General features: G+C 35.7%; 4 protein-coding genes and 1 long non-coding RNA gene across 10 annotated transcripts; 2 read left to right on the forward strand and 3 right to left on the reverse strand.

Annotated features, from left to right (window-relative positions):
* The first annotated feature begins 5,580 nt into the window (after window positions 1-5,580).
* Window positions 5,581-11,458, forward strand: LOC114320192 (protein LONGIFOLIA 2). The gene is made up of 5 exons (XM_028267308.2): window positions 5,581-6,495; window positions 7,312-7,364; window positions 7,446-9,359; window positions 9,445-9,592; window positions 10,454-11,458. Exons 1-5 carry the CDS (start codon window positions 6,342-6,344, stop codon window positions 11,263-11,265), a joined length of 3,081 nt encoding a protein of 1,026 aa, XP_028123109.2. The 5' UTR covers window positions 5,581-6,341; the 3' UTR covers window positions 11,266-11,458.
* A 5,553-nt stretch (window positions 11,459-17,011) lies between these two features.
* On the reverse strand, window positions 17,012-18,919 carry LOC114320193 (transcription initiation factor TFIID subunit 8). The gene is made up of 2 exons (XM_028267310.2): window positions 18,567-18,919; window positions 17,012-18,354 (listed from the first exon to the last, which is right to left on the reverse strand). Exon 2 carries the CDS (start codon window positions 18,344-18,346, stop codon window positions 17,237-17,239), a length of 1,110 nt encoding a protein of 369 aa, XP_028123111.2. The 5' UTR covers window positions 18,347-18,354; window positions 18,567-18,919; the 3' UTR covers window positions 17,012-17,236.
* Window positions 18,920-23,186: 4,267 nt separating this feature from the next.
* Window positions 23,187-27,213, reverse strand: LOC114256141 (uncharacterized). Of its 6 annotated transcripts, none has more exons than XR_014346132.1 (6): window positions 26,962-27,213; window positions 24,759-26,748; window positions 24,368-24,405; window positions 24,210-24,278; window positions 24,031-24,125; window positions 23,187-23,350 (listed from the first exon to the last, which is right to left on the reverse strand). It is a non-coding gene; the product is annotated as an uncharacterized LOC114256141 (long non-coding RNA). The 6 variants fall into 6 exon arrangements; XR_014346126.1 differs by having other exon boundaries at window positions 24,759-26,734; window positions 26,962-27,212; XR_014346143.1 differs by having other exon boundaries at window positions 24,759-24,834; window positions 26,033-27,212.
* Window positions 27,214-30,332: 3,119 nt separating this feature from the next.
* LOC114320194 (transcription factor TCP5) lies at window positions 30,333-33,530 on the reverse strand. The gene is made up of 2 exons (XM_028267311.2): window positions 32,335-33,530; window positions 30,333-31,866 (listed from the first exon to the last, which is right to left on the reverse strand). Exon 2 carries the CDS (start codon window positions 31,741-31,743, stop codon window positions 30,694-30,696), a length of 1,050 nt encoding a protein of 349 aa, XP_028123112.2. The 5' UTR covers window positions 31,744-31,866; window positions 32,335-33,530; the 3' UTR covers window positions 30,333-30,693.
* Window positions 33,531-65,675: 32,145 nt separating this feature from the next.
* Window positions 65,676-67,825, forward strand: LOC114273703 (DNA-directed RNA polymerase II subunit RPB1-like). The gene is made up of 3 exons (XM_082869089.1): window positions 65,676-65,829; window positions 65,989-66,252; window positions 67,104-67,825. Exons 1-3 carry the CDS (start codon window positions 65,794-65,796, stop codon window positions 67,428-67,430), a joined length of 627 nt encoding a protein of 208 aa, XP_082725215.1. The 5' UTR covers window positions 65,676-65,793; the 3' UTR covers window positions 67,431-67,825.
* Window positions 67,826-72,089: the final 4,264 nt, after the last annotated feature.

A 72,089-nucleotide genomic window follows, 5' to 3' on the forward strand; every position in this document is an offset into this window, starting at 1 on the left:
TGATAGTCATGGATTTATTAGATTACAATTAATATTATCATTTGTCATATTATAACGAGGAAGGAAGATTATGACCCCCAAACTATACATGACATTAACTGTTGGCTGGTGAGAGATGCAAACAATTTTTGGGACAGGCTCTACTATGGTGGGAGGCCATATGTCTTTGAAACATTGCAGACAGGCACACCCCCATAACAGCTGTTTCTTGTTTGTCAATAATTTTTTTCTTAATTTCAAAATTTCATCGGATGATGATAGATAATAGCTATGTATGTGAAGCAGTTAGGAAAATCTTAAGTTTGAAGTAAATAGATGTGAAAGGGATATTTTTGACTAATAGATAAAGACAGTTACATAAGGGTAATTTTGAAACGAAAAAATTTAAACAAAACCTATATATATATATATATATATATAGACGTAGATATGTTGATGTCCCTTGTATCTCATGACAAAACTGCAAACCTCTTCTGATGTTTAAATTACTTCACTCTAATGTTGTTATAGTGATAGCTGTGAAATTTCACAAACAAATGATGGTAAAAATGACCCAAAATTGTTGATTCCAGGACACATTAAAAGAAAATTGCACATATTTAAGTGTATTGGGTGAGTTGTGGAAGCATCAATATTGGCTTTGTCATTATCAAGTACCCTTTCCCATATCTCTCTCTTTTTCTCAATATCTTCTCCATAATAAAGCAATGAACAGCTGTGACCAATAGTCTTGTTTCAGGTACTGTTTTGAGGGTTTTTTTCTTTTCTTTTCCTCTTTTCATAGAGTAGGTCCTTTAGTTGCCCCACATGCCATTGCCATGAACTGTAATGAATTGGTTGCATTGCACTGAAAAACAAATGCAACCATAACCAATGTCATGTGGGCTGTGACAATCTTGTCAAGCATCGATCTGATAACAGTCTTGTCAAACACTTAGTTTGAACATCTGATTCAATTTCCAAAACTTGTCACCTAATCAAGCATCAATGTCCCCATTTGTGAGCCATTGCCAGCATCTAAAGGTGCCCACTCAATAGGATATTAGAGTTCACATCTCTATATTTAATTGTATTTCTTCTTTCCTAGTTTAAGACTATTTGCGTCTTCTATTTTTCTCACTTTACTCTTCTAATTTGCTTTCCTTCACTAAATCCCTACTTAAATTCATGATCTAAACACAAACTAGCAGTTTCTTTTCAATAATAATATGTTGTGTTTGATTTTCATTTGTGATTATGATTCATTAGATTTCATTTTAAAATGATACATTGAAAAAAAGAAAGGAAAAAGGAAAAAGAAAAAGATGAGAATGCAAATTCAAATCATAGTTATTTTCTACAATTATTGCTAAAAATTAGATTTTTTTTTTTTTGGTTAGGGTGAGAGAGGGGAATAGGGAAAAGAGGTTCTAGACTTAAACCCGAGTGCTAAGCTTGGTTTGGAGCACCTAATAAATGTGAATAAATATCCTAACCACCTAACAAAAGTGAATCAATATATCTCATTCATAAAAAAATTTGCTATGTGAATGGTTTGGAGCACCACATAGATAATGCCACTAGGGGTGTGCGCGGTGCGGGTTGGTGCGGTTTGAGAGAAAAATAGAAACCGTATGGCGGGTGGCGGATTGATAAAAGTGTCACTAGAATTTGCCATTTTCCTTATCAAAAACCGGCGGTTCGATTGGCCAATAATGGCGGATTTGCCTTGGCGGTTCAGGCGGATTGACAGTTTATAAAAAATATAATTCAAATTACAAAATTTAAATCAAAGAGTAAAAAAAAGACAAGAGATACCGTGATGTTAAGTATCTTGCGAAGCTTTCTTCTGATGCAGCAAGTGTAGCAACAACATGATAATATCAACGACTATGCCATCAGTTCATTACAAGCATCTGTGGAAGCTACAATGATCAAATACAATACATAAAATTAATATCATTCAAGGTTTACAATATATTGAAAATGTTTACTGTTGAAAAGTATTTAGATTGAAAAGTGAGCTGATGCAAGTTTGCAACATGGCCAGAAAAAAAAGAAGATTGAAAAGTGAATTGGAATCCAACTTTATTTTGGATTACTGACATCTTGAATTCCCCTCGAGCAGTAATGTAATACTATATTCTAAGGTATAGAACAACAAGCAAACTTAAGTAAAAAAGAATTTTTAGAATCTTATAAAACATGATTTAATAGCGGTGCGGGTCGGTGCGGTTTGGAAGAAAAATAGTAACCGGCGGATTGATAAAAGTGTCACTAGAATTTGCCATTTTTCTTACCAAAAACCGGCGGTTCGATTGACAAATAATAACAAATTTGCCTTGGCGGTGCGGTTCGGTGCGGTTTTGGCAGTTTCAGCGGTTTCGGCGGTATTATGCACACCCCTAAATGCCACATGACGTTTCGGAACTACTGAATAAATACCCTATCACTTAGCAGGACCAACACTGGATGATGGACCAAGACAAGTGCAAGAGTTTCTTCAAACAGGCCCTGTTTTCTTTTATCTTCCCATCGCTTTTGGCTTTCTATAGAATTTCATGGAGAGAAATTTCATACAACTCCAAACTATACAACACTAGGTATAAAAACACTGTACCCATGAAGCAAAAATAGAATGGAGACCGAACTTCTTTGTACCACAAACAAAGCCTATCTTTTGCATAAGGGTTTCATCTAGTCCTCTTGCACATATTGGGAAACCCTAGCGGTCCAAAACATTTCAAATGCAAGTTTTCATATGATTTTCTTGCATTAAATATTGGTAACTCTAATATTTGGACCACCCTATGATCAAATACACAGAGGTAGGTGGGTACGATGGCCAGTGTGTTAGCACTGGGTGATCGTGATCCTGCTGGCACATATTGATGCATGAGTACCAAACAAGTAAAGAACACATCTAAAGATCGTTGAAGATAAAGGAAGAAAATTACAAGAAACATTGAAGATGGAGGGAGAAAATGTGTGGAGTAGGATCCAAAGACTCATAACTATGCTAGTTTAGTGGTGACTCCAAGAATTTTTGTCGGTGGTGTCAATCAAAAATTGAAATGTCATATATCTTACAGAAAATTCACATTAATCATTATATCACCTATGGAGAAAAAAAATTAACAAATTCATTTAAATTATGAAATTATAAACAAAAATATTTCAATATATTGATACTATTGTTTAAACAAAAAGACGTGCTAACACACGAGCTTCTACAATTGACCACGACGAGATTTCATATTTTGAAATCATTGCATAATAAGCTCATTATCAATATTATCAAATACATCTTTCTCAATATATGTAATCAAACAATCATTCAGTCATTGATCTCCTATTCTTTTACACAATCGATTCTTTATAAATTTCATTGCTGAAAATGCTCTTTCCATTGTTGCAGTCGCAATTGTTAAAATCAACGCCAATTTTTCACAAGCAAATAGACTAATTGATATACAATGTCTTTCTTTGTCTCTACCAACTTTCTAGTAAGTTCACCAATTCCTAGTTCAGAAAATTCATTGCTAGAGCACATGTCAACAATGTAGTTCTGAAGTTGATTATCAAGTGCCATGAGATTTACTGCAGAAAAATTAGATGGATAAAATTTAGCAAGATGGATTAACCTTTGCTTATCAAAAGCCCAAAATGAATTATTGGGGTTCAAGCATGCCACGCATAGAAGCAACTCTGTACTTGCCTTTGTAAACCGGTTGTTAAGCTCTTGAAGTTGCATATCTATAACAATGTAGAAGATATCAACACGGTAGTGGTATAAATTTGTGATTTCAGGAGCTTTGCTGTGTGACCTCCCATGAGCTACAAATCTATCATCAAGACTACAAACCATCAAGTGTCCAAAGCAAGAATACAAACCATCACTTTACAAATAAAATATTTTAAACAAAAAGTAGATAAAAGAAAGAGATAGCTTTACAAATAAAATATTTTAAACAAAAAGTAGGCAAAAGTCAAAAAGTAAGCTTTTTTCATTGGTGCGTTCAAAATTTGAGACTGAAAACTATAGGTTCAAAGTTGTATTTTAGTAGGTTTAATTGCTGATTTTTTTTCCCTAAAATTTAATACTTATATAATAAAAAATAAAATAAAAAATCATCCAGGGGGTTCGGGTGACACCCCTAGCCATGTGTTGGAGCCGCTCCTGTAGTTTGGTCTCTATGTTTATAGTATTGTAGGTAGAAAAATTCATTTCTAACATCAACCTCTCTTTTAAGGGTCATCATTTGGCTTGAATCTAGTCTAACTCGGAGGGCTTTTATTTGACCCAAACTTGTATCATGGACGGTCTCACCCGGCCCAAATGAGACTTGAATTAGGTCTAAGGTTTGAAGCCTGGCAACAAATATGAAAAAAAAAAAAAAAAAAAAAAACTTGAATCTCGACCCATCAGACCATGAGTGGTGGTCAGACCCAAACTTGTACCTTAGGTGGGGTCTAGTCCGACCCGAGTGAGACTTAAATTGGGCCTTTAAGGTTTGAAGCTTAGCTTGGTCTACAAACTCAATAACAAATATGAATAAATAGATCATTCAAAAAAAAAAAATGAAAAATGAAAAAATCGACCCGAGTGAGACTTAAATTGGGCCTTTAAGGTTTGAAGCTTAGCTTGGTCTACAAACTCAATAACAAATATGAATAAATAGATCATTCAAAAAAAAAAATGAAAAATGAAAAAATCAAAGAAAAAAATCTTGAATCTTGGCCTGTTGAACCATGAGTGGCGTTCCTTTGGCCGGGTCCATTAGCCCTTTTGGCAGGATTTGGCTTAGCCTACAAACTCGATAACAAATATGAAAAAATCGAAGAAAAAAAAATCTTGAATCTTAGCTTGTTGGACCATGAGTGGCGGTCCTTTAGCCGGGTCCATTAGCCCTTTTGACAAGACTTGAGCCTAACATTTTAGCCTGCCACCTGTTGGCCGGCCAATGAAATATTTTACAAATAGTTGTGTAAAAGCATCACAATAACCAAAAGAAAAGTACACTATCGTCTCTCTCTCTCCTCCTCTCTTTCTATAAATAAAAAAAATTAAAAAAAAAATCATTAAATTATACCAGTTCAACATACACACACAAGATCCTTTAGTAGCAAATATAACTCTCACCTTTGCTATTTCTTCCACTATCTGACAGACTCCACATGCCCACGTAGTAGAGGTCCAGACTCCAGACCCACCCACATTATTTTGCCCACATGAAAAGTGGAAGAAACTAACCAATGCAAATGACCCACACAATTCAGATCACACCAGATCTGACCCACATATTCCACATCTCTCTCTCTCTCTCTCTCACACACACACTTCTTTTTTTAAAAAAATGCCACCACTCACTTTCTCTTTTCCAACTTAGGCCTCGTTTGGCGAGAGGTTATTTTAGTCAATTAGCCAAAAAGCTAACAATCTATACCAAAAAGTCAAAGATTCTCTTTTCTCTCTACTTTTTGCACATTTTTTCGTAATTAGCCAAAAAGTCATCCCAAACATACAAGTTTTTTTTACCTACCTTTTTAGCCAAATAACCAAAAAATTACTAAATTAGTCTGTTCCCAAACGAGGCCTTAAAAACACATTGCCTTCATGTATTGAAGTACATCCCCTCCTAAACTCTAGTCTAACCTCTACATCTGCCTTTCCTGGAGAGAGCCAAAAGACAAAGCATAAACTTCTTTTCTTTTGTTCTGTAAGCAAACCCAAAAATAAAATTTTACAAATATATATATATATATATCTTCTTCTCTTCTTGGGTCTGCAGATTCTCCCTTCAGTTTGCATTGACAGTCATTTTGAAGCACAGAAGGTGGGGGATAGTGCTAACTGTAAAGCATTGGGTCCTTTCCCTTAAATTTCTATTCCTATTGGGTTTCGACAGTAGATACTGTCTTCCTTGTTCTGTAAAACAAAACACATTGATTTTATTTTACTTCTTCCCTCCCTCTTCGAGACTCTGTTCTTTCATTCTCTTTCGTATCACAGACTGTTCTCCAAAATCCTAAAAGCAAAAAGCAATAAGATACATAAGTATCTTTCAGTTCAATTAAGGAGAGGAGATTTGTTTAAAGAAGACTACATGCACTGTTTCGACATGTAGTATTGTAAAGGTAGTGGGTTAAATGTATGAAAGTTGGAGCAGTTAATGCCAATTTTGTCTGTACATGAATGGATGGATGTTCTAAATCTCATAGAAAACTGATAGCCAACTACTCTTTTGGGTTGTCTGGAATTCATTCATTCATTCATTGAGAGAGAGTTTAAGAAGAAAGAAATGAAAGCTTGGATGGCATAAGTTTTTTTGAGTTTCTGGAATTGAGGAAGAGAGGTGGAGATGTCTGCAAAACGTTTATATTCTTTGACGGATGAAAACCCAGATCTGCATAAGCAGGTTGGGTGTATGCATGGTTTACTTCAGCTATTCGACCGTCACCATTCCCTTGCCAGCCGACACATCAGCAGCAACCACCACAAGAGACCACCTCCAGGTATTTCTATCTTATCCTATGTAATGTTCAATTTAAGCTACAAGTTAGTTGCTTCAAGCTTTGTTTATTCTTGTGTAACATTACGATTTTTGTTTCCCTTCGGTAAAGTTTCAAGTTAACATAATGACTCATCGGAATTCTACTTCTCGCGTTTTCCCAACTTCGATGCTTATAATATTTTTTTTTTATCTGTTTCACGGGATGTAATTCCCCCATCAATGATCGAGTACTTTTGCTTCCAAGTTTATTGACAATAAATTGGGGAGCTTCCAAATGAAGCTTAATAGAAAAGAATAAACTAGAAATTGATCCCTAGATAACAAGACTCTGCTAGGCGTATCGATATACTTCTGAATGCTTATGCAATTTACAACTATTAAGGATATAGAAATTCATAATGTTGTAACGTTTCTTAAGAGAGATTTTTTTTTATCCATATTTAGGTGAATTTCTGGGTAGCATAATCATGATTCTTCCAATTGCACCGGATGTCCCTAAAGGGATAGCATCATCATAGTTTTTAAATGATCAGCTTTTAGTGGTTCAATATGTAGCCTGCCAGTACTTGAGGCAAAAAGGAAATATACATGTATTTTCTAGATATATATATATATATATATATATATGACTACTGCTTGTTCATGAGTTACAGATGCTCTGTTCTCTTTTTAAAACGTAACACTGTCTTAATATTATTCATGTCGTTTTTGTTTGCAAGCTCAAGGGTGTATTTCTTTTTGCTAATTGCAAGGGTAAAATATGTGAAAATATTATCGTCTCTAGTTTCGATGTCTAATATCTAAAGAATTTCTTCAGGTCAAAATGGCAACCATGGATTGGAACCCAGCAATATGACACAGAAAGCCATAGTAAGATCATAAAAACTTAGCTGCTTACCGTAGGAGATCTACAGTTGAAGTACTCAAACTAACTCCGCGACTTAATTTCAGGAAAAAAATCTGAAGGCGGTTGGGAAAGAGAAGCAAAGAGTCTCAGTCGAATCATCCAGGCCCTCTTTTTCATCATCCTCCTGTTCCTCATCTACCTTCTCGTCAGTTGATTGTAATAAAACAGTTCAACCAGAACCATCTTTGAGCCACAGCATTTTCCCTGAAACCCCATCTCAGATTTTACCCAAGAAACAGCCAAATTCTTCTTTGCACTCAAGCCAGCAATACCTTGATCTCCGAGACGTTGTCAAGGACTCAATCAACAGAGAAACACGTGGGTTAACAGTTCGGACTACGACTACACCGGAACGAACAAGCCATGCGATGAAGCACGTAGATTCCCCAAGGCCACTGCTGCTGTCTAACTCTGTAAAGACGAAAGTTTCTGAACTTGACAGATCATTTCAAGTTCTTGCTAAGCTTCGGGAATCACCTCAAAGTTCCATTGAAGAGAAGTCCAAGGCATTGCCACCAAAGGACGCTCCTCGGTTCTCTTACGATGGAAGGGAATCACGAGACAAATGGAAATCTGCCACAAAGCTCAAAGAGCTTCCTCGATTATCATTGGACAGTAGAGAACGTTCCGTCAGGGTATCTGCCTCTGAATCCAGATCAAGCAATCTTTTAGAAGATCTACAGCGGGGAAATGACAAGTCCAGCCAAACCCCGAATCCCCAACAAGAGCCAGGAAGTAATAAACGACCATCTAGTGTTGTAGCAAAGTTGATGGGATTAGAAGCTTTTCCAGATTCCACGCCTGATAACAATGATCAGACAAGGAATATTAAAAGCTGCCCACATGAGGATCTTGATGCAATGTCCACCTCATCAAGAAAAGCCGATGAAAGCAAGTACAACCAAGTTTCAAGGTCTCCAAGAACTCCCCACAGAGAATGTGCCTCGCCTCAGTTAAGAAGTCCCATTTCCGTCGTGAAACCAAACTCAAGGTTTCCACTGGAACCAGCTCCATGGAGGCAGCCAGATGGGAATCGAGGTTCTCAAAAACCAGCTTCTATGCATCAGGAAGCTCACATAAAGGCTCCAAATTCGTGTCCTTCTGTTTATGGTGAAATTGAGAGAAGATTGACTGAACTTGAGTTTAAAAGATCTGGCAAGGATCTCAGAGCTCTTAAACAGATACTTGAAGCAATGCAAAAAACTAAAGAGAGATTAAAGCACAAGGAAGAGCAGACCTCAGATTTGGAGCCTCAAACAAGCAATCATGGCCCAAATTCTGTATCAACAACTCCCATCATTAAGGCGACTGGTCCCCCAATGAAATCCGAATCCTCTGTTGTGATAATTAAACCAGCTAATGTTGTTGAGAAACCCAGAAATTCAGGTTCCTCCGCAATCCCAATTGAGGGTATACCAGGCCTCCGCAAACTCCGGACCAGTGACAATCCAGACAGCAAACATGATTCGGTTGACAAGCGAACAGCCAAAGATTTGACTCCGAGAAACAACCATTTTAGAGAACCTTCTTGCCAGCCCCTTTGTTCCATGGATAAGATTACCAATGCCAAAACATATAGGTCAACACAAACTACAAAGGCACCTCAACAGAACACCACCGGCTCTGGAAAGGGCTTAACAACTGTGAGCCCAAGACTGCAACAGAGAAAGGATGGGATGGACAAACAGTCTCATCCTACCACCCAGACATCTGATCCTAGCAGAACCCGAAGACATTTGAGTAAGCAGCAAATAGAATCAGGCTCTCCAAGTAGAAAATTCAAACCCAAATCTCCCAATTTGCAGCAAGGCAATGATAGATTGAGCGAGATCAGTAGTGACACAAGACAGTCAGAAAGCAATATAAGCTCAGCCTCACGGACTGAAATAGAAGTCACAAGTATTGATCGTTCAAAAGAAATGAATGGTGCATACCATCATAAGGACCAGAAAAATGAAGTATGTGTTCTTATCTTGTGTGTTCAATTTTTCATAATATCATTCTGATGAAGTGGTTAACAGGTTTCCTTCTTTTTCCACTCAGATGGCAGCAAGGTTGAGTGAAGATGGATTAAAAGCTGAAGCAACAACAGCAACCTTGGAACAGCCAAGCCCTGTATCTGTTCTTGATACTACATTCTACATAGAAGAATCACCATCTCCTGTAAAGAAGATATCAAATGCTTTCAAAGGTGAGGTTCTTGCTATGTTAAAACATTTTAGTTACAAATAGTGCATTCATATTTGAAACGATCATATTTCTAGCACTGGAGAGTGAAACAAGGGCCACACCTAACATACACTCAAAGATTGAATGCACCCCATCAGTAAAAGGTTATAATGATTAAGCAAACATAAAGGCATAGCTTAAACATGTGCAATTGTGTCCTCTGTGTTTAATGTATGTTTCCTTCCAAGAAAAAAAACATTTTTTCCAACTCACAATGTAGCTTATTTGCAAGTATTCTGTTTTTCTTTTTGTACATTATGGGCATGTTTGATTGGGTGGATTAGAGTGTGGGATTAGGATTATTAATCCGTGGGCCCAATTATCCTATATTTGTTTTAAAATTTTTGTTTAGGATTATTAATCCAATGGATAATTAATCCAACAAATTTGTAGGATTATTAGTAATAGGGTAGGGGTGGGATTATTAATCCAATGGATATTAATCCAATTGGATAGTGAATACCACACTAATTTACTAGGACTATTAATACTTCACTATTAATATTGTGAATCAAACATGACCTATGTTTCTAATTTAAGGCTACTTGGTCATGGCTATTGGCCCTGAGGCATTGGTAGCTTATAACTGAAACCTCACTACTCAAACAGGGGCCTGCTGGTCACATCAATTAAAATTTTAAACATGAAGAATATTAGACAAAGAAAAACAGAAATATTGCTAATGTAGTACACAAATCACAAATTATAAAAGGAAACGAAAAGTAGAGAGAGGGGATGGATGACTTAAGCCTTTTACTAATAAAATTTCTCCTTTTTTTTTTTTTTTTGTGTGTGTGTGTGTGTGTGTGTGGTTAATATACAGATGACGAGACCCTAAATTCTGATGAAGAAGAATGGAATTCAGTGGATCTAGACCTCTTGCTGAACAGAACAAGACCCATTCAAGGCCTTGAGTTTGATCGAGAGGACTTAGAGCATTTGGTTCGTAAGCTCAGACAAGTGAACTCCACACATGACGAAGCTGCCACAGATTACATTGCATCTCTTTGTGAGAACACAAATCCAGAGCACAGATACATTACCGAGATATTTTTAGCATCAGGTCTTCTCCTCAAAGATCTAGGCTCTAGCTCAACATTCATTCAGCTCCATCCATCAGGCCATTTGATCAACCCCAATTTGTTCCTTGTCCTGGAACAAACCAAGGGCAGGATTGAACTTCCAAATGATGAACGAAGCAATGAAAAGATCAATAAATTAAAATTCAATGAGAAAATCCACAGAAAACTCATATTTGATACTGTCAATGAAACCCTTGTCCACAAATTAACTGCAGCTGGTTTTTCTGAACCGGGGATCTCTTCAAACAAACTGAGACTGAGCAGCCTCACTGGACAGAAGCTTTTGGAAGAGCTGTGTTCAGAGATGGATCATCTCCAAGCTAACTCTCACTTCAGCTTACATGATGAGGATGATTGTTTAATAAGCATCTTAAGAGAGGATATGATGCTTCAAACACAAAATTGGGCAGACAACCATTCTGAAATTCCAGGGGTAGTATTAGACATTGAGCGCCTGATCTTTAAAGATCTGATTGGCGAGGTCGTGAGTGGTGAGGTGGCTGGTCTGCCAGGCAGGCGAACCAAGCATTGCAGGCGATTGTTTCCCAAGTAGTATTTCTTCTTCTATCTCCTCACATCTTCTCATTCCCCTTTTCTCTTTTTGGAGTAAAAGCATAATAATTCATGGATGAGAACTGCTTTTCTTTGCTAGTCTGTAAAGCAAATCTCTTCTAGGGTTTTATAACACAGTTTATTACAATCGATGTAAATACAAGAATACTTTAGCTTTTCAGTTTTTCATTTTACACAGATGGGTTCTCATAAGTGCACCAAAAATGTAATAAATACAGAGTGGTACTTTTTTGTCTGGAAAAAGGAAAATAATTGTATTTCTGCAAAGCTGAAGCAACAGGCAGATTATATTTTCTGAATGCAATCATAGGAAATGAGCTTGCATTGGAATTCTATGACTAATTTAGTGCCAAAATTGGCTGCACAAGCCACAAATTTCACTAGGTATTTCATTTTGCTGCTACATTTGTAACCTTCACATCCCCACATGGTGCAAAAGTCCAACCCAAAACACTATATCCTCAATTCCACAGGGCCTAAGTTCAAGATAAAGAAAAAAGAATTGTATTTCATTTACATCAATAGTTTTCCATTTATTCAACTCATTAAAAAAATAATAACGAGTCCTTTTCTTATTCAAGAATATTCTATTTTTACAAGTGAATACTGAAATATAAGCAAAATTCTGGAGTTGTTTCAAACAATTTAACAATGATGACACATCTTGTTAGTTGCTTACAAGAATTCTAGAATTGTTTCAAAAAGTCCAATATTCCCCTACACGACTAAACCCACTATCCCTTTTTTGGATCAACAACAAAAATGATTTTATTGATAAGACAAAAGGAAGAAATGATAATAAGGCATCCTCTACGAGTAAAAGCAAATAAAATAGAAGCTAAAGTACAAAACCAAAAACAAAAGTTAACCCAAAAAAACACATTATATGTCACACATCGACAACCAATTTCTAACTAACAAAACAACACCACCTCCCTAAAGATAGGAGTCATCGAAGCCCAAAATGAAGATAAATGCCAATTTTTTTCCCATAAAAAATTCACATCCCGAGCCTTATCTTCAAAAACCCGTGCAACAAGCATATTATTCTAGCAATGAGGATAGTGGGGACTAACCCACGATCCTTACCGCCAGTAGAAAGCTTACCAAACTTTGACATATCCACAAACAAGGAGAAGCAAACAACTATAAAAAAAAGTACAACCAACCTTCACAATAATAGTACTAGACATTGTAGTCAAATCGAAAATCGAATCATAAATTTTAAGATACGCAGTATGTAATTTTATGTTTGTATATACATAAAATACACACCTAGTGCTTTTAAAATGAAATAAATCTCAATATTGCTAAGTTGTATGCATGTATGTAATAGTAAAAAGCTACTTTTTGGCTTTTAACCTATTTTGGGTCACATTTTTTATACATTTTTTCAAAAAAAAAGCCAAAAAAAGTCAAAAAGTCATGTTTTAATCAACTTCCCAAATCAATCCATAATCACCTATACCAGTATAATTAATTCCATGTATTATGTAAATAGAACTAAATCATAGCGAATCGTAATTTAAGATTCGACAACATGAATTGAATCGTGAAGATTCTAACAGCCATGGAACTACTACTAGATATTAAAGGCACCAAATCAGCCAACAACTCCATCCAGCACAACTAAATCCAGCAAATACCCATCAATACCAGACATTGAAGGCACCAAAATACCTTTAAAAATAGCATTAAAAATAAATAAATAAATAATAATAATAAAAGTAGTTACAATGAGGTAGCCAAAGGCTTCACCACATTACTCAAGTAACAAAACTCCAAAGAAGACCTTTACTTGTCTAGCTGGCACCCTAGAAGTCCAAACCAAACAGGGAAAAGCCTGGCACTGTGCTGGAGATGCAATTTCCAAAGAATAGCCCTACTTTACCAAAAATCATAGAAAATTAGAAAATAGTAGAAAATTAAATAAGATGAATTGGGTGGGGAAATATTTTTGGGATCAACACTCACAGTCAATCATGTTGGCAGGGCCTATTTTTGGGGGAATTTACATCACCAGAGCCTTTAAAAATAATGTTTGCAACGATGAATTGAAGCTAAACAATTAAACTCCAGCAATAGCCTGCTAAAGACCCAAACCATAGAGTACTTAGTACTGATGCCACAGAGAGAAATGTTTTAAATCTCACATTGATACCAAGTTAGATTTAACAATAAAAAGAAGAATATGAGAAAGGAGGAGAAGAAACAGTGTCTGATGAAATGGTCATCTGTAAACTGTAACCATAAGTATTTCCATCCAAACAATCCGTGTCTTGAAGTGTCTAAAATATTCTTTTATTTAATTTCACTAATCTTCCCTCCTATTACCCACCGCCAACAGCACGATTCTCTCTCTCTCACTCTGCCAAGAACCACCATCCACCACCACCTAGCACCCTCGCATTTCTCTCTACCCAAAACCACCACCACTTTTCTTTCTCCCTCTATTAAGACACCTCCCTCCCCCCAACTACCCTCACTGTACCAAATGCCGCCACCGCCACCCTCCACCCTCTCACTTCTACTCTCAACCCAACTTGCCACTAACACCCAAAAATCTATCTCCAAAATCCATAAATATTGCATATATGCATGATGTGTTGACTTTAAACAGATATGAACCTAAATATTTGGAATATAAGTAAAAGCAATGAACACAAAATGATATTCCCTTGGCTAGCTCTTTAGGTTGAGTTCCTGTGGTTGTTACTCCATTTTGGACATACATCATTAGTGAAACAATTAATGGATTTCAATATTAAAGACATCAAGAAAATATAGATCATGTTAATTGTCTAGTTCAGCACCAAGTCATTGCACTAAAAAAAAGGTTTGTCAATTTTGCTACAGGAAACCCTCCAACCAGAAAGCACAAGGCAAAAAATATTGAGCTAAAGTATTACTGGATTACTATTAACAAATGACATTGTATCTTTATAAACAAATACATATATCTACCAGCATGTATAAATATTTTTAGTTTATTAAACAACATATAAAAGATTATATGTTAATTAATTAATTTCATTTGATTTACTACTAATTACTTTGGATAATATGTTTGCTTAACAGTATATGTTGCCAATACCATTTATTTTAATTATTATTCTATTTCTCAAAGTTTTCATATAATTCACCGGCATCAAATGACAGAGCAAATACCATAGTCATACTCGTGTGACTCAGATGCGAGCACTACCAAGCAGAGAAAAAAAATGGCACAATTATTAGCCCCCAACTCTCATCATCATTTTCAATTCATTTTTTTCTTTTTCTTTTTCTTTTCAAGAATCACCAAGAAAGGTAGAAAATACACAAGATGAGAGTTTAATGAAATGACGATACTATAGTATAATGGTTATTAAAGGAGATTTCCTGTTCTCTCTAAACAGTTGATAATGTTAAAGCTATTACAAAAATTAACTTCCAATTAAAAAGTTTTCTATAAATAGAATTGAAAAAGAAAAGAAAAAAACCCTTGAAACAATGAAAACATACCTGGAAAAATGGCAAGCCATTTAATCATTCGAGCTTCAAGTCCAGATTTTAGCCTTTGTAACTTCCTGAATTTATTCCAAATTCTACACAAGAGTTTACTTCATTTTTGTTCTTGACTTGGAACTTTTCATCTTCTTCTTTTTTTTTCTATTTGTCAAATTAAATCAGAATGCCTTTTTCCTACTCTTTTCTGCAATGTTTGCCCTCTACTTTCTGCACCCTGAACATAACTAAGGGGGGTGTTTGGGAAATGCTATTTTTTGGCTTCTCTCACAAACATCACATTCAACTACAAAAAAATCCAACTATCTTCCCAAACACAAATTTTAGCCTACTAAAATAACCAAAAACTAAGATAACCTACTAAAATAGCAACTTCCCAAACACTCACTAAATCAATCCAAAGTTAATGGTGGAATTCAAAAGCAGCATAAAAGCCAAGGAGTGCCAAGGAGTGCCAAGGAATATGTGGTAGGAAGGAAACTTAATAGAGAAAATACTAATACTAGCATTCCCCAAAACAACTATAATTAGAGAATCATGAGGAAAGAAGTTGAATAAGCAAAAGTCCTCACTTAGGATATCTCTAATCTTTTGCCAATTGATTATAACCAATTTTATTTTTGCATCCCCTGCTGGCAGGCATGAGCACCACACACCCTAGTGTTTATCGTTGGCCTATGATCTCATCACCAACAATTGATGTCTGTGGAGACATATATAAAATTCTCCTCACCTAACTTGAAGAGTGGGTCATGTTTATTTACAGTTTCAATCTCTATCTCTAAACATAAGTATCTAAATACAATAAATAAATATTTAATGCTTATGAATATAACCCTCTCATTTCATCAAACTACATCAATTCCTTGCTATAGAAAATCTAGAAAGACTGGTCCCAATTAGAAAATTTTAAAGAAAGTTTTGGTTTGCGAATATGCTCCCAATGGAGGAAAGCAACACAGCAGAATCCCTTCTTTAGATCTTCACTTCTTATTTCTCATTATTTTCTGTGCCACTTCTATTGCAAAGTGAAACAAGAATTAATAAGTCTTTGGAGTGAAAGAACTAGTACAAGAATTATTTGGAGTGATGCAAGCAAAAACTCTATTTGCTCAGAGATATGGTTTCTAGCTTTGATATTGATTGCCCCTTCAGGTACACTAATGACTGCACCCAAAAGGAGTGTTTAATACACAAGGCGGTTGCAAACAAAATAGAGGAAAGCCTAGGAGAACTTTGATTAAGGTGATAAGAACAAACATTACTATCTTGAAGTAAACTGAGGATATGATTGTGAAACAACCAACTGGAGGAAATAGATCTACGTACCCAACCCTACGTAATTGGATGAGACAAACGCTGATTGAGTTCAATTCTGTTTATTAGAGATATGTATATGCCAGTGGTTGTATAGCTTATAGGATTCAGGATTTTGGGTGTGCACATGTTTCGCCCCATTTTTGGTGTTCTGTTTATAATACACTACTTATTAAAAACACATTAATCCTTTAAGCCATCTATTGCTCAAGGATGAGCAAGAAAATTCCTCAGTGCTCTTTCTTTTGCATTATTGTAACCAGATTTCATGGGCAGAACATACAGGAATCATAACGGTTTGTAAAACTGTAAGTTTCGACTTAAACAAACCAATGTAAATTTAAGTTGAAAGTCCTCACACCATTCAAAATTCTATTCTAAATTGCTCAAATAGAAAAATATTAAAAATGAATAAAATGGTTTAAATGAATCCAATAAATGGTTTTTCAAAAAAAAAAAAAAAACACCAGAAAGGAGGAAACCAAAAATTAAGTCACCACTCACTCGCTCCCAAAATTATCAAACTAGTCAAACAACTGAGCCACCGCTTCCCAACAAAAGTAAGTAGTCAAGCCAACTGAACCACATCCAGTCTTCCACATTTCAGCTTCTCATGTTCAGAGAAGGGAGAACAATATACTCCTGCCACCTATATTTTGAAGAATAACCTAATATGAAGTTGATTAAGCAATCTGCAAGCTAAAAAAGTATTCAACTTTCATGCATAATTTGTTTGAAGAATAAGCAAATAAGTGTAACAAATGGAATTTGCTTTTATGTTAATGACATGTTTATGCAATACTGGAAATAAACATTATGATTATACAGACCGCATGTAAGAAATACTGGTTCTAGACATCCAGAAGCTGAAGATACTAACATATCCATCCAGTAACAGATCATAAAGAAATAACAAGAGTTTCAATTAGAAAGAATCAGGAATGACAAGGTTCTATTACAGCCACTATCAAAGACGTACCTCCGAACTTGTTAAATTCTAGCAGTCTGTAATGTGCATATACAGACAACTATATGATCCTCAACTTTGACTACCCTGGAACCAGTATCTGCTAGACTGCTACCAGTTTTCTAAACAAGTATACAAATTCTAATCAAACCAACCTAATTTACAATTGGGCCAACTCTTGTGGGTTTTCTATAGATTCCTTCAGAATGTGCTCGGCCCTCCTTTTCTTGTTGTCCTTCTCATTAGTATCCCCAAACCAGGAGTTGATTTTGTCAATACCCTCATTACGTATGCTTGATGTACCTGAGGACTTCTTTCCAATCCCGAACTTAAATTGCACAGTAGACCTTGTGTTCAGAAGGACCTTTTTCCCATCCTCTTCAGAATCGCATAATGTGTTCTTCATTGCTTCAATAGCTGGAGCAAATGTCTCCAACACCGAAACATGATTCTGCACAACCGCACTGTTATTCGCTGCAGCTTCATCCAAGAGTTTAGGTGGAAGCACCACTGAAGACACTTCCTTCTCTCCTATTCTCAAAGGGGCTGCAAGAAATGGGTTACTTTCAGCTGCTTGTTTAGCCTTGTCAGCATCTCCTGGGTCAACAGCCGTTGGTACTTCAGACCCATTACAAGCCAATTGCTGCTGCAAATTCAACAAGGTCGTTTCCACCTTCCTCTGCTCTTTACTAGGCTCAGTTTTATCAAACGGAGTATCTGCTTCTCTGCCCTTCCGCGAGGGCGAGCGTGTACAAATCTGCGGATCAGGAAATGCAGGCAACCATGAAGGAATATGCTCACTGGGTGATACTTCAGTAACTTGTGCAAAACTAAGTATTGGGTTTCGGTCCTTAATGATGGGAAAACTGGGAATTGAATATGGAAATGGAATTTCCTCAGCATCACCAACATACTGAGTAATCTCCCGAACTATACCTGAACCAGCAGGACAACAATTAATATCGGAAGCACCTGAAAACCCCTGCGATGATCCCAAATCTTCCAACCCATGAATTATATCAAACACGTTACTCTCTGACCTACCAGCCAAATTCGCATAGAAATTTGCACTCTTCCCTATTTCACGAATATATCGAACGGTCACGTCGGACAGCGTATTAAGGGCCGACTGCTGGAAGCTCTGAAATCCTTCACTCTCGCATACTTGCGCTACAGCAATCTTGGCGATAGCTTGGGCAAAATCGTCTGATTTCTTCTTTGACTTGCCATGCTCACACTCTCTTCCACTCTCTCTACCACCATTGCTCATATTCAACACTTCATATCAATTCAATTCAAATGAAGCAAAATTCAACGGAAAAAAGAAAAAGAAAAAGACCATGACTTTTCAAAGAATTCCACAAACATCGCATTATCGATGACCAATCATAGCTTCAACAGAGCGAACGATTGAAGAACAAAAAACCCTAGAATGTTGCATTTCACAATTGAACAAAGTAATAGCGAAATCAGATGTAGCACATGCTTACCAGTAATTTCTAGGGTTACTGCGATTGATTCTTGAGCTCACTAGTAATTTAGCGAATCGTTCAATCTCTATTGAACAACGATAAATGTTATCCCCATCCAGAGAAAGACTAGTGAGATTAGCTGAGTTAGGGATTTGATTGGAGTTGTGGAAGGTTTATAAACCCTAGTAAAACCCTGGATCGAAAGAGAGATAGAGCCAATTGGGGTAACCAGAGAGAGAGAGATTTAAGTTAGGGCGTGTTTGTTACTTCTTGACGGCGAGCTGTGGGGGGTACAAGAGAGTTAACGAGATCCCTTAAAGAAAGGGCGACAGACGGACATGAGCAGCCGCATCCGATGCCACCTGTCTAAGGTCTGGTTTAGGATGTCAGAAAAAATTTAAAAAGTTAAGAAATTCTTTTAAAAAAAAAAAGGAAAAAAATTATTATTGTTCATAAATTAAAAATATAAAAAAATTTAATATATATATATATAATATTTTAATACAAATCAATTTTATAATGTTCCCGGTACTGAATTAATGGGAAAGTACAATGAAAGAAATAAAAAAATATATATATATATTCACTAAGTTTGACAGTAATGTTGGGCCTGTAGAGACCCACCACGAGTCCCGTTTTGATAATTCAAACCTTTCAATGTGTAGAATTTGTCCAGTACTATATGTCTGTAAAACATCTGTTGATCGGATATCGCTAACTACATGATCAAATCAGTTTTGTATAAAAAATGGAAAGTGTTATAGTTAACGGTTGACAAAAAAACTAATCCGATCAGATAGCTATAGACATCTTATTAATGTGATTTTTTACAAATATATAATACTTAACGAGTTGTACACATTGAACGATTCCGATTAGCAAAACGGGACTTGTGGTGGGCCCCACTGGCCAAAGAGCACTGTCCAAATGGTTGCTCAAAAAGGAGACAACAATTTCTTATTATACCCCTCTGCAAACCTTGCTTCCACCGTACAGCTTACACTGTCAAAACTTTTTCTATACATTAATTTATATAATTTTTTAATACACATTTTTTCGTAAAAAGTCAAAAAGTTAACCCAAATATTCATCTTTTTTTTCTCAACTTTTTAGTTCAAAAATACAAAAAGTGCACTTATTTAGGACATTCCAAATAACCCTAAGTTAAATTTTAAATTTTTTTATTTTAGAAAATTATAAATGAATTTTTATTTTTCACAATACATTTAAAAAATTAAAATATTTATATATTAAGTATAAGAAGAGTACAAATATTATCACTTTATTTGGTTTTGTAATTTCTAAAACAACAATGTTATATTCACCGAATTTAGTTTCGTTTGAATTGCTCGAATTTGTTGATGCTGATCGTCTGAATGATAGGGTGACGACCGCGGTAGACGAGAGTAAAGCCGGTGGCATCAATAAATTCGGGCGATTTTGGACCATAATAATTTGGTGGATAAATCATTTCACTTTTTAAAAATAATTTTTAAGTTTTTAATTCATATTTTAAATTTTTAGTATTTTATTTATTTTTAAATTCACATAATTTAGATACATTTGAAAAATTATAAAATTTTCCCACTAAGTACAAAAAAAAGTTAAACATGACAAAAAAATAGTACATTCTCATTTTTTCGTATATATTAAATTACTTTTTAATTTCTTCACAAATATTTTATTTTTTAAATGGAAAATTTAACCATAAACCCTCCTACCTTCCTTTTCTGGTTAAAAGGACAAAAAAAAATTAGTACTTTCAAAACTCTTTCATAATTATAAAGTCTCGTATAAAATACAAAATTTATTATTTAAATATTTTATTTGACCATTACCCATATCTCTCTCTCTCTCTCTCTCTCTCTCTCTCTCTCACTCTCTTCACCAACTCGATGGTTGTTCATTGTCTTCACAATTTTCATTGTTTATCGGCGTCGTTCATTCTCACCACCGGCAACTACCATTTTTACCGTCAAACTACCACTATCATTTCAGATTTGATACCTACGAACTCATATTTGAGATCAATAATTTCAGATCTGAGATAATAAAAATTAAAAATAAAAACTTAGATTTGATAAAAAAAAAATGAGAAATGAAGATATTGTAATGAAAAATCAAGAGTTTTTTTGTATGTTTGTTCATAGATCTAAAAGTAAAATTTGATTTTGGTTCGTTCATTTAGTATATATTATATTTTTGTAACAATAAAATTTTACTTTGGTTACATGCTGATCTGCTTAACGATAGTAAAATTTTACTTTGAATCATAGTAAATTTTACTCTGATTCAGAATAAAATTTATTATGATTCAACATAAAATTTTACTCTAAAATAAGTTACGATGATGGTTTTACAAGATAGTGTTGTGTCATAAATCCGAGTAAAATTTTACTGTTAAAAGAATAGAGCATCATGAAAAGAAGAAAGAAAGATAGAGTATAGAGAAATAGAGTTCGAAAACAAAAGATCAAGAGAATAATGAGAAGAAGGAGAAGAGAGAGTGAGAGAGAGAACAAGAGAGAGAGCATAAATGGTGAGTGACACACACATATATATATAGAGAGAGAGTATGAATCATCAAAACCAAAGAGAGAGAGAGAGGGTGAAAGATTTCAGATTTGAGATTTGCAAACCGTTATTGTTCGACAAAGACGACCGTGAATGATTTCAAATATGAAGTTGTGGATATAACAATGGTGATGAAGTAGGTAAGAGAAAGAGTTCCATGGTGAGTGGCGGTGGCGCCGATGGAGAGTAATGATGGTGCCGATGAAGAGCGACAATGATAAGAACGAGACAAAGAGAATAGAGATTAAGATGAGAGAGAGTGATTGCAATCTGATACATACACACATATAGGTATTATAATAAAAGAAATAAGTTTTAAAATACTATGAAGTTTTGAAATGATCTATATAATTCTTGTTCAAATTAGACATTGAGGGGTCTATCACCAAATCTCTCTTTTTAAATATATTCAGATATTTAGATTAGACACTTTGAATTTTTTTTTTTTGCAAATTTTACTAAAATATTAGAAATAAAATTACCAAAAAATAAATCCAAAAAAATTAAAAATTATTTTTAAAAGCTTATAAACTTTTTATCCAGAAGGTGGGGGATTCACTCAAATGGAGGGATAGAGTATTGAGGGCCCATTTGGATAGGAGGAGGAAACTTGCTTAAAAGGAAAGGCTTTGCTTGGGAGAGATTTGCTTGTTTTTCGGTTGTTCATATAAATGGATTAAAAATTTTACTAAAATATTAAAAATAAAATTACCAAAAAATGCCCTAAAAAAATTAAAAATCATTTTTAAAAGCTTATAAGTTTTTTAATCGTAGAAGGTGGGGGATTGCCTCCAATGGAGGGATATAGAGTATTGAGGGCCCATTTGCATAGGAGGAGGAAACTTGCTTAAAAGGAAGACTTTGCTTGGGAGAGATTTGCTTGTTTTTCGATTGTTCATATAAAAAGATTAAATTATGTAGTTGGCCTGTTGTAAGTGATATTTGTAAGAGAAAAAATAAGATGATTATGAATTTGATATGATATTTTATTTTATTAATTATTTTAATATATTTTGTCTTTTTATAAATTTTAGTCCAAAAAAAAAAAAAAAAAAAAGCCTTTGCCAAACAAAGGCTATTAGTGTTTCTAAAATAAAAACTTTATAAACTCTTCATGTGCATCACACGTGCACTTTTCATAGTTTATTTATAAAAGTTTGAATTAAGTAACAACAAATTTTACCTACACTACAAAAAATACAGCTTTTAGTGGCGTTTGTAAAACGCCGCTAATTTTCTCAAAAATGCCGCTAAAACCTTTGATGACGTTTTTAATATACGCCGCAGATACGGCCGTCGTTATATGTTTGTGACGTTTAAAAAACGCCGTTGTAGACCTTATTGCGACGTTTTAGAAAACGTCATGCTACAATCACCGACGGTGATTCCTTCCGGCGGGATGACGTCATATAGACCCTATAGCGGCGTTTTTTACAAAAACGCCACTAAAAGCACTTTTTTCCTTTTTTTTGGGGGGGGGGGGAATGCAACCTAATGAAATTTTAACCATTCGGCAATAATATTTTATTTGCTACTAGCTAGAATTCTCCAAACCCTGTTTCAAAAAATATATATATTCAACCAAACACATCAAAATTGAAATTACAAAAATCACAACCAAATTCATATACTCCATCATCATCTCAAAATTTAAAATATTAAGAAAAGAATAAATGTAACTAAAAAAAAATGAAATTAGTAGCAAATAAAATATTATTATCATGAATACTCAAGAGAAAGTAACCCTTGAGTGTAAAAGCCAATACAGCACATGTTATTATCATGGACCCATATAATTTTAGAAAAATGTTTGGGGGCCCTAATTCTGTGGCTCAAATGTGGCTCAAATGGCCAAAACGACGTCGTTTTGGCCATTTTGATGTTGTTTTGTACTCAAAACGACGTCGTTTTGACCATTTGAGCCACATTTGAGCCACAAAATTTGGGCCCTCTACCATTGCTCATAATTTTAAGACAGTACACCGAAAACCAACAGTGATTAAAAAAAAAAAAAAAGGTTAGTCAAGCAAATATCTCCATTTAATGCTCTCCAGACACGTAGTTCCTTGAGAAATATGGACATTGGATCAGGTAGCTACAACAACTCAAAAATAAATAAATAAAAATAGATTAATCTAGTTGTTAAAATTTGGCTCTGGCCTGAAATTTGTATAGTTGTTTTGCTGGTTTTGGATATATGCTCATGTTCTTCACCCTCAAATGAAAACCTGGGAGTCAAATTAAAGAAAAGAAAATCCATCAGAAAAAGCATAACAAATGCAAAGAAAACTTGCTAACACCACAAAATAATTATTTATCTTCTTCCAGAAAACCAGTAAAAAGGATCCCCAAAAAAATTGTCATTACCAAAAAATTATAGGGTTAATCACACCAATACCTCCTCAACTATTAAAGAATACCATCAGTTTACCTCCTTTATACCATGTCAACATTGACATGTAGTATCACCAACCAATAATAAAACTACATATGGGATGGTGAACCCCACTATTCAAATGTAACAACCCATTCCAACATAATTTTGTAACTACTGCATAGCGGGACTGATCATACGTACATGGTAATTTATAAAGTCGGTGATGGCATGCTATCACCATTGTAGTGAATTTTTTTCTTCCAAGAGAGGAATTTACACGGTTTTATAGTTGAGGGGTTAGACTGTACCGGTTCATAGATGGGGAGAGTAAACCGATATTCGTTCAGTTGAGGGAGTCTTAGTGTAGCTAACCCTATTTTATAACCCGAAACAAATTAAGGTCAAATCATCATAAGATGGATCAGCCAAAGAAATCTCCACAACTTAAGTGAAAATTTCTTGAATTGATGCAAACTGGTAGACATACACAAAAGTCACCCAGACTTGACTGAAAAACAAAAGCAACATTACCTGAATGTGTGAAAAAGCCTGAACAAATTCACTCAATCCAACATTGAATCAGCACAGTAACTAACTGTATATTGTTCCTAAGAGACAATGGTAGCCTGGTATTCCAGAACCAAATGAGAAAGCCACACTTTCAAGGAAAAAGAATCAGAGAAATAGTTCTTAAAAGGGGTCCAACATACCATGCAACCACCAACTGCTATTGGAACATCTTAGAATATGCTTCTCTCCAGATCTCGTCTATCCGAAATCTGTCCCAATTCCAACAATTCAAACCCCAGTAGCTGATAAGCATTTAATGCCATAAAAAATGTTTCAGATTTTATGCAATCATACTAACCTTCTTCTTTGCAGCAGCCAGCTCCTTTTTTATTCCAGCTAAAAGATGCCAGAAACCAAGTCAGTTATCACGTTTCAAACCTCAATTCTATGAAAATTACGAACTCCAGACTATTAAGTATCTAGTTTAGTACTTGAAAACTGTCATTCAAATTTCAAAATGACTTTCAGTAAGACCTCAGCCATCTCCCAAAATAGATTAATGTTATGGTAGAATACAAAAAACCCATAAAAAATAAAACTTGTAGCCCACAGAGAAGGTAATTATTGCCAAGTTATTTTTTTTTTCTTTTGCTATTTAGGATTTCATCAGAGTGAAATTCATAATGTGCTGAAAGTTTTAACAATGCATTATATTTATAAAAAGTTCAAGGTTAGAAACTGTCACAAACCATCATTTGGCTCCAATTCCAATGCCTTCTTGAAACTTTCGATAGCAGCATCTATATCATTAAGTGTCATGTATGCCTGATAGTTCAATACAACGATAATCATAAGGACTACAAATTAGTCAATAGGACAATATGCAATCCACAATGCATACAAAGCCAATTGGGAGTTGGCTAGGCAAGACAACTCTTAATACTACCTAATACTCACATAATTTAGTAAACACATGAAGTTTGTGACAAATGCAACTAAAAATTTTAGTAAACATTAATAGATTCATGATTAAACATTTAGCACACTTGGGGTGCGAGTGGATGTCCTCTGAAAATTGAACAATTTATAGCCTATATTCAATTATACATAGAGCTTGAAGGCACATATTATAGCTCAAGTGCGGCTACCAAAGAAAATTGCAGTAAACATAACATCTAATGTTATGCAATAATAATTTTATAAATTTCAATTAAGAAACTAGCTGTAATGATGTAACCATTCAAAGCAATGTTTTGAAAACCAGAATACATCAACAAAGCAACCACATAAATGGGGCAAATTTTATCGAGAAAACCCCTCTTCTCTTAGCAATTAATAACATCATCATCATCATCATTAGTTTATGATGCAAATAGCAAAATATTCATGGATTCCTCTCTAATTGGTCTCAAGTATCTCTTTAAAAAGAAAAGACAGGTACAGACAGATAGCCAACCATTGCTTTAGCAATTAATGGGCCTATTGAGCACATTTAAACAAAAACATGAAGATGGAAAAACATTCCAAAACAGGGGCCACATTTTAATGCTTTAACAACATTTGAAAATATATTGACAGTGTTTCCACAATCTAGCTGGAAAACAACCTAAAATAACCTTCATTTAGCAACAAGCAAAGAACACTGAACATATTAGAGAATCCAAAAAACTTCACAATGATATGGTAAAATGCAAGACCACAAAGTAAACAAATACCCTTTTAAACAATTATGCATGAGCTGCATGTCTATAAGGCCTAGTTTATTGCTTATTAATAAAATGAACAAGAAAAGTGCAACTCTACTTAACTCAAGCAGACCAAATGACAGTACTAGGCTTGCTCAAACTCAACATTTCTTAATTTTCTCAGGTTCCAAATATCTACTAGGCTTGCTCAAACTCAACATTTCTTAATTTTTCTCAGGTTCCAAATATCTCATGTCTTCTCATCTCTTACAAATTCCTAGTATTGATTTCCCTATGCTAGTGCAACTCTCAAGAAAATAGTGCAAAAATGGAACTACTTCTAATGGCGACCCCTCTGCGAACTCTGCAACCAAAACAAGCAATAAGCTTTATATATATATATATATATATATATATATACATACAATACACTTGAGGGACATATCTTAGAGTTGAATGAACAAATTTAAAATACTAGTAAAAAGCAATGTCTTGTGCTCTGTTTGGCAAAACGAAGAAACGAATTCAACATTGAAGCCCCCCCCAAAAAAAAGAGAGAGAGAAAAAAAAAATCTTGTAAAACAGAGCATAGACCACAGCTTGGAGCTTTAAAATCTTGATTTTCGATCAAAATCTCCAAAAACAAAGTATAAAATCAAATGCTAATGAAGGACTGGTTTTGCTTTTTGTGAAGAAGATAATCCGAAAACGGAAATCAAATTTTTAGTTGATGAAAAAATATGTGATTTTGATTAAGTTTGCATAAATGTGCTTGACATATCTGAACTTAACTTTTGGATGAGTTTGACCTGGCCAAACTCGATTGAGCTCTTCAATGGCGGTGTATAGACTGAAGCAGAGATCGAATGAGCTTGAAATTGGTCTACTTGAAGCAGAGATTGATAAGGCTGAGCTGTTGATGAAGGACACAGCACCACGCTTCAAGCCCCTGAACTAGTGTTCTGTGATACCGAGGCTGTTGGATGCAACTCTCGATCGGCAGTAACATCTCTCTATCACCACTCCATTCTTTCCATTTGCTGGTGATCAAGAACTCCATCCCAATGTGCGGACCATAAAGAGGAAGAGAACGAAAATTAGAAGAAAGAAGCAAAACACAAAAGGCAAAAGAAAAAAATGCTAGATTTCAACCAAATCGAGTGAAGAAGAAACTGAATTTACAAACATCAACGTAAATACATTCCAGATCGTTACTTTTTAGCCATGAAACTACACAGATCTTCGGTGAATTCAACAAATCCCTTACCTTGAGCCATGCCGCACCCAAACACGAAGAAGAACGAGCCCTAGATCGATTTAAATTACAGAGATTCGAACAATAACTAAGATAAACGGTCAAATCAAATATAGAACCAGCTTTTCAAGATCAAAATGACGAAGAATCGATCCAAATCGAACCACCAAGTGTTGATCCCTCTCTCTCTCTCTCTCTGTATCTCTCTGAAGTCGCCTCTCTCTCTCTCTCTCGGACTCCTACGACTCTTAAAAGCAAAAAAGAAATTTAAAAGAAAAATAAGTACTTTTATCTAAGAATAATGCTTGGGACCCCCTTTTGGGGTCACCCCTCACCCCCTTTGCCACGTGGCAGGTGGTGATTGGAGGAGCAGGAAAAAAAAGAAAAAGAAAAAGAAAAGGTGACCAATGAGAGAGAGAGGGGGTCAAAGGGGGTGGGTGGAAAAGGGGAATGAATCATTGTTGTTTATCTAAACTAAACTACACCGTTTTAACCATAGCCCAACGTTTCAAAAACGTTGTCCTACCATTTACCGATGACCGGCGTGTAGAAAACAAAATCGTGTGCTAGATTTTCCATATTTTACAGCGTTTTAAAAAACGCTACTAAATAAACGTTGTTGTATCCCCTCTTTCTTGTAGTGCTAGTCTCCAACAATGGTTGTCATAACTCAAATTGGACAAGAAAAAAAAGAAAAAATAGTCAAATTCGTTGAAATTGTCTGACCATCCAAATATATGACATGATTTTTATTTTTGTTTTTATTTTTTTTCACTTCACTTGCTAATGAAAATAAATCAAAGAAAACTTGAGTTAGAAATTCGAAAAAGAGAAGGGAAAAAAAAAAAAAAGTCATAGGTTTTGCACCATTAGAAAATTTGTCATATAACCTTATTTTAACAAAAAGAGCATACCTACAACCAATTGAAGTTGATAGAGGTTTCAGAAAAAATAAATCAAAGAAAACCCGAGCAAAAAATTAATAAAGTACTCCTAGATTGTGCCCCATTAGGGAGCTTGGGTATGCTTAATAATGTTGTGAATGCCCTTTCATAGAAGGAGTTTTGGAATTCTCTATGGCCTTCGCCCGTCAACCTTGGATAAGCTTAAATCTCCTTCTAGAAGAAATCGTCTTTTTAAATTTCAAATCTTTACTACTAATCATGTATTCATTTTCTTATTCTGCTATGGCAAGGTCAGCCAGGTTTATGTTAATGGTGGTGTTTGGGAAGTGTTTTTTTTTTTTTTTTTTTTTTTGTTAAAAAAAATACTAAAAGACAAAAAATTGGTTAAAAAACTAAAAAAACAAATTCAGACAAAATGTCACATCAAACGTATAATTATTTCACTTTTTTTCTCATAAATATCACATTTAATTACAAAAAAATTCAACTATCTTCTCAAATTTTAACCCCCTAAAATAATCAAACACTTAAAAAACCTACTAAAATAACAACTTCCCAAACACCGCTTTGTTTGGGAAGCGGGTTGGCTTTTTGACTTTTTGATTTTTTTGGCTATTTTAGCTGGGCTAAAAAGCTTGGTTTGGAAAGGGCTTTTTAGTTTTTTGACTTTTTTGGCTTTTTTTGTGAGAGAAGAGTGTAATGATTATATATTGGATGTGATATTTTGTTTGTTGTGACTAAAATAGCCTATTTTGTCTTTTATTGCTAAAATAACCAAAAAAACCCATAAACCATCTTCCCAAACAGAGATTGTAGATTTCATTCTAATAAATGATTCTCATAGGGAACACAGTTTGAATTTTTTTTTTTAAATTCAAAATTTGATGTTTATAATAAAATAAATTTTAAAATTTTAATTTTATCAATTTGAACTCTAATTTTTTAATTTTATTTTCAATCTAAATTATCAGTCTATTTTTGTTAAGTGAAATTGACTAAAAAAATGGTATTTCAATCATTATACTCAATGAAAAATAATATTTTAAGCATTTTATGTATACTTAACAAGTATCATTCATTTTCTTCTTTCTTTTACGAATTGATTTAGAATGGATAAATAAGCTAGTTGTTTCAAACCGACCACTCACTCTCCTTTGTCCTTGGCTAATAGAATGTGAATTATTTAGTTTGGAATTGAATAACAGATGTAAGGTTGGCCAGTTGAAAAGATCATTTATGCGAATATTCAAATTAATCAAACGCCGATAACTATACGATTAAATCACAAAATAATGTCTTCTCCAATGCAGGATAACAAGAAAAGACAGATCACAAAATCTAAAAGTGGCTTTCGTAGAAAAAGAAAACAAAACAGTAGGGGGACCTCTCCTATGCAGGCTTTGTGGTCCCTTCTCTTACACAGAAAAAGATGGCATACTCTGAAACCCTAATTAGCTTGTGTGTGCTCCTCTTCTTCTTCTTCTTCATTAAACATTAAATAAGCTCCACAGTATTTTTTATTTTTATTTTTTATATTTGATGCCACTTGGAAAAGGGATCCTTTAATCTTGCTCTTAAAACCTGTGGCTCTGCTAAGATTATTGTGTTGGATCTTGTCCAATGTTGACAGTACTGCCTACAATCCCACTCATCTGTAATTACTCACCCATATAGCAACATACAACTTTCTTCAAGTTCAACAGATTATTTATGCTTCCATCAATGTGGAGATTCTGGATAAAAAAAAGAAAAGAAACTTGACTGTCCATTCATAATCAGTACTTTAGGGTTTTCAAGCTTTCAGAGATCAAATAGTGTTCATGGGAGAGAAGTGCATATATTGGGTGACCTAATAAATAGCAATGCTACTTACACCAAACTCAGAAAAATACGCATAATATTGTTTAATGTATGTTTACGCTCATTTAAGAATACAAAATTAAATCTAAATTACATATTATTTTTTTTTGAGTATGTTTTTGTATATTCTACGCACATATCTATCAAATAAATATTTATTAGTGATGACTCTGGTCAACAAAAAAAACAATGAGCAACTCTTACCTCTCACTAATTTGATCAAGCAATGTTAAATATCATGGAATAAAATTTAAAACTCTCATTAGTTAATGATTCCATTATGTAATATCACTCTCATATAATTAGGGTATTTGGAAAGGAAAATAGAAAATGAATGTCAAATATAAATAAAATATACCTATATTTTACTTAATTTCACACATATTTTCCTTTTTTTTTTTTCAAATTCCTTCTCAAATCTCCTAACCAAGCACATAATTATAGTACAGTCAGGTTACAACCACAAAGCACCAATGCAGTGAGATGTCTCGTGATCATGGGGAGCACAAGTTGACATTGGGTGAACTAAACAATGCCACCGTACATATATGCTTCCGATTTACCACTCCCTAGATATCAAGTACATAGAAAATTTTCTTTTTCCCTACACCATTCTTGTTTCTCTGGAAAATAATTTCTTGTACTAAGTGTATGGTAGCCACATTTAAGATGGGTCAAACAAAATAGTTACACTTCAGAACTTTCTACTGTTCAACTTCAAATAGCTTTCTTTTTGGGGTATCAAAACAAAATATAATGACATAAAAATATATAATATGGTCTCATCTTACCAGTATTCAAGCCATTCAAGATTCTGTAGTGCAATGTATAGCTCTTGCATTTGTTTTCCCAAATGCCTGATTGAGCAAAGTTTATGAAATGAAACACAAAAACATCAACCCGATCACTACACCAAAGAAAGGTTGTTCACTCCCAAGAATATCATAGAAGTCTCCAATTTATAAAATTGGACATCGATTCATTTTGGAGGAAACTCGTCATTGTTATTTGATTGGCTTCCACTACTATCTCGAGACTGGATAAGCATGCTCAAGTGGAGGGGTCTCATGGATTGGCCCATAGAATTTGACAAGGGATTTTGTGAACTTGAGCTCAACGTCTGAAAGTGGTTGATTTGTTTTGGATCAAACTCAATGTTTGAAGGAAAATGGGATTGTGCTGTCCCGGGTGGACATACAAGAACTTGAGACCCAGATGGAAGAGACAATGATGGTGGAAATGGCACAACATTGAAGTCCTGGATATCTTCTGTTTGGGTTGTACTTGTATATCCATGGCTTCGTATATGAGAAAGAGAAAATTTTGGAGGATCCCAACGATAGAAAGAATTGTATGGCGCAAAATTGTTAAGCAAATCGGGTATGGAAGAATAGGTAGGTCTGGGGAAAAAGTTATTAGATGAAACATTTCCACCATTAGCTTCATTAAGATTATCTTGCTTTTCTTCGTCATTTCTTTGATTCCAATTTTCTTTCTCAACCGGGTTTTCTGTTGAAACCTCCTTAGATTTATCATTCAAGGTAGCATTCGAATTCCAAAAACTAGACCCTTGTAGTCCCAATGGAGTGTCCCAATTGATATTGTTACCAATCTTAAGGCCTTCTTTGTCATGATTAGTTATCATTGGTTGATGATTTTGGCCAAATTTGAAGTTTCCTGGTGGCATTTGGAGGGGAGGGAGTTCATCAATTTCATGCTTAGCTTCATTCAGCAACCAATCAACCACCTTGCTGGGCTGATTAAGACCTAGCCTTTCTTGAAGATCATACAATTGAATGGCAGTTGGGACCGAAAGCCTTACCCGTCTATCTCTCAATCCTCTCATAGTGCAGACTTTGCTGTGCCTGTCCTTTCCTCCAAAAGCTCGCGAGACGCGCACAATTCGTGGATTATTCAGCTTTGACCATGGTGTTTTTGAACTACATGAAGCCTTAGAGTTGTTCTTCCCATCAACTGTGTTGCCTTCCTGTTTTGTTGTAAGATCTTCTTCCCTTGAAGTTGTAATCATCTTATGTCTCTCATTATCGGTGCAAAAAAAAAGCAAATGACAGACTGAATTGCCTCAGGTTGCAGGTTCCTCAGATTTTGCTTTTCAGTCTCCTCGAATGGCCTTCCTCATATAAAGTTCCTTCTTTATGATCCATAGAAAATAAATAAATAAATGAGAATTAATAGAGAAGCAATGATATAATACTGCAATCACAACCCTACTTGTCAAAAACATACACAAACTAGGTTGGTCAGAGCTCATATACCCTATATGAAATTAGCATCTACCACAGTGGATTTGCATAGCCTATGAGTTTCACATATATTCACAGAATCACACAAAGCAAGGGATGATATTCTATAACTAGATTGATCAATTGCTTAACAAGTTCTCAAGTTAATGGCAAGTGTTAAGTGCTACAATCAATTTTATGATGATTTGATGTTAGTGAATTGGAACTATACAATGATTTGATGTTAGTCATAGAAAATAGTCAAGATTACAAGTGAGAGCGCCTACTTGATGAAGAAATTAAACTCATCATGATGATAGATCATATATATAACAACAACTGATGTTTTATATTATTATGGTATGAGGCAAACTTACATCTGCAAGGTTTCAGATTTTGGTATGGCACTCCTCTTGAATAGTTGCAACTTCCTGAATTTGGTATTCAACTCCACCAAGCTAGCGGTGTATATGATTAGGTTGTCTAAAGTGAGAAAATTCACTTTCATGAGAGAATAAGCTTACTGAGAACTAGGTGCAGATTGAGAAAGAGAAGATGCCGGAATTCAACCGACCATGCTCCACAGAAAAATAAAGAAAAAAGCATGGTGAGTGCACGTTCACGTGGCAGACCTTGGCATCTATCCATTTTATTTTATTTTTTGATCGGTAAATGATAGTTGTTTGTTGTTAGATTAGTACCTATGGAAGAAAATTCCCTCACCTTTGGCAAAGCACTTAAGTACTTGTACTCCCTTAATTCAACTTTCCTAAGGGGAATTGAACCCATGACCTCTTTGGGACTAAGCCTTGAGGAAGGTATGGTGACTAACTAAATTAGGCCTAATCTTACAACTAACAACTAGGCTCGGCATCTATCCATTTAATGTGCAGAGTCAAAATCTTATCATTTCTTTCTTCTTGTTGAGTTACAGCTGTATGATGGGTTATTAATTTTTTATGAAACATATGTTTATTTGTTGAGATAATATTGTTCTATGAAAACAAAGTACATATAATTTGGACTGGGGACCATTGTGATCACCACTCTGCACACTTCGAAGAAAAAAAAAAAGTTGCACCTAATGCTTTATCCACAATTACAAAAGGCATTGTTGTGAATGAAATTCCCTTCACATGGGTTGACAAACGCATGCTTGCTAGCAATGATATGATCTTCATGTAATTAAACCTCCAAAATAGTTTACATTTAGAATAAAATAAAAATGACAAATGCACAGGCTCTCGCTAATCCTGCTTAAGCAGGTGCCTCTTGCATTTGCATGTCTTTTAAAAATAAAAAATAAATAAAAATATTGTATTCAATCATATGTTAAATAGTGTAAATCAAGGGATAATTAAGAGATAATAATAGGGCATTAATGGGATAATAATATAAGAAAAGGCACTTAATAGGGCCATTACTGGGATACTCAAAAAGTTGGTCTTAATAGTCTTTTTAACAGCATTTTTTCTGGTTGATGTGTCTGATAGCTACAGATTGATTGCAACGGGACCAACATGCTGATGAGTAGAGAGAGGACCACACAATGTTCCTGCAGCTGTGAGATTTTTGCATGGAGCAAGTTGAAGAGAGTGTTAAATATTATCACTCCCCACAAAATCAAAAATGCTTTGGTCGGTTATTAAACCACATAGACGTGTAGAAATTTCTTTCTCTACTTTGAAAAGGATATCAAATATGTGCTTTTCCAACTTCTTTAATGAATTAGGTGTTCTCCAACTTGGAAGATTGGATAGTGTCGTAAAAGAATTAAGCTATTGAAATTTGGCTCGTGTTCAGTTGTTAAAAATAATTCAACATTGATTCATTTATTACCAATGTCTCTAATAGTTGGCCATAAATTATTTGTTTTCAAATCTTTTCATCACCTGTCCTTAAGTACTCACAATCACTAAATTATTGAAAACCTGACCTGATTTAAAATGTTAAAAAAAAATATATTGAGTTGTGTTTATTGGTAAATCCTATTTTATATTTTAAAATTTTATTGCAATAAACACATTTGTTAGTAAAAGAAAATTTATAAAACTTGTTAATTTATATAAGAAATTTTACAAAATCTTTTGGTCAGAATACGCTTAGTCGTGGACTATCATCATCTGGACCCCAGACAGCCGCACCCACTTACACCGACCCATATGCATCATATGCTTTCTCAATTTCTTTCTTATTTAAACCATCCAGTCCAACCCCTTTGTGACTCATCTATGAAGCAGACAGAATGTTTGGTGCATATGGAATTGTTTATAATTCATTTTATTTTTAAAAATTTGTGTGAGAATATTTAGTCAAATAGTTTACATACATTTAGGCCAAGTTTGGCATCTTCAAAAAAATTCAAAAAGTCAAAAAGTCACTATCTTATTTAAGTTATATCATCTTATTTAAGTCACATCACCTCTCTATCCCATCACTTCAAACCCAACCCATATTTTATAAAATGTCAAAAAGTACACTTATTTAGAACATCCCAAATAACCCCTTATTATTGAGAAGTAAAACTTATTATTGAGAAGCGGGTAGAGAAATATTGACTCACTTTTATTACGTAATAGAAAGATAAGAAAAATTTCATTAATATGTTTATGATTTCTCATTTGTTGAGCACCATCAAGTAGGTGATGCTACATGTACTCTTAGACAGCACCGACTCAAATTTTTAGATATTTTAGGCTAAACATCAGACTTTATTTTTTAGATATTTTAGGCTAAACATCAGACTTTATTTTATAGGACTTTTAAAAAATTGAGGTCTTTAATAATAAATTATTTTTTTATTTTTATTTTTATTTAATTCAGTGAATCTTAGGCAGAGTTAAATCATCTAATAATTGGGTCACCCCTCCTCCATGACTATTTAATAAATTCACATGTGAAAATATTCTTTGTACTTAGCCTTATTAATTATCTTAAATTATGCATGGCAGTACAATTTATTAAAAAAATTTAGTCAAAAAGTTAAAAAATACCATAAAAAGTCAGTATATACTTTCTATATTTTACACGCAAGAGCAAAAATCACACCTTTAACAATCAAAAATCACTATAAAAAGTTACTTCCCAAACCAACCCTTAAGAGCAGAAACCGCACCTTTGGCAACATTTTGGCTCAATATTTAAATAATAAAAAAAATTTAATAGTTTGGCTCAACATTCAACATTCACTTTTAACAATTTGAAATTGTGATTTTGGTGGATTATTTTTTCTACGAAGGAAAATATCATAAATGCGAGCGTGCCACTAAGGATTGAAAAATCCTTACAGATTAAATTCAAGCCAATTATCAAGCGATTGCGTTGACGATTCTTTTACCTTAATGAAGAGGACTTCAAAATTGCCAAGTGTAGCGAAAAGAAAAATTAAAAGAAGAATGAGGGAGACGGAGAAAGACGATTGAGTGAACAATCAAAGTAATAATTACTTACCTCTACTCCTATGCTTCGAAAAGGAAGTGCATAAAATGCATCGAAATGGAAATGCCGAAAATAAATGTTTCGAAATATAAATCTATGTTAAACTACTCCTAAGATAAGGAAAATGACAAGAAATATTGAAATCAATCGTCTTTGATTTAAGTTCTAGATGCCTTACAATGTAGCCATTAATGGCTATTTACAGAAGAAAAAATATAGCAGTAACTACTTAGTAACTACCCATTTCTTCCATCTTTATTCTTGTCTTGCCATGTGTCATTCCACTCATCCACTTTGTCCTTCATATTCTCCATTATCTCTATAACTTCTTTAACTTCCAAATGAATAAGAGGATGCCACGTGTCCTGCAATTATATAAATAATAAATAATAATAAAAATTACAGATTTATGGTGCTAACATTACCCCCCGCGGCCCTTAAAAATGATGTTTACTTGAATTTTTGAAGGGCCGAACCAAGCACATGACTAACCTAAGCAGCAAAGTGCTTCAAATGATGTAACAACACCAATAAAGTGCTTCGAATGAGTATGAAATTATGACTAGATGACTCAAATTATGACTAGTAACAAGCTTCGAAAGTGGTATAAAGGACCAAAATCATTCTTCGAAGGTCGATGGAGCCGACAAAAGACGAATTACATCCTCAAAAATACTCGGCAAAGCTTCGAAAGTTCACAACCACCATTATTATTTCTTCGAAGCTGTTGTTGATGCAAGATAGAGTGCTTCGAAGCTTACAAAATTATGGCAAAACGGCTTTCGAAGCAACTTATGGCAAAACGGCTTTCGAAGCAACTTATAGCAAAACAGCTTTCGAAGCTGTTTTTGGCCAACATTGTGGTTATTCAAATCTTATATGTTCTGGTTCACACATAATTAATGAAAATATTAATTTTGTGCTTCGAACCAATTATTAATTCTTTGAAAACACCAAAACCGTTGTTCTTCAAACCAATTTTTGTAGAATACTAGTTACATTTTCATGTAACAAATGGCTATAAAAATGTTTATCAGTAAAGCCACTAATTATCATGCCAAAAATAGGCATTATTTGACAATTAATTAATTGTCATTTTACATATATTTGAAGAGAGGCACACATTTTGAAAGCTTTCTCTTCTCATGTTGCATTTCGAAAATGTTTATTGATGACAAAACTACCATTCGAAAGTCACATATATTACTAAAGGATCAAAGTCGTCCTTCGAAAGTGCTCATGAAATCTCTTCGAACTAAATCCAAAGAGTTGGATTATAAGTTTGACATTTTAACCCGCCATTAATGGCTATAAAATGATATTTTGATGAATAACATGCTTCGAAGTGTCTTAGGACATGCTTCGAAGGTAACCACAAAACCAAATGGTGATGGTTTTATGGATCAACTAATAACCGTATTTTTGACCCAATATATTGCAATAACAAAATATTATTTGTTACCCATTCCATCAAAGTCAACATTTGATGTGATCCACAAATAAAAAATGGATTTCGAACAACAAAAGTCATGGTATAGTGTAACCATGAAAATTCATATTTTTTGACATTTTGAAAAATATCAAAAAATTTGAATTCATGAATAGTGGCTTGTTCATTATTTTTTACCATGTTTGTTTTAAAAATATGACTTTTGCCATATAGATTTTCATAATTATTTGGTAAAGTGGGTTGTTTTTCCATGTTAGCCATTAATGGCTTATGAAAATCACCAATAGATATGTTATTTTCATGACTTGACTTTCTAAAAATTGGTTTTGAGACCCCCCGAGCCATGCATGGAATATCATTCTTAGCCAAATTTGGCTAAAAAACATGCTTTTTCGTTGTGTTAATTTCATAATTTGGCTCTTTTAAAACGGACTCTTGAACCCCCCGAGCCATTGATGAAATGAACTCTTTGCTTTTGCTATTTTTAACCATGGAAAAATTCTGAAAAAATTCACCAATTCCGGCCATTAAAGCCTCAGTTAAAAACTTGGTAGTGAGAGTTGATAACTCATCATTCCATTGGCGAATTTCCATATTAAGTTGATGAATTTCTCCAATTAAATGATATTTTTTTTCTTCCACCAAATAATATTGTAATAGATGAAAGTTTATTTCATTAAGAAAATGGATCTCTTCTTGAAGATCCAAAATTTTTCTTTCATGCCAATATATTTCAAATTGACAAGTTCGAATGGCGAAATCCAAATCGTTTGTCATTTCTTACACTTGGCAATCCCACCGGGCGTGCCAAAAATTGTTGGCTTATTTTTCCTACGAAGGAAAATATTATAAATGCAAGCGTGCCAGCAAGGATTGAAAAATCCTTACAGATTAAATTCAAGCCAATTATCAAGCGATTGCGTTGACGGTTCTTTTGCCTCAATGAAGAGGACTTTAAAATTGCCAAGTGTAGCGAAAAGAAAAATTAAAAGAAGAATGAGGGAGACGGAGAAAAACGATTGAGTGAACAATCAAAGTAATAATTACTTACCTCTACTCCTATGCTTCGAAAAAGAAGTGCGTAAAATGCATCGAAATGGAAATGCCGAAAATAAATGTTTCGAAATATAAATCTATGTTAAACTACTCCTAAGATAAGGAAAATGACAAGAAACATTGAAATCAATTGTCTTTGATTTAAGTTCTGGATGCCTTACAATGTAGCCATTAATGGCTATTTATATAAGAAAAAATACAGCAGTAACTACTTAGTAACTACCCATTTCTTCCATCTTTATTCTTGTCTTGCCATGTGTCCTTCCACTCATCCACTTTGTCCTCCTACTCATCCACTTTGTCCTTCATATTCTCCATTATCTCTATAACTTTTTTTAACTTCCAAATGAATAAGAGGATGCCACGTGTCCTGCAATTATATAAATAATAAATAATAATAAAAATTGCGGATTTATGGTGCTAACATTACCCCCTGCGGCCCTTAAAAATGATGTTTACTTGAATTTTTGAAGGGCCGAACCAAGCACATGACTAACCTAAGCAGCAAAGTACTTCGAATGATGTAACAACATCAATAAAGTGCTTCGAATGAGTATGAAATTATGACTAGATGACTCGAATTATGACTAGTAACAAGCTTCGAAAGTGGTATAAAGGACCAAAATCATTCTTCGAAGGTCGATAGAGCCGACAAAAGACGAATTACATCCTAAAAAATACTCGGCAAAGCTTCGAAGGTTCACAACTGTCGACGTCCCCGAACGCCCCGGGAGGGTGAGCTTCCGTTCTGTTCATTTGGGGTCACTACAGCTCAGGACTCTCAAATTGTCACGGTTCTAAGTCTGAACCAAAGAGTCCAAATCCGGCAAATCGTTTTGAGAAAACAGATTTTTGAAAGAAGTGCCAAACATGGACTGCTTTGCCAGATACAGAGTCGCCACCTAAATATTTTATTTTGGAGAAATTTAGGAAACCTTGACTCGTTTGCCTAAGGCCACGTGTCCGTCATCACCAAAGTTGCCTCGGCTCGGGAACTTGGGTACAATTGGAGAAGGTCACTTCGTGAGCACCCCCGCTCGCCCGGTCAAAGATCGGCCTCTACTAACCATGATATCTATTTTTGAAAACTTTGTGTGTCCTTATTCCGGTTATTAGCCTAAGTTACTATGTGATGTACACAGCATATAAGCATAGACTGGGTCGCTTGAATTGGAACAAAACATTTCATGCTTGTTTATTTGAAAGATGGTTTGCTACTTGCAAGTAGGCTTAAAATACAGATTTTGCCACCCGCAGGTGGGCTTAGAAAAGATGGTTTTGCCACTATCTAGTGGGCTTAAAACAAACAGTTGATGATTTATTCCAATCCAAGTAACCCAACCTTCACCCACAGGCATTCAGGCAGTTATATCACATAAGCATATAGCTTCATGGTAAGCATGCTATTCATGGCAGTCACTCACACGCATGCAAGGATGCTAAAGCATAAAACTCTCCAAGCCAAAACAAAAACTCATTAGAAATCATGCATGATCCTAATTATACAGAAATGCCTAATGCAACACATACAAAATGCAACTATAGCAGGCTCGGTTATTCTAAACATGGCATATGGAATGCTACAGCTAACATGTATTCAACTTGGAATTGAAATACAAATGCAGTTAGTATGATGCGCCGAGCCCGGTGCATGCAAAACAGATGAATGAATGCAAACATGCTATCATGCTGTATGCTAATTGAAATATGCCCTAATCTAACCATCATAAGCAGGTAAATAAAAGGGAAGAAAGACGTGGGGTTGGAAGACATACATCACACTCACGCACACTTATTACAACATTGCCCTCGCGCAGAGGGTCCGAATAAATATACAGTCCCGAATAAAAGAATATTACAGTCCAAATAATACAGTCCAAATAATGTACAAATTCCTAATTAATTTACAAATTAACTAAGAAAGCTGTAAAACTGGCGTGCAAGCCAGGGACTGCCTTGATTCTGATGAATGATGTATGTTTAGGCTGCCTTGCGCGGAAATCCATTGGGATGCCCCAATTAGCATCTGTTTGCACCTGTTCTCGAAATGCGTGCCAAGCTCTGAAAAGCTATTGATTCTTCATTTTGCTACAACAGAGAGCAGAAAAGGGGCATGGCAATGTATTTTTATAAATGTATGCATGTCTCGATCCTCGTGCCACCAATCACGTATATCGATGCATGATGGCCGAGGAGTCGAATTGTGCAACTCAATATGACATGAAATGCACATGGAAACACAACAAAACCTAACTCCATCATGGATAATCCGGAGTGTCGATGACTGGGGGAATTGAGACACGCTCCGTCACTTGGAGTACGAAACGCACCTCGTTTCCCGTGTCCGGGCTAACTCCTATCCCGAACACGATGCAATATGCATGACATGCATGAAATGCAACTAAGATACAATCCTAACATACACAATGTTATGAAATGGCATACACGATGCACGAGGTAATATGGCATACACAATGCACTAATATACAACCTAGCATACACAATGCTATGAAATGGAATGGCATACACAATGCAATATGGACTTACACCAACGCAAGTGGACCTCAGTCATACTCACATAGGAGGCCATAAGATGAAAATGAGACAACTTGAAGTGCGTGCACGCGTGCACGCAAATCGAGGACCGAACCTACGGCACGGAATGCCACTCTAACAAGACATGGCAAAACATGGAATATGGCATATGATCATGCAATTTTCAGAGGCAAAATGAGATGCAAAACAGCCCCGAATCATGGCAAAATGATACCCGATGCATGGAACGAGTCCCGAAACATGAATTTTGGCGCATGAAATGGCCTATAGCTATGCAATGCATGCATAATTTGAACATGAAGTATGAAGACAGAAGCTAGGCAGCCCCAAAACAAGCATGTTTACAGTTTAAAGCATGGCCAAACATGGAACACAAATGAGGCTAGATTAGCATACAAAAATGGGGCCAAGAGAGGGGTAATGAAGCAACTCACAAATTCTGGCCCCAAACAGAGAAGGGGCCTTCTACAATATTGAAGAGGGACCAAAAATATGATGTATTACAGTTTATGACAAACCCCAAAAACAGATACAAGTATGCTCAAAATGCTATGCAAAATAATGGCACCAAGAGAGCTATAACATGAAGTATAAAAAGGATGTCCCAAAAATCCATAGACCCTTAATGAAACATGAATAGAGGGTCAAAATAGAGCTATTTTCAGTTTGGACCAAGGTCCAAAAACAGAAGCTCAATAGGCTAATAAATCATGCAAAAATGGGGACCAAAGAGGGGGATAATGACAAGTGGCACATGGAGGTCCCAAACAGTGATGAGCCATTCTTCAACGTTGAAGAAGGGCTCAAAATAAGCCTATCTACAGTTTACATCATGCTCCAAAACAGACCATACATAGGCCAAAAATACTATGCAAGATTATGGCTTACAAAGGGGTAATGAAGCAAGTGCAAGATGGGGGTCCCAAACAGGGTAAGACCCTTAATGAAAGATGAAATAGAGCTCAAAAAAATGCCACTTTCAGTTTTGGTCGGAGCTCAAAATAGCAAGCAAAAGGGGCTAAGAAAACTTGCAAAAATGAGCTAGAAAGAGGGAGAAATCAACTCACCCTTGAAGACCAATCCTTTGCTGCCTCTTGGACCAAGAAAAGCTGCCTCCTAGCCTCTGAGAAGACCTCCAAGCTGCTGGAATTGAAGTGGTAGTGTGGTGCTAGGTGGTGATGAAGAAAAGGGTGTAGGACTTGGTGTTTTGAGGCTTAGAGTAGAGAGAGAGGGAGAATTGATGCAAGGCTCTCAAAAAAAATTTTGTAACCCTAAAATCTGAAGGGGAGGGGCAGTATATATAAGCAAAAGGGGTGGAAAAGAGGGGGAAAAAAAGGGGGGGAAAACAAATCAAGTTTCCCCCCAAAATGGCCAAACCCTCGGACATGGGTGTAGTGGAAAACAAAATTCACTTCTAGGACACACTTGGGGAGGGGGGCATGGCCGGCTAGTTTAAAAGGGAAAAAAAGTCATTTCACCAGCTAGGTGGCCGGCCAGCTAGATTTTCTGGCCGGCCAGCTACTTTCAGGACAAAAAAAAGGACTTCCGGAAAGAAAAGTGGCCGGTGGGTGGTAGGAAGGTCCAATGGTGGTCGTTCAAGTGTCCAAATTGAAGCCCCGGAAGTTAGCTTTCCAATGGAGCAAACCTTGCATTAAAATTCCTCCTGTGGAAAACGTTATTCCCTTTTTGGTGAAGCCGCGCAGATTTCGGTCCAACCGGAGTGATGCCCTACTTCAATCAACTATATCTTCCCTGTCCGGAATTGGTTTTTGGAGATTCTTGAGTGAAAAATGAAGCCCCGGAAGTGTTATTTCCAACGGTGGTGGCCTCATAGTTTGATTCCAAGTATCCAAATGAATAGGCCCGATTCGGTGAGGGCTGCTTGACTTTCTTTTAACGGTTCATGCCCATTTTCTCCCCCGACTGGATTTCTTCCCTCTTCTCTTCTTTTCTTCAACTTCAAACCCCTAAGTAAAGTGTTTTGAAAGATTTTTCAAAGATTTCATCTCTCTTTCATTCATTTCCACTTTGTCCTTGCTCGGTTTACCGAAAAGCGCAATTTTGGACAAAATGCGAGCCTCGGAACATCGCAGAAACTTTATTTCAAAAATGTTTTTGAAAGAGAGGGTTTTAAGTCTAAAATCTTTTGATCGAGATCGTTCTGGTCCAGAACAGGGGTATGAAGTTGAGATTTGACTCTCTCTTTGCTGAAGAAATTGAACCTTTGCCCTGCACATCTTCCTCCACCATGTAAATCATCAGTCGCGTCGAAGTCTTATGGACGGTCAAAAATGGGGTGTCTACAACAACCACCATTATTATTTCTTCGAAGCTGTTGTTGATGCAAGATAGAGTGCTTCGAAGCTTACAAAATTATGGCAAAACGGCTTTTGAAGCAACTTATGGCAAAACGGCTTTCGAAGCAACTTATAGCAAAACGGCTTTCGAAGCTGTTTTTGGCCAACATTGTGGTTATTCAAATCTTTTATGTTCTGGTTCACACATAATTAATGAAAATATTAATTTTGTGCTTCGAACCAATTATTAATTCTTTGAAAACACCAAAACCGTTGTTCTTCAAACCAATTTTTTGTAGAATACTAGTTACATTTTCATGTAACAAATGGCTATAAAAATGTTTATCAGTAAAGCCACTAATTATCATGCCAAAAATAGGCATTATTTGACAATTAATTAATTGCCATTTTACATATATTTAAAGAGAGGCACACATTTTGAAAGCTTTCTCTTCTCATGTTGCATTTCGAAAATGTTTATTGATGACAAAACTACCATTTGAAAGTCACATATATTACTAAAGGATCAAAGTCGTCCTTCGAAAGTGCTCATGACATCTCTTCGAACTAAATCCAAAGAGTTGGATTATAAGTTTGACATTTTAACCCGCCATTAATGGCTATAAAATGATATTTCGATGAATAACATGCTTCGAAGGTAACCACAAAACCAAATGGTGATGGTTTTATGGATCAACTAATAACCGTATTTTTGGCCCAATATATTGCAATAACAAAATATTATTTGTTACCCATTTCATCAAAGTCAACATTTGATGTGATCCACAAATAAAAAAATGGATTTCGAACAACAAAAGTCATGGTATAGTGTGACCATGAAAATTCATACTTTTTGACATTTTGAAAAATATCAAAAAATTTGAATTCATGAACAGTGGCTTGTTCATTATTTTTGACCATGTTTGTTTTAAAAATATGACTTTTGCCATACAGATTTTCATAATTATTTGGCAAAGTGGGTTGTTTTTCCATGTTAGCCATTAATGGCTTATGAAAATCACCCATAGATATGTTATTTTCATGACTTGACTTTCTAAAAATTGGTTTTGAGACCCCCCGAGCCATGCATGGAATATCATTCTTAGCCAAATTTGGCTAAAAAACATGCTTTTTCGTTGTGTTAATTTCATAATTTGGCTCTTTTAAAACGGACTCTTGAACCCCCCGAGCCATTGATGAAATGAACTCTTTGCTTTTGTTATTTTTAACCATGGAAAAATTCTGAAAAAATTCACCAATTCCGGCCATTAAAGCCTCAGTTAAAAACTTGGTAGTGAGAGTTGATAACTCATCATTCCATTGGCGAATTTCCATATCAAGTTGATGAATTTCTCCAATTAAATGGTGTCTTTTTTCTTCCACCAAATAATATTGTAATGGATGAAAGTTTATTTCATCAAGAAAATGGATCTCTTCTTGAAGATCCAAAATTTTTCTTTTACGTCAATATATTTCAAATTGACAAGTTCGAATGGCGAAATCCAAATCGTTTGTCATTTCTTACACTTGGCAGTCCCATTGGGCGTGCCAAAAATATATGTTAGCTTTTTTGGCTTTCGAAGGTTATTATTGTAATTGTGAGCGTACCAGTAAGGATCAATCAGCCCTTACAGAATTGTAATTGCCAACCAATTATTCAGACGATTGTATTATAGTTCTTTCAGCCTCAATGAAGAGGACTTTTACTGGTGGCTTGATTTAGGAGAATTTAAGCATAAGAACAGTTAAATAAAGAACAATTGAAGCATTTCATTAGTATGAAAAACTTACAATGATCTCAGCCTCGTAGAGATTTACAGCGACAATATACTTGAAAACTACTCCTACGAATGAAGTGTAGTGCAGGAATTTAAAGTACAGAAATGTAAAGAGCAGGAAATATAAAAACTGGAATGAGATATATGTAAAGTAAGACTGGTTTTTAGATCTGAGCCTCCCCCTTCTCTGAGGTCCTTCCTGCTATTTATACTCCCCAAAGATAACCATCGAACTGCACTTTAAACTGTCGAACTGCTCCTCTGTAATCGCTGATCATGCTGCCTTATGAATAGTTCCACTACGCTTTCACTTGCAGTTAGGCTTCCCTCCTATATTTGAATTTGAATGTAAGTAACCGTTGAAGCCACGTCACTTTGCATCTCTTTGTTGATCCACTGTTACTCAGATCTTATAACAACCAATTTTAACTGCCACGTGTATGATCAGGATCGGAGACTTGACTGGTTTCCCCCTATTGCCCTTACTTTGCCACACGTCGAATTGTCACTGGCTTGTACAAAATATGTAGCTAACATTACCCCCCGCACTAATATACTCAAGACTTGGTGATATTAGTGGATCAGGGTCTTTTCCCCACGTCTTAGAACGTGCATGGGTTTTGCATCTACCCAGAAATGCAACTGTCACTCACCATCTGTATTAAACTCTCGTTTAATCCTTTAAGCACTTCCACTGTCTTAGCATTCGAACAGACTGATACATTTCATGGCCGAATTAATTTTTTCCTTCAGTGATCGAGCACACGAAGAGTCATATGTCGATGTTGTTCCTCCTCGAAAGAACGTCCATGCATTTATTAGCCATTTTTACCCACCTTTTTATATTCAAGTCATGGATGCCTTTGAAAATTACCAACCTTTGGACTACGAACATATTGCTTTTAATCCTTCGATTCAGAAAGTTGCAGGTATAGACATAAGAAGTTTTTCCTCTAACTCACCCTTATAATTCGAACAAACTGCTCTCAAACCTTTGATTCGAAAAGTTCCAAATATGGACTTAAGAAACTTTTCTTCACAAGTCTCTGTATGGGATAAAGCTGCAACTTCTTCCTCTTCTGAGGGTTCTGACTGGACAAGCCGGTCAACACCTGAGACCTGTGATTTGAAGGAGCGAATCAACCACCATTTTGTCGAGTTTACTGACCCTTTAGAGTTTCCTTCCTATGCTCGAAGTTCAGTGGTCTATCCCTATGTGCCTATTGACCATCGACGTAGTCTGGAGGAGAATCTGCTTGTAGCATGGTATACATCCTTCATGCCTACAAAGATAGTGCACGCTGCCCGCTGCCTAGAAGAAGCACAAGGGTACAACCCATCATTCTTAGCCTAGAAGGCAAAGATTTGTTCTTTTGATTGGCTTGATTATATTAATGCTTTTGTTTCTTCTGCTCCCGTGTCATCTCCGAAAATAGAAGCGTCCATACCTTCTTCTTCGTCTCCCGAAATTGAAGTATTCATACCTTCTCCTCCACCAACTCTTTGCTGGACAGAGAGACTGAAGCTTGCCCTATCCATAAATAACGTCCTTCCACTTTATAAACCTCTACCTTCTCCTACTCCAGCTGAGCGGAAACAAGCTCAACTTCTACTTGCAGCTTTCTCTCACTTGCCTTTTAATGTTCTTGAGGACGAAGTCCCTCTCAAGAACCTTCGATGGGCTTGTGATATTCTGACTAGGGGCCATGTCCTTAATCCTCTTGCCCAGGCAGAACTTCATATGTTTCTGGACCAACTTCCATTGCTTCTCCACTGGCATCGAAATTCTGTGGCTACTATGCAATCTTTAGACCAACTTTCATCTCTTCGAATTCATGCTCAGTACGAAGCAGAGAACTTCATTGAAGAATTCAGTGATTTCAAGAATAAAGATTCTGCGTATTGGGATGACTTAGACATTGACGAATTGGAACAAGGATTAAGAGAGATGGCTTTCGAAATAAAGGCTAAAGAGCTCTACTACGAAGTGAGAACACATCAACTTATGCAGCCAATGCTAGAAGACATAGAAGATAGAATAAGGAGAGAACAAAAGTTTATTGATCATTGTTGGACTAAATTTCATGATCTTGTTATTTATTCCATTCCTTATTTTTATGAGCTCGAGTTTATACCGAGATAGGGTCATCTGATGTAATCGCTTTGGCTTTAATATAAACAAAATTCTTCTTCATTTGGCATTGTTTGACCCTGCTTCCACTTGTCTTTTAAAAGTCAATTCAGAGCTTCGAATTGAACAATTTCATCCTTTGAATCTGGACTTAATTGTTTTAAATGAAACACTAAAAGAGCCAATTATGAACTTTTCCAATTTGTGGAATAAAGTTGACAGCTTTGGCTGATTTTCAATTAGAAACAGTGCTTCGGATCTAGCAATCTTATACTTAAAGTCTGTTTTGACCATAATCAACATCTAGTCATTGTCATTATGATCGATTTGCTTTTGATGTTTCGAACACCAAATCTCATCCTTAAAGAATCTCAAGTTTTGCCTCGAAGGACATTACCTTTGTTAAAAACCTAAAAACAGGTCTTTAAACCCTTTGAAGTAAAATAAACACTCGAGTATTCTTATATTTTGGGTATGGAAACCTGCTTCGAAGCCGGCTTCTCTGTTTCTAAGCCGTTGTTTTTTGGCTTTTGGCGCTAAAACTTGGCTTCGAAGCCAAATATCTTACTTCGAAGCTAGCCTCAACATCTGGGCTTTGTTTTTCCCTCCAAAAGTATCAATATTGAAGGAAGCTCTTTGTATTCGGACTTCTAATACTTAATAACTTACGCAATATATTTTCACACACAAAGGCTTTAAAAACCCTTTTGTTTCGTGCTCTGAAACCACTTGCTCTTTTAACACACAAACCCCTCTTTCTACCGATCTTCGGCTTCTCTCTACTTCCTTTCTCGGTTTCACTTTCAAGAAAAGCATACTGTTAATGGCTTCTCTTTTAGTACCGGTCGTAGAGCGTACGAGCCCATCTGTGGCCCTGAAGAGGATCATTGATGCAGAATGTGAGAAGTACAAAGCTGGGGAGAAAAGCGCTATTGATGGACGCATCTTCGTCCCTCGTCGCCATGTGCAGCAAGACTACGTGCTTGGGCCCATATTCAAAGAGATCCTTACTGAGCTCCCAACCCTATATCCTCGTCTGGAAAACCAATGTCTCCTTTACGAAGGTGGTCTTGACTGGAGGAACTGGAGGATAAATCGCCCCCACTGATGCTGGACCACGGTGAGACCAAAGTGGCAAGAATGGTATGATCGGGTTGTTCTTGCTAAGACCCTGGACCTTCAAGAACTCTGCCTTCTCGATGCTCTCAGATTATCCAGGGTAACTATCTCAAAGGACCCTTTCCTTATTCCTGCTGCCTTGTGTTTTTGGAATCCTATCTTTAACTTCTTTCAATTTAGACGCGGGATGATGGCCCCTACTGTTCTTGATATTTGCCATTTACTAGGATTATCCCCCATTGGTATCCTATTTGGACCGGATTACCCAAATTTAGCAGTCCCTTTCTCTCTCCACTCCCTTAACTCATCTTATAGTGATTTCGCTAGGGCTGAGAATAAAAGAGAGGGCCCTGTGACTGATAGGGAATTCTTTTCTTTCTTATTGTATTGGCTTTGTAAATTCCTCTTCTGCACCTCCTCTTAGAGAATCATGCCTGAATTTGCCCCTCTTGCTAAAGCCTTTGTTTTACAGAAAAAGGTGGCCTTAGCCCCATATGTTCTAGGTCACGTATATAGAGTCTGCTCTATTTTCTATGAGAAACCCTTAGATGCTAATCAAGGGGGGCCATTCTGGATTCTTCAGTTTTGGCTTTTCACCTATTTTACTGAGTTACAATCCAAATGCCTTAAATTTTCTGAGCCAAACCCTCTTACTCATGGTATAAGGCTGGCCAATGCTTCACTTTACCCCTCTACCTTTGCTTTTTACTTCTTTTTTTTCCACCAACTTCCAACTTCCCTTCCTACTTACCGTTTCTGTCCCTTCGAACCCACCATTGGTCCATCTTGGTTGAGGAATTTCCTAAGTGACCAGTCCTGTACTTCACCTATTCACAAAGATATATGGGCTTCCATTCTGATTCCCAGAGAGTTATTTATCGGGACTTTGAACCCGAAAGCCTACAAATGCATTGCTGAACCTTACTGTCCTACTCAATTTGCCAGACAATTTGGCCTCACATAAGGGGTCCCAATACCTCTCTGTAGCAACACAAATCTCAGCCTTACTAGAAGGGATCTGAAAGTCCGGAAGTCCATGCTAGAAGAGGCAACTTTTAAATTTATAGACGACTTGGTCAATTTCGAGTATACCCCTTTCATTCCTCAAGGTACCGTATTGAAGAGATACCAAAACTGGTGGGTGACTAACATGGAAATCTACTTGGCCATTTCACTTCAAGACCTACTAACAGTGTTAGATGTGGCCAAGCCCAAAGGAGCTGGAATTGTCACTTTTTCCACTGTTTCAGTTGTAGCACATGCTGCAACACAATCTGCTCCTGCTGCTTCAATTCCTCCTAGGGTTATTCGGGCTGCCTCGAAGAAAGGTATATACTCTTGTCCCTTCTCCTTTTGTTTTTTTATAATGCATTTTGCCTTATCTTTAATTCTTCTTTTATGGAGGTGGCCAACAACAAAAGAAAAGGAGGCTCCTTGAGCTTGAGAAGGAAACATCCGATATTCAAGGAGAAGAAAAAGAAGAAGTAGATCAAGAGGAAGAGTTACCCTTGAAAAGAAAGAAGAGAGTGATCATCTCTTCCTCTGACTTGGTTAGGGATGAGACAACTGTCAGAGAGATGGAAGATGAACTCATTTCTTCGGAATCCAGATCTCAGCTTGAAGAAGTTGAAAAGGAAATTGAGAAGAAACAGACCCTGCCAATACAGAGAAAAAGGAAAAGAAAGGTGACTGTCTCTCCTTCTGATATGGTCGAAGACTCTAATTCCGAGGCAATTGCCAAAGCAATGGAAAAGAGAAAAAAAGTGTCTGCTTCTGCTCCTATCTTGGTTGAAGATACCATCCATGAAGCAGCCGTCAAGGCAGTAGAACAAGAACATTCTAAGGCCATGATTGTCTTCGAGAGAGCTGAAAAGAGACGGCAGCAACAATTTCTGAGAGATGAAGCTGCCGCTGCTGACATACTACAAAGGGAAACTGTAAGAAGGCAACAAACTGCCAGACATTACTCCCTTCGTAGTTCTCCCATCATCGCCGACACTTCTGGAGTAGGTAATTTTTTATACTTCTGCTGTTTTTCCTTTGTCAGCCTTTGGTATTGAAGTTTAACATTGCTTTACATTTCTTCCTCTTACAGCAGCAACTTCTGAGTTCATCTTTCTAATGAGACCTCTCTCAGTTTCACTTGAGGTTGATCAGATGCAGGATGTAAGGGCTATTCAGACCATACTTCCACTTCCAAGGTCTACACTTCCTGCACTTTTCCTGAGGCCAAGCATTCCTGCACTTCTTTCTCTTGGTTTGACTCCACGTCTTTCCCACTTGACCCTTGACTTTCCTCAATTTACTTCTCTATCGAGTCTTGCTCCCCTTCCTCCTTCCAAAGAGATTCCAACTGCTACCTCATCTCTGATGGCAGTTGATTCCCCTATTGAGGGTGCTGGCAGCTCTCCAGGTCGTGATTTATCACCTTTACCTAGCTCCAGCCCTCCTTCACTTGATTCATTGGTGGCTAGGACCATGGAGACTGTTAAAGATTCTCCACCCATTTCTCCTATCCCTATGTAGTCTTCTGTGTCTCCCACGGCAACTCTCTCTGCACCCCTTATGTCTAATGATGAGGTTGATGTCTTTGAAGTAAGATTAGCTAGTCTCTTTGACATCACCTCTACTTCTCCAACATTCGATGAGGAAGCTGAGCCATTAGTTTTGGCTGACTCTTTGCTGGAAATTTTTGAGAGCTTTCCTTCCTCTAGCAGCAAGCCTTCTGTACCTTTGATAGACTTAGACACCTGCCTGGACCTGTTAATTTCCTTTTCGAGGATTCCCTTCGAGGCTCTACAAAGGCCTATAATTAAAAATGAGTTTCTTCAGTGCTGCAAACTTGCTGAGCAATCTGGTATGGATGTCTCAAATCACCTATCCCAGGCAGCAGCTACTATCGACTTCTACATCAGCATCTGTCATGCTGCCAAGGCTGCGGATGAGAAATTGGTTAGAGACCAAAGTTTTGTTTCTCAAGTGCATATTGAAGTATCGAAGCTTAAGGAACAACACTCATCTGCCTCTCACTTTCAAACTCAACTACTGGAGAGGAAAGCTCAACTTGAAGAGGAGCTTTTTGCAGTGAATCAGGCCTTAATCCGAACTGACATCAAACTACAAATCACCATTCAAGGACTGGCCGATCAAAAGAGAGACATGGCTGCAGCTATTCAACTATTTTCGTCATTTACCAATAGGAAATCTGTTGTACAAAAACAACTAAAACATTGTAATGATTTTTGGGCCAATTTGTGGCACGATGTACTTGACTCTTTATGAAAAACAATTTCTTGTTTATCATCTTATGGTCATGTATTGAGTGTTAATTTTATTCCTTGTGTTTCCCAAATAGTTGAAAAATAAGGCTTTAAATATCTGCCATTAATCTTTTTGGGATGAACATAACCATTCAAAATTTTCAAATGGTATACTCCAAAAGGCAAAACTCTATGAATTTGATATGGTCCTTCGAAGAGGGTGGGTGTATTTTCCCCATCATATCTATGGCCCATCCTCTGAACGACCAAGGCTTTACTACTGTATGCAGATCAGTTATGGGCACATGGCTTATTGTACCATGCTTTTGATATGCCTGGCAACCCTTTGCATATTCTATGCAGCCTTTAAGGATAGTTGGCCAATAATAGAAATGTCTTCGAAGCAGCCATCTCATTTTTACACCAGGCTGATGTGCACCACAGATGCCTTCATGAACCTCAGCCATAGCTGATAATGCTTCTTTTGGTCCTAAACATTCCAACAATAAACCATCTCCCCCCTTTTGTAGAGATCATTGTTATATATGATGTATTGCATAAATTGCAATTTAACTCTTCTGCTGGCTTTTGAGGATGGGCCAGCCAAGTACTGTATTATTGGATGCCTCCAATCTTGTTCTTGCAGATCATTATGATTGATTTCCAAGACCACATTCCTTTTATTTAAGGGTGGTATAGATTTTTGGTATGTTGTTTGGCTTACGTCCCGTTGGGTACTATCATTTCTCTTAAAATTCGAGGCTTTCTGAGCCACATCATTAGCTCTATTATTCAAGATTCTCGGAACATGAGTTACATTTGCTATTTCAAATTGAGAGAGCAAATGTAATACGACAACATAATATGGAAGCATACTTATACTTTGACACTTGAAAATCCCTTTTACTTGGTTAACGACCAATTGGGAATCTCCAAATATGTCAACTGCATGTACTTGTAATCCAATAAGAATTTTCAATCCCACTATCAAAGCTTCATATTCAGCTTGATTATTAGAACAAGCAGTTTCATCCACTCTGAAACCATGTGTGGTTTCTATTCCTTGTGGTGACTTGATCACTATACCAATTCCAGTTAGGCCATTGGCTTTCGATCCATCGAACCACATTTGCCATGGCTCGACACTAGCCATACTAAATTCCATTATCTCTTGACTCTCTGTTTGAGATGGATGGTCTGCCAAAAAATTGGCTAAAACTTGTCCTTTCACTGTCTTTTGGGGCACATATTCTAAGTGAAATTCTGATAAGGCTAATACCCATTTGCCAATTTTTTCCCTCAACATAGGTCTAGATAACATATATTTAACCAAATCTGTGGTTGCAATTACCAAGACAGTTGTAGGCAAAAGGTAATATCTTAATTTCATTACAGCAAAATGCAGCGCATGGCAAAGCTTTTCTACAGCTGAATATTTACATTCACAAGAATTTAAAAACCTACTAAGGTAATAAATAGCTTGCTTCCTGCCTTCTTCATTGTCTTGGGCTAAGAAAGCTCCCAATGAATCTTCTACTGCAGCTATGTACAACTTCAAAGGCTTAACGCCATTTGGTGGCATTAGTACTGGAGGGTTGGCCAAGTAGGCTTTGATTCCGTCGAAAGCACTTTGATGCTCCGTTGTCCACACAAATTCCTCTTCATTTTTCAGCCTTAATAAGGAAGAAAAAACTTTAGTTTTCCCTGCAGTGTTAGAAATGAATCTTCGAAGAAAATTAACCTGTCCAAGGAACTTTTGTAATTCTTTCTTACTTGATGGAGGTCTGGCTTCAATGATGGCTTTGGCTTTATTCTGGTCGATTTGTATTCTTTTCTTGTGTACTACATAGCCCAAGAAGTTTCCAGATGATACGCCAAAAGCACACTTAAGAGGATTAAGTTTCAATTTGAACTTTCTCATTCTTTCAAAGGCTGCCTCTAGGCGAAACAGATGTTCCTCCATGGATTGGGATTTAACCACAATGTCATCAATATAACACTCTAAATACCCTCCAATAAGGTCATGAAAGATAGTGTTCATAGCCCTCTGATATGTGGCCCTAGCATTCTTTAGGCCAAATGGCATTTTAACCCATTCGAAGGTCCCGATATTCCCAGGACATCTAAATGCTGTCTTGTGAACATCCTCCTCCGCAATGCAGATTTGATTATAACCAGAGTGCCAATCCATCATTGATAAAATCTGATGTCCTGCTGAGCTATCCACCAGCAAATCTACTATAGGCATAGGATATTCATCTTTCGGAGTTGCTAGATTTAGGTTTCTAAAATTGATGCATACCCTCATTTTGTCATTCTTCTTAACTACAGGCACAATGTTAGATAGCCACTCAATATACCTGGCTGTCCTGATAAAGCATGCCTTGAGTAGTCTAAGAATTTCTTTCTTAACTTTCTGGATCACGTCTGAACCCATTATTCTTGGTTTTTGTTTGTATGGCTTGAAGTTAGGCTTCATGGGAAGCCTATGTTCCACTAATGACCTATCCAATCCTGGTAGTTCATTATATGACCATCCAAAACAATCTTTATATCTTCTCAGAATAACCAACAACTGGTTCCTATCAAGAGAATTCAACCAAGCATTTATATAAATGGGTTGTTGTACAGAATCTTGCCCTAAATTTATTTCTTCTAAGGGGTCTTGTATCTGAGTACTTACTGGAACTCCTTCTTTGATCCCTTCTGGCTTCGAAGCAGTCTCCTTGCTGTGTTCTGTTTCCAGGCTCTTTGATTCCTCCTCTTAGCACCATAAATCTGCAATTTTTATTATTATTTATTATTTATATAATTGCAGGACACATGGCATCCTCTTATTCATTTGGAAGTTAAAAAAAGTTATAGAGATAATGAAGAATATAAAGGACAAAGTGGATGAGTAGGAGGACAAAGTGGATGAGTGGAAGGACACATGGCAAGACAAGAATAAAGATGGAAGAAATGGGTAGTTACTAAATAGTTACTGCTGTATTTTTTCTTCTATAAATAGCCATTAATGGCTACATTGTAAGGCATCCAGAACTTAAATCAAAGACAATTGATTTCAATATTTCTTGTCATTTTCCTTATCTTAGGAGTAGTTTAACATAGATTTATATTTTGAAACATTTATTTTCGGCATTTCCATTTCGATGCATTTTATGCACTTCCTTTTCGAAGCATAGGAGTAGAGGTAAGTAATTATTACTTTGATTGTTCACTCAATCGTCTTTCTCCGTCTCCCTCATTCTTCTTTTAATTTTTCTTTTCGCTACACTTGGCAATTTTGAAGTCCTCTTCGTTGAGTCAAAAGAACCGTCAACGCAATCGCCTGATAATTGGCTTGAATTTAATTTGTAAGGATTTTTCAATCCTTGCTGGCACGCTCGCATTTATGATATTTTCCTTCGTAGGAAAAATAAGCCAACAATTTTTGGCACGCCCAGTGGAACTGCCAAGTGTAAGAAATGACAAACGATTTGGATTTCGCCATTCGAACTTGTCAATTTGAAATATATTGGCGTGAAAGAAAAATTTTGGATCTTCAAGAAGAGATCCATTTTCTTGATGAAATAAACTTTCATCCATTATAATATTATTTGGTGGAAGAAAAAAGACACCATTTAATTGGAGAAATTCATCAACTTGATATGGAAATTCGCCAATGGAATGATGAGTTATCAACTCTCACTACCAAGTCTTTAACTGAGGCTTTAATGGCCGGAATTGGTGAATTTTTTTAGAATTTTTTCATGGTTAAAAATAGCAAAAGCAAAGAGTTCATTTCATCAATGGCTCGGGGGGTTCAAGAGTCCGTTTTAAAAGAGCCAAATTATGAAATTAACACAACGAAAGAGCATATTTTTGAGCCAAATTTGGCTAAGAATGATATTCCATGCATGGCATGAGGGGTCTCAAAACCAATTTTTAGAAAGTCAAGTCATGAAAATAACATATCTATGGGTGATTTTCATAAGCCATTAATGGCTAACATGGAAAAACAACCCATTTTGCCAAATAATTATGAAAATCTATATGGCAAAAGTCATATTTTTAAAACAAACATGGTTAAAAATAATGAACAAGCCACTGTTCATGAATTCAAATTTTTTGATATTTTTCAAAATGTCAAAAAGTATGAATTTTCATGGTCACACTATACCATGACTTTTGTTGTTCGAAATCCATTTTGGATTTATGGATCACATCAAATGTTGACTTTGATGGAATGGCTAACAAATAATATTTTGTTATTGCAATATATTGGGCCAAAAATACGGTTATTAGTTGATCCATAAAACCATCACCATTTGGTTTTGTGGTTACTTTCGAAGCATGTCCTAAGACACTTCGAAGCATGTTATTCATCGAAATATCATTTTATTGCCATTAATGGCTGGTTAAAATGTCAAACTTATAATCCAACTCTTTGGATTTAGTTCGAAGAGATGTCATGAGCACTTTCGAAGGACGACTTTGATCTTTAGTAATATATGTGACTTTCGAATGGTAGTTTTCTCATCAATAAACATTTTCGAAATGCAACATGAGAAGAGAAAGCTTTCGAAATGTGTGCCTCTCTTCAAATATATGTAAAATGACAATTAATTAATTGTCAAATAATGCCTATTTTTGGCATGATAATTAGTGGCTTTACTGATAAACATTTTTATAGCCATTTGTTACATGAAAATGTAACTAGTATTCTACAAAAATTGGTTTGAAGAACAACGGTTTTGGTGTTTTCAAAGAATTAATAATTGGTTTGAAGCACAAAATTAATATCTTCATTAATTATGTGTGAACCAGAACATATAAGATTTGAATAACCACAATGTTAGCCAAAAACAGCTTCGAAAGCCGTTTTGCTATAAGTTGCTTCGAAAGCCGTTTTGCCATAAGTTGCTTCGAAAGCCGTTTTGCCATAATTTTGTAAGCTTCGAAGCACTCTATCTTGCATCAACAACAGCTTCGAAGAAATAATAATGGTGGTTGTGAACCTTCAAAGCTTTGCTGAGTATTTTTGAGGATGTAATTCGTCTTTTGTTGGCTCATCGACCTTCGAAGAATGATTTTGGTCCTTTATACCACTTTCGAAGCTTGTTACTAGTCATAATTCGAGTCATCTAGTCATAATTTCATACTCATTCGAAGCACTTTATTGGTGTTGTTACATCATTCGAAGCACCTTGCTGCTTAGGTTAGTCATGTGCTTGGTTCGCCCCTTCAAAAATTCAAGTAAACATCATTTTTAAGGGCCGCGGGGGGTAATGTTAACACCATAAATCTGTAATTTTTATTATTATTTATTATTTATTATTTATATAATTGCAGGACACGTGGCATCCTCTTATTCATTTGGAAGTTAAAAGAAGTTATAGAGATAATGGAGAATATGAAGGACAAAGTGGATGAGTAGGAGGACAAAGTGGATGAGTGGAAGGACACATGGCAAGACAAGAATAAAGATGGAAGAAATGGGTAGTTACTAAGTAGTTACTACTGTATTTTTTCTTCTATAAATAACCATTAATGGCTACATTGTAAGGCATCCAGAACTTAAATCAAAGACAATTGATTTCAATATTTTTTGTCATTTTCCTTATCTTAGGAGCAGTTTAACATAGATTTATATTTCGAAACATTTATTTTCGGCATTTCCATTTCAATGCATTTTATGCACTTCCTTTTTGAAGCATAGGAGTAGAGGTAAGTAATTATTACTTTGATTGTTCACTCAATCGTCTTTCTCCATCTCCCTCATTCTTCTTTTGATTTTTCTTTTCGCTACACTCGGCAATTTTGAAGTCCTCTTCGTTGAGGCAAAAGAACCGTCAACGCAATCGCTTGATAATTGGCTTGAATTTAATCTGCAAGGATTTTTCAATCCTTGCTGGCACGCTCGCATTTATGATATTTTCCTTCGTAGGAAAAATAAACCAATGGAGAACACAGCAAGCCAGTGACCAATGGAGAACAAAGCAAGCTAGTGACAATCCTACGAAGGAAAATATCATAAATGCGAGCGTGCCAGCAAGGATTGAAAAATCCTTACAGATTAAATTCAAGCCAATTATCAAGCGATTGCGTTGACGGTTCTTTTGCCTCAACGAAGAGGACTTCAAAATTGCCAAGTGTAGCGAAAAGAAAAATTAAAAGAAGAATGAGGGAGACGGATAAAGACGATTGAGTGAACAATCAAAGTAATAATTACTTACCTCTACTCCTATGCTTCGAAAAGGAAGTGCATAAAATGCATCGAAATGGAAATGCCGAAAATAAATGTTTCGAAATATAAATCTATGTTAAACTACTCCTAAGATAAGGATAATGACAAGAAATATTGAAATCAATTGTCTTTGATTTAAGTTTTGGATGCCTTACAATGTAGCCATTAATGGCTATTTATAGAAGAAAAAATACAGCAGTAACTACTTAGTAACTACCCATTTCTTCAATCTTTCTTCTCCTCCTCATAGACAAAGTCTGTCCACAAGGTTTCTTTTTCCTGTATTTTTGGACTTTCGTTTCTATATCCAATGCACAGTATTTATCAAGGGTCAAAACTCTGGCTTGTTGCTGCTCCTGCTTGTAGCCAATCGTCATGACTTCTTTCTCTTGCTCCCATACTTTCTGGACTATTGACTTTACATCCAATATTGAAAACTTAATTAAAGCCAAAGACCTGGCTTCTGGTGCTTCATCTTGCTGCCTATAACCAGGCATCATTGTCATCTTTAATGACCAGCTCTTTATCAGCACTCTCCTGGACTAAGTGCTTCAGGTGTGCTACTTCCTCATCAGCCGGTACTTTGGCTGAGCCATCGGATTTCATCAGTATACTGAGCGGTGCCACGCCATCAATATACAACTTGGCTTCTGCGAAATCTGCACAGGCTATGAAAGGTTGAGGATCTGTATTAATTTCCTCCGTCTCCCCATTGCCTAGAGCCATTATCATTTTCTGATGCAAAGAGGAAGGCACACATTTATTAGTGTGGATCCAATCTCTACCAAGTAAAGCATTGTACTTCGCATTGCTGTCGATGACGAAAAATGCCGTCATGCAGTCCTTGGTTCCCATACTCAGGTTGATGGGTAGAATTCCCTGGGCCATCTGTTTGTCTCCAGCAAAACCAACAGTGGTTGTATTGGTTGGGATCAACCTGGGGTTCTTTTTCCCTAATTTCTTCAAGGAGGATTTCGGTAGTAAGTTCACCGCTGCCCCATTATCCACTAAGACTCGGTTTAACTGTATCCCATCGAAGAAGGCCTTAATGTACAAAGGCTTAACATGCTGCGCCATAGAATTCGAGGGATATTCAAATGGATACGAGAGGTTAATACTTACCACTTCTTCATTCTCATACTCAGCTTCCATTGGGGTAACCATTCCGAAATTATCTTGTACCATACTCGCTTGTGAATTTTCACTAGAGATTGGAATTGGATCAATTTCTTACCCCTCTTGATTCTCATCTCCAGCTTGGAATTCCTGCGGTAGTATGTGTACCATGTTTACTGATACTGGGGGAAACGAGCCAAACTGGATGGCTGGCTATACCTGTTTCCCCTCTTGGCCACCTTGGTCAATTACCTTAGAAACATCCTGCATGCTGCATTCTGGTATTTCATTGCTAACAGGTTCCTTCGAATGATTTTCCTCGACTGGTTTTCCAACCAAAAATGTTTGCTTGGCCATGAAAGCTTCGAACATTTCTTCTTCCACCATTTCTTTCTTTTAGCTCATGCCAATTTCTTCTTCTGTCTCGCTACCACTCTCCATCAGAGCTTTCTCCAACCCTACTAGGCTATCCTTCTCTCTGACTTTTAGTTCAGAATGAACCTTAGCCAACTGTTCTTTGCTACAACCCACCTTGCTTTGTAGAACTGGCTTTGGAGTATGGTCTGACTTTCGATTCTTCTTTTCTTCAGTCCGGATCAATGAAGAACTCTCTCCACTTTCTTCAGGTCTTGCTGGTATTGGGTGTACCTACGCTGAATTTTTCTCTTTTGTGATCTGGAAATAACGGGGACCATATTTGGTTCTTTCGTTCTTGGGTGTTTCAGCAATACCCAGTTGTTGGAGGCCACCAAAGGAGGCTTAACCATCCTACCTTGATTTCCAACATTCCTTTGGGTAGGCATTTCCCTAGGTTTGTTTTGCATCACAAACCAATCTGGGACCCCAGGTACCAACGAACTTACTGACCTAGACGTTGAACTGCCCTTTTCTTCCTTCGAGGCTGGCTGTGAAGGCAATTGTTTGGCCCTGTCTCCAAGCTTTGAGCCCGATTCAGGCCTTCGATGATGGTGATCATTTTCTATCCTCCGTGAAGCTAGTCCAGGGGACCAATTTCTGGCTTTGATCCTAAAACCTGAACTCTTCTCCAATCTTCTTTCAGAATGACTACTCTCCATTCTGTAATAGTTAGGTGACCTGGTCTCATATAAGGGCCTCTTGCCTTTAGGATGCATTCTATCAACCGCAGGCTCAACCACTAATGGCTGCCGCCTAACATTAGCCGGATACGGTCTTTTATTATAAGCATTGGTTGGTTTGGGACGCCTTTGCACATCCCTGTAATATTGCTTCCCATCAACTGGAAGGCCTTTCAACCACTTATAACTCAGTCTGTACCTGGGACACATCCTCTGCATTACGGCTGCCTCTAAGAAGTCATCATCCAGTGCTTCTTCATCAAAGTCTTCCCTCTGATGTGAGAAATCTCGTCCAATAGCTGGTAGATTTCTAGTGTCTTTTTTGATTGCTGTCTGGTTGGCCACATGCATCTGTACATTGACTTCTTCTAATTCTTTCAAAGACAGGTTCTAAAAGTCTGACATAATGACATTGGCTGCCACCTCTCCAATTTCTGGAAATGGATTGCTATCGATCCTCATGGCCTTTTCAACTTTGGCTGGGAATTTCAAACTCCCTTTCCGAATTTGTTCTTGGATCCTGTCTCGAAAAACAAAACAGTTTTTAGTCGAGTGAGACCAAGAATTATGCCATTTATAATATACTTTTCCTTTAAGTTCATCAAGAGATGGAATTTTAACCCATTTTGGTAACTTAAGGAAGTTGGCCACAAGCAAATGATCAAAAATGTCATCTGCCTTAATTAAATCGAAAGAATACTTCCTGTGGAGATCTTTCTTTTTAAACTGCTGGTCAATTGTCGTATCTTTATGAATTAATGCTTCACAGATCATAGGCTCTTTTCCCACAATCTCTGCTGCATCAATCTCATAATTAGGATCTTTGTAGTATGTCCTATATGATGCATTATTTCGATCTTGTTCCTCTTCTAGTAATGCCTCATATCTAGATACTTTGTAAGTCAGTTCCACTAAATCCCTGAACTCTGTTGAATCAAACTTCTTTCGAAGCCTGAACTCTAAGCCATTTTGGGCCAATCTTACGAATTCTGGTTCTGGCAAGATTACTCTACATTTATTTCGTGCCCTCTTAAATCTGGCAATAAACTGAGTAGCCTTCTCTTCAGGCCTTTGACTCAATCTTGCCAAGTCTGCCATGGAAACTTCTGGCTCTGATTGGAAGAATTGGGCATGAAATGCCTCTTCTATTTGCTGCCAAGTCTGGATGGAGCCAGGTGGAAGGTTAATGTACCATACAAATGCTCCCCCAGTTAGAGAATTTGGGAATAGTCTCAACTTCATATAGTCATGATTGGTAAATTCACCACATTGAGCAGCAAACCTAGCAATATGCTCTACTGTTGATTGGTTTCCGTTCCCATAAAAAAGGACAAAATCTGGTATCCTGAAACCTCTTGGGTATTCATGTACCCTGTCGACCTATTCTAGGCATGGTTTTCTGTACACAGGAGTTTGGACCCCCCGAGCCATTGGTTCACACAGCTCCCTAACTATATCAGCAATTTGGTCCCTAGGGACCATATTTTGTGCCTGCTGAACCACTACTGGGGGAACAAACACAGGATTTGGTGGACAAACTTGTGCTTGTGGTCCTCTTGGTCCATAGGGTGGTACATTTGGGACCGGTTGTCCCTGTGGTACAGGTTGCTGTTGGGGGTGTAGGTAACCTCTTTGAGCTTGTCCTGCGAAGGGACCTACGAAAGGTGCTGGAACAGGTATTGTATCCCTTCTATTTGTGGGAAAACCTTCTAACCCCCCGTGTATAAATTGGAATAAGGGATTATTGTACCCCCTAGTGCCAGGTATGGCTTCGAATGTGGGGTTTGGAACCATTCTTATGCCATTTTCTTGTACTGGGTCAGATCCACCAATTTGCATGGCTTCACTGTTGAACATTGAGGCATTCTGGCCTGCTACAGGCCTCGAAATGGGTTCGTACCAAGACTGAGGTGGTAATCTTTCATGACTCTAATTACTGGTTTGACCATTAGAATGTCCATTAACTTGCATAGGCTGTTTATCTCTAGCCAATCTTTGCTGAGGGACATTTACTTCCTCCATGTATCTTACATTTGTTGGTTGGTGGTTATTCATTCGATCCAAAAAGGATGTTGCCCACCTTTCCATTGTGTTTATTAATTGCTGTCCCATGGCATCTACTAGGCCACCCCACGGATTTACTGGCTGAGTAGATGGGACATTGGATGGTCCAATTCCTTGGTCTCGTCCAATATTATGAACAAATGGTATTTGCTCTGAAGTACTGGTCTATTCGACCATAGGTTCCGATAAGATAGGAGTCTCCACAGGATGTGTTATCACATTATCCTCTGGATTAGGTATCTCCACCTCTCCTTCCACGCCTTCTTCCAAACGTTCATTTTCTCCTTGTCTCCTACGTCTAGCCATTTTAAATGGGTCCCACTGGACGTGCCAAAAATTGTTGGCTTATTTTTCCTACGAAGGAAAATATCATAAATGCGAGCGTGCCAGTAAGGATTGAAAAATCCTTACAGATTAAATTCAAGCCAATTATCAAGCGATTGCGTTGACGGTTCTTTTGCCTCAACGAAGAGGACTTCAAAATTGCCAAGTGTAGCGAAAAGAAAAATTAAAAGAAGAATGAGGGAGACAGAGAAAGACGATTGAGTGAACAATCAAAGTAATAATTACTTACCTCTACTCCTATGCTTCGAAAAGGAAGTGCATAAAATGCATCGAAATGGAAATGCCGAAAATAAATGTTTCGAAATATAAATCTATGTTAAACTACTCCTAAAATAAGGAAAATGACAAGAAATATTGAAATCAATTGTCTTTGATTTAAGTTCTGGATGCCTTATAATGTAGCCATTAATGGCTATTTATAGAAGAAAAAATACAGCAGTAACTACTTAGTAACTACCAATTTCTTCCATCTTTATTCTTGTTTTGCAATGTGTCCTTCCACTCATCCACTTTGTCCTCTTACTCATCCACTTTGTCCTTCATATTCTCCATTATCTCTATAACTTATTTTAACTTCCAAATGAATAAGAGGATGCCACGTGTCCTGCAATTATATAAATAATAAATAATAATAAAAATTACAGATTTATTGTGCTAACAGATTTTAAAAAAGACTATGATATTTTGTAAATAATTTGTTATTAAAAATAATAATGTTGAACCAAACCACCCTGAGTAACTGTGAGTCAATAACCAAGTTTGGGAAGACTAAATAAGTGCAGTTTTTGACTTTTTTTGTATTATGTGTAGAAAAAGTAAAGAGGAGATGTTGATTGATGTGACCCAAAAAAGATAAAAAGATGAAATAAGTGCACTTTTTTAGGTTAGCCAAACTTAGCCTTAATGTAGTTTTATTTGTCTTCCAAGTTCTCCATTGCAGAGGGGATGTGCACAGTGCTAGAAGAGATAAACCTAAAATATACTCGTAAAGTTTTCGATGCTTCAGTATTTGAGTTAGGTTTAAATTTAAGTTTTTGGTGACTTCTTATAAAAATTTAAAAAAATGGGTAAAACTGTAGAAACTATAATGGAACATTTATTAGAAAATTCCTTTTCAGGTGTTTGTGTATCTCAATTAGTTAATAAGATATTATTGTATTCAAGAAATCCTATTATTTAGACAATTGATACACTAAATCCTAATTCTTATATTTAAAGCATTTTATGGACATTAATGGTTGGCAATTTGGTGATGTAAATATTCATATTTTACAATGTGAATATTCACATTAATGATGTGAACATTCACATCATGAAATATTCACACTGTAAATGTGAATATTATTATTAGGGGTATTTTGGTAACTATGTCATTCATAGGACTTATTGGAACATAAGAAAATAGAGAAATGCTATGTATCCCAAATATTCTACCAAATATTCTATCAAATATCTCACATGGGGTAGGACTCACACAAATTCATATGTGTGTGGGTCCCACACCTATGTGAGAGGTTTAGTAAAATATTTGGGATCCCTAGAATAACTCATTGTTGATTGTTAATATTAATTGATACTAATTTATAATTTTAGTATTAATTGAGACTAATTAAGCCATTGATTGATACTAATTAATTTATAATGGAAAAGAATTGTTATAATAATACTTCCATTACATTTTTATCAAACATATCAATTTTTATATTAATTGATATTAATTAATACTAATTATATTAACTTTTATTAATGAAATAATTTTTTAAAATTAAAACTGAAAAAATGACAAAATTATTATTTTTATATCATATAAGGGCAAAAAGGACAATTACATAGTAAAAAGCTATTTTATAGTTTATCAACCAAACACTACTCTACTGCTTAAATCCATAATTCCATAGCTGCACCAAACAGGTTAACAACTTATGTTTATAGCTATATGCTATAATCTGTTAAGATATAATCTATAATCATTTTCCCACAGCTCTACCAAACGGGGCCAAAGTAGAGAGCATTCGATTTTTTCTCATGTATTTATTTAGGCTTGCTAAATTAGTTAAAAATTAAAAGATGATTACAAAAAATTAATTATTCTTGGGATATTTTTCATAAATTCATGTTCACCTACTTATATTTTATTTAGTCCACATTATTTTCTTGAATTATGCTAGGAACCCCAAATATTCTACTAGACCTCTCACACAGGTGTGTGTACACACATATGGATTTGTGTGAGTCACATCCCATGTGAGGTATTTGGTAGAATATTTGGGATACATAGCATTAAATCAAGAATTATTATTAATTAGTATCAATTAATAATTAATTCATTACAAAAATATACAATATTAATTTGTTAATAATTAATACCAATTAATATTGATACCAATATAAAAATTGTTGATTTTTTTTTCTTTTTCTTCATTTTTTTTTCTTTTTGTCTTCTTTCTTTTTGTTAATTTTGTTTAATTTATTAATTTATTAATTTATTACATATTATTTTATTAATTTATTAACTGCCGTCGGTGGCTAGGGTTTCAACGCTGGAGAACAACGCAGATCGTGATCGCGACAGCGACGGCGACAAACAACGTAGATAAATAGAGAGAGAGAGAGAGAGATGGCGGTGGTTAGGGTTTCAGATCGCAATCGCAAAGAGAGAGAGAGAGAGAGAGAGAGAGAGAGGGGTTCGTGAGAGAGAGATCTAGTTTATTTACCAAAAATTGCCTCTCTCACTCTCTCTCTCTCTTTAGTGAGCAAATGAATAGTGTTTTGAGAAAGGGAGTTTATATACTTGAGTTTTTGGTAATAGTTGAAATTGACTAGGGGGATTTAAGTAATTTTGCTTCTCAATTTTCAACTTTTCGTTTAAGCTGAAATGGAAAAGCCACTACAAGAATCTGCACTTTTAGCGATCACTTTCTGCGACCAATATAAAAGTTGGTAGCTAAACGTTACCTTTTGGCGACCAAATATTAATTAGTCGCGAATGATCAATATTTTTGGCGACCAAATATGAGTTGGTCATAGAAGGTCATATTTTGGCGACCAAAAATGAGTTCGTCGCAGAAATTGGTATGCTTTTGGCGACCAACTACAAATTTGGTCGCAGAAGGTTACATTTTGGCGACAAAAAAAAATTAGTCGCCAAATTAGTACTTTTAGCGACTAATATTTTAGTCGCCGTTGATTGAGATTTGGCGACTAAAAAAGTTTGTTGGCGAAGGTACCTTTTCTACGACTAATATGGTGTTTTGGTCGCCAAAAGTTTGGGAGGGAAATTTGACACATGGAGGGGGGAAATGAAATTTTTTGGCGACAAAAAAAATTTGGTCACCAATTATAAAATGACGTCGTTTTGTACCAAGAAAACAGAAAAAAAAAATTAAAAAAAGGCCCTGATCTACTCTGTCTCCAACTCGTTCTCTGTGTAGTATGTTGCTCCGTCCTCTCCCTCTCTCTTTGTTCTTTCTCTCAATCGGTGCCCACTCTCTCTAGCTCACCGAAGTCCCTTACCACCATTGCTCACGTCCGTCACACATCGCCATTGCCCTCTGTCTAATGGACTTCTCATTTCTGGGGGATCCTCACCCAATCTCACCTCATCGCTGACTAGCGTCGCACGCCACTGCTAGCGCCACCGCCACTGCCACCGCTACCGCCGCCACATCCTCAAAGGTTCTCTCTCACTCTCGGTCTGTCTGTTTGTCTCTCTCTCTTTCTCTATTTCTCACTCTCTCCCTCTCTAACCTTTGCCCTCGGTTCCATCCACTGGTCAAACTTTCATCATGTTTTGATTTTGATTTTGATTGAAATCCTTAACGATCTGTTGTAGTAGTAGTAGTTGTTGTAGCCATAGATATCCGATTTCCATACTCTCCAGCGGAGGTCGCCAAGGTCCGGATGGTCCAGTTTGGCATCCTTAGCCCCGATGAGATCGTAATGTTTTTCTTCAATCTTCAATCAATTTATGTTTTCCATGTATTTTTATTGAGAATTTGCCAAAAAACGAAAGAAAGACCCATTCATCTTCATCTTTTTGGCTGTTAGGGTTTCAAAGGGGTTTTAATTTCTTGATGTTGTGCTTATTTTTGGCAGAGGCAAATGTCAGTGGTGCAGATCGAGTACAGTGAGACGATAGAGCGAGAGAAGCTGAAGCTCGGTGGCCTCAGCGACCCTCGGTTGGGTACTATTGACCGAAAAATGAAGTGTGAGACCTATATGGCTAACATGGCTGAGTGTCTTGGCCATTTTGGGCACCTTGAGCTCGCCAAACCCATGTTCCATATTGGGTTTTTGAAAACTGTACTCAGTATTATGCAATGCGTTTGCTTCAATTGCTCCAAAATTCTAGCCGATGAGGTAGTTTTTTTGCTTCAATTTCTTCACTTATATCACTAACTTGTATGGAGTTCTTTTGGGTTTTTCTTAAGCTTATGAGTTAAGGTGGTATCTTCAAATTGAAATCCAAAACCCACATGGGAATCTCTGATTGGTGGATTGGGAATTGGATCTTTTATTCGATACTGAGCTCTTGTGGAATTGATGATCACTGCAGTATGCTGAATTTGCATTCTGACAAGTGATAACACTGGTCATGGAATTGATCGCTTTTGGTTCTGACTTCGGGTTGTCTTGTTTAGGATCATTACTTTGCATGAACAGAATTGGTAGAAATTTTAATTAGCATAGAATAGATAACAGTGCCTAGAGGGTGAAATACTAGTACTTTACTACTTTAGTGTGATTTCGCTGTGATGAGTCGTGGAGTGAGTTGTTCATTATAATTATCATTTTTAGTATTATCTTTAGAGGGCATAAATTGTCTATCTTACCAGTGTTTAAACCATCATGTTTGTTTCTTGAAATCTAGAATTTGAAAAGCTATATAGCGGAATTAGACATGTGCTAAATGCATATATCTTGCCACAATTATCTATATATATGTTTGATGGTCTATATTTTCATGTATGCTTGTATCAACCACCCTTAATCCTCCTCTGCATTTATTCTAAATCTATTACAACTGCTTGTACTTTGCTTTTCAAAAACCTGTTTATTTTCCAAAGCAACCTTATTTGGTTGAGAAGGTCTCTTTGGTGACTGTATTAATCACCATATTAAAGTCCATGTATTTCTCTTATTTTCTTTCCCACTATTCGAAGTATATACTGGTGGAGCTTCCATTTCTTATTCAATTGTTACTTTCGTAGGAGGAACACAAATTTAAGCAAGCTCAGAAAATTAGAAATCCAAAAAACAGACTTAAAAAGATCCTAGATGCTAGCAAGAGCAAAACAAAATGTGAAGGTGGCGATGAAATTGACACCCAAGATCAAGATACTGATGAACCAGTTAAGAAGAGTCGAGGGGGTTGTGGTGCTCAACAACCTAAGCTCACTATTGAAGGTATGAAAATGATTGCTGAATACAAGCTTCAGAAGAAGAAAAATGATGGCCCAGAACAGCTTCCTGAACCTGTTGAAAGGAAACAACAGCTCTCCGCTAAAAGGGTAGCTTCAATGAAGAAATGTTTCTAGCTATGTATTCTCTATGTTTTGTTCTTGTCAATTTCTAGCTGATCAAGACTTACAAAGCGAGCATTATATGACATTTTTACAGGTTTTAAATGTCCTGAAGCGTATAAGTGATGAAGACTACAAGTTGTTGGGCTTGAATCCTAAGTATGCCCGTCCAGATTGGATGAAATTGCAATAGGATGTCATTGTGGTATGAGCATACTACAGGAAGAGCTGAAGAATTGTTCCAATAGCCTCATACCTTGTTATTTTCTTTGATTTCTTTGTTCTTTTAATTTTTGGTGAGAGCAAAGTGTAGTTTGAGATTGAATTTTTAGTGATTGTTTTTGCTAAATCACAGATTGTACGTACTATTGCTCTTGTATACATGCTAAATTCTCAAGTTTTCTTCATAGTTAAATTCTTTGGCTATGTTGAATGAATTTTGTTCCTTAATTGAGGTGCCGAAATGTGAGCAATTTTAAATTTTTTAAATGTTATTGTTCATTTATTGTAGTTGGATTGAATGAATTTTGTTCGATATTAGATTGAATGTTTAAAAACAAAAATTGAATGTTCTCAACAAAAAAATAGAGAGATTTGGCGACTAAAAAATTGGTCGGCAAATTCTACACTTTTGCGACTAAAATCATTGGTCGGCAATTCCTTGCCTTTTGGCGACTAAATTGTTAGTTGGCGATTTCTTGACTTTTGACGACCAAACTTTTTTGGTCGTGGAATGTGACAATTGGCAACTAAGATATTTGGTCGGGAAAATATCACTTTCCGCGACCAAAGTGTTTTAGCGACAAAATGGATTAGTCGCAGTAATGACATATTTAGCGACCAAAAATTTAGTCGGCAAATCCTACTTTGCCCGACCAAACAAAATTTTGGTCGCGAATTACTTTTGCCGACCCTCAATTGCTGACCAAAGTAGCGACCAAAAAAATTGGTCGCGGATAACTTTTGCTGACCAAAAATGAAATTTTAGCGACCAATTTTTTGGTCGGCAAATGCGTTATTTCTTGTAGTGAGCAGCTCCTCCCTCACTCAAAGAAAAAATTGAAAATCATCTTATGAAAAGTTATAATCTACACTATTAAGTTACTCCAAACACACAAAAATAACTTATTTTAAGCTATAAGTTGACTTAAGATGAAAATAAGCTGTGCCAAACAAGCATCTCTCTTCATTATTATTTGTTTATTCCGTATGGGTAGTTGATGTTAAAGGGTCGCACCGGGCCGCTGGCCCAGCCCATGAAAATGGTCTCCAAATCCACCAGGCCTTTTCCTGTCGAAGTGGCCCATTCCCAAAAATCTGAAGTCCAAAGTTTCCAAACCTCGTTCAGTGGACTCGCCCATATGAACTAATGGGTTAGCCCAACGAGTCAAACTTCGGACCATTAGAATAAGTTTCCATCATTATCAACTTGAATAAACTGTATTTAATTGGACCAAGTGAACATAAATTAAAATTTTAAATGACTAAATAAATGTAATTGAAAGTTTAGAAATAAAATATAAAAAATATAATAATTTACAGATAAAAAGTCAAATTAACCATTATTGTTTTTTAAAATATGATAGTTACAACATTAACACATTTCACGCAATGCATTTATAATTTAAAAAATTAACGAGTGGAATTCTTATAGTCACATCACATATATGACAGTTTTTTATTAGAATTGTGTTTACAGCATGATTCAGACAAACAGATATCGTCATAGACCAATTTTAGAATAACAAAATTTATAAAAAATTCATAATAATGAAATTTTTACAATTCAAAAGGAAAAAAAAAAATGATTTGAAATGAAAGAATCATAAAATCACATTATTCCTTCTTTGTATTAATTTTTGTACAAAACTTGACCCAAGTTATTTTAAATAGAATTTCTATACCAAGAATAAGATCCATGAATTTCTTCTATAAGTCAATCAGGTACCAAGCAATAATTGAACTTTATAGAACAAGTCCCTTTGGTTGGAACAAAGCCCTCGTTCGGCATAGGTTAAAACAAGGCGAGAGGTTAAAATAGTTACAAAAATATAAAGTGTATTAAAAAATTAATAAGATAAAATATCACATACAAATCATAATTATTATTTTTTTCCTTACAAAATCAAAATAGTGAAAAAGCCCAATCCAAAAGAGGGTTTTTAGCCCTTGGCTAAAATAGTCAAAAAATTAAAAAGTTAAAAAGTCAACTCACATTCCAAACGAAACCAAAATAGTAACAACAAAAACCTCATGACATGGGACTTGGAACATCCACCCGATGTTATTCTCGGCAATTTTCGATTGACACAGACATATATATATATATATATATGTTGATTTTGTATATGAGGAATTGATAAACAAAAAAATATTTTTCAAAATGTACCAAAAAATTGTTTTGGTTCAATGAAATGGTTTTCCAAAATGTACCAAAAGATCAAATTTTATATTATTTATTTTAATATAAAAAAAGGGTAATTACACTTAGTTCCCTTGAGTTATACAGAAAGTTACCTTACACTTTTTACATAATTATACTAGTTTCCCCTGATATTTTAATTCACATTATAATTAGGCCCTTTTTTCATAAATAGTTCTTTAGTCATATGAATAAAAAAAAAAAGAATTTTTTTTTTTGTTTGAGAAAAATTTATGTTGTCATCATTTTTCTATTAAAAATTCTATTTAACTTTGTTTATTTCAGTGCTATCCAACATCTGCATTAATTATGATCATGTTAACCTTACTAAAAGTGAGGTTAATAAAATTATGTGAAAAATGTAGGGTTGATTGTATTTTTTTCAAAACTCAAGAGAGATGGTGTAATTTACCCAAATATTTAAAGAAAATTAAAAAGTTTGGAACTTTCATTTCAACATAAAATAGAATTTCAAATTTAATTTCACACAATGAAATTATGTGAAAAATGTAGGGTTGTTTGTATTTTTTTCCAAAACTCAAGAGAGATAATGTAACTTACCCAAATATTAAAAAAATAATAATAATAAAAATAAAAAAAGTTTGGAAATTTCAAACTTTCATTTCAACTTAATTTCACAAAGTCCATTCCACTAACAAAACCAAACTATTTGGACCTAAGGAAAGTGTATCTTAAATTGGGCTTAAAAGCTACCATTGGACCAATCAACCTAGCTGGCCTACAATCCCAGGCACCCACTGTCGGACATCCTTGGCCCATTTAAAGCAGAATGGCCAGTTTTTTGCTGGGCCTACCAACTAGCTTCTTTTGTTGTGTTGTATTTTCCCAAGGGCCCGATATTTTCCGCGGCCTTTAATATTTGGACCATACAAAAAAAAAAGGCCTCATTTGAAAAGTTAATTATTTTAGAATTGTTTTGTAAAGATGATTAAAAGTTAAAATTGTTTTTTTTTTAGCTTTTTTTTTTTAAAAAAAAAAATCACGTAAAAAAAATATGAGAGATTATGTGACTCAAAATAGATTAAAAATTGAAAGATGATTTTTAACCATCTTTCCAAAATAGCCCTTAGTATGTTATTTTAATTTTTGACTATTTTAGTGAGTTAAAATTTTTATATTTAGGAAGATGACTGAATTTTTTTGTAGTTTGATATGATATTTATAAGAGAAAAAGTAAAATGATTATATATTTGATGTGACATGTTATATCATTAATTATTTGAGCTTATTTAGGCCTCGTTTGGCATAACCTATATAATCTATCTTTTTATCTTTTTTCCATCACATCACCTCTCTACTTTTCTGCATATCTTTTGGTAAAAAGACAAAAAATACATTTTTTTAGGACACCCTAAACCAACCCGTCTTGTTGTGGATTTTAGTGCTTGTTTGGGATCCTCTAAAAAAGTTAAAAATCTAAAAAGTTATGAAAAAGTAAAAAAAAAAAAAAAATCTATGGTTGCGTGTGATTGAGTTTTCTAAATACGATTTGATAATAGAGTTGTATTTTGAGTTTGTGAATTTTGAAATTATGATTTGAATGTGAAAAATTTGTTTTGTAAATGAGCTTTGAAAAAAGTTTTAAAAAGAGTTTTGAATTGAGTTAAGAATTTTTGATATGATATATGATATTTGATACAAAAATTTACAATTCATAACTAAACACACAACTCAAAATTCTATTAAAACTCATAAATTTTTTTAAAAAATTCAATTTTTTTTATTGAATATATAAAAATTAACATTTGTCAATTACAAAAAAAAAAAAATTGCACTGTTCCTGTTAACAAGTGAGACGACTGATTAACCCAAATTTTTCCGCCTTCGACCACGTTTACAAAAATAACTGTGAAATTAATTTTTAAAAATTATAAACAAATAATATGTTCAAATCAAGCTCTAAAACTAACGTTGCACCAAACAAAACCTATGCTATTTGAAAGAAGTGGAGAGGGAAGTTAGAAGGCAAAATCGTAATTTCGCCCTTCGAAATAGTCAGACCAGCAGTACACTCAGTGTACTTGAAATTTACATTTCCCAAGTGGTGTTGCAAGTGGCACAATGCAAGCCACCAATTCACATTTACCCCAAAAAAAAATTTGAAATGCAATCTACTTGAAATGTGGTGTTTCAAATACCGGTCAGGGTTAGTTTGGCATTATCAAAAAAATTTTAAAAGTTAAAAAGTCATTAAAAAAGTAAAAAAATTCATACTATTTATCTCTTTTTGG

This window comes from Camellia sinensis, chromosome 1, assembly GCF_055761805.1.
Source record: "Camellia sinensis isolate YWXY chromosome 1, ASM5576180v1, whole genome shotgun sequence".
Taxonomy (NCBI): domain Eukaryota; kingdom Viridiplantae; phylum Streptophyta; class Magnoliopsida; order Ericales; family Theaceae; genus Camellia; species Camellia sinensis.

Bases quoted from the DNA above. Each gene is read 5' to 3' on its own strand.
- LOC114320194 (XM_028267311.2), bottom strand. From the start codon at position 31,743: ATGATTACAACTTCAAGGGAAGAAGATCTTACAACAAAACAGGAAGGC.
- LOC114320192 (XM_028267308.2), top strand. From the start codon at position 6,342: ATGTCTGCAAAACGTTTATATTCTTTGACGGATGAAAACCCAGATCTG. The intron at 6,496-7,311 runs GTATTTCTATCT...GAATTTCTTCAG, and splicing joins CCACAAGAGACCACCTCCAG to GTCAAAATGGCAACCATGGA. The intron at 9,593-10,453 runs GTGAGGTTCTTG...GTTAATATACAG, and splicing joins GATATCAAATGCTTTCAAAG to ATGACGAGACCCTAAATTCT.
- LOC114320193 (XM_028267310.2), bottom strand. From the start codon at position 18,346: ATGAGCAATGGTGGTAGAGAGAGTGGAAGAGAGTGTGAGCATGGCAAG.
- LOC114273703 (XM_082869089.1), top strand. From the start codon at position 65,794: ATGGTCCAGTTTGGCATCCTTAGCCCCGATGAGATC. The intron at 65,830-65,988 runs GTAATGTTTTTC...TATTTTTGGCAG, and splicing joins TCCTTAGCCCCGATGAGATC to AGGCAAATGTCAGTGGTGCA. The intron at 66,253-67,103 runs GTAGTTTTTTTG...TTACTTTCGTAG, and splicing joins CCAAAATTCTAGCCGATGAG to GAGGAACACAAATTTAAGCA.